Consider the following 70,550-nt stretch of genomic DNA (forward strand, 5'->3'; position numbering starts at 1 on the left):
TTCCTCATTATTAGATTTAAGTTGAAAATGTTTTACAAACATGCAGCATAAATGATGCTGGGAGCCTGGTGGTGTCCGTTGGTCCCATCCTGCTGAGGTCACTGCGATCACTGATTGAGCTGGTGTCTCCTAGATCTTTTCCCTTTTATTTTATTTTTTTTCAAGATTTTATTTATTTATTTGAGAGAGAGAGGGAGAAGCAGACTCCCTGCTGAGCAGGAGCCCCATGCGGGGCTCGATCCCAGGGCCCTGAGATCATGACCCAAGCTCAAGGCAGACGCTTCACCGACTGAGCCACCCAGGTGTCCCGATCTTCTCCTTTTTAATTACTAAGGAATCTCTGGTCTCCTTTTGCAACCGATAAGTAATCTGTAGCTTTGAGTGTGTATAAGCATCACGTTTCCTAACAATTTCACCCAGAGGTTTTAGCACCCATCAGTGATTTTTGCCCGGAACCAATTTTTATTAGGAGAGCTGCAAATTAGCTTTAAAGATGTAAAAGAGAGACGGAGTTGGGGGAACACAGGTGAAGGGTTGACTTTGCTTAAGATAAAGGCCTGGAACATGTTATTCCATTGTGTGCAGAATTTTTAATCTGCAAAGTTTGGTTTGGGAGGAAGGGACAAGATTAGCCCAGATGTGGTCCCTGCCACCAGGGCAGCTAATGATCAGATGGGGGAGACAAAGCACAGAAGACACACACACACACACACACACACACACACACACATGTGCACGCCCAACACGAATGGCAGGAAAATGCCAAGTGAGAGCTTCAGAGGGAGCCCAGCAGCCTGGAGGGGCCACTGGAGGCTGAGGTTTGCCCAGCCCACAGCACCAGGTAGGGGACCAGTCCTCCATCCCCAGTGTTATGGGTTGATGGGTCCCTCCCAAATTCATCGGTTGAAATCCTAACCCTCAGTACCTCAGAACGTGACCTTATTTTTCGATAAGGTCTCAAAAGAAAAAAATCAAGTTACAGTGAGGTCATTAGGGTAGGCCTTCATCCAATATGACCTTTGTCCTTATAAAAGGGAGACATTTGGACCCAGACATACACACAGAAGGAAGATGATGTGAAGACATAAGGAGAGTCACGGCCAATCCAAGAAACACCGAGGCTTCCAGAAGCCTGGAGGGAGCCCTGGAACAGATTCTCCCTCACGGCCCTCAGGAGGGACCAACCCTGTCAACACCTTGACCTTGGATTTCCAGCCTCGGGACTCTGGGACAATGCATTTCTGTTGGTGAAGTCATCCAGGGTGTGGCACTTTGTTACAACAACGCTAGGAAGCTAATACACCCGCCATCGGTGTCATGACCCCGTGTTCGTGGGCTGCAAAATGTAAAGGCAAGAGCCCAGGCTGGGAGGCAGAGCCCTGGGGTCATGGCCAGGCTCTACCACCTCGCAGTTGCTTGAGCTCAGGACGACCTGTTTCTCCCCAGTCTCGTTTCCTCATTTGTCAATAGAGGGGAGCGACACTGGGACAACTTGGAACTGCTGCAGAAGGGGGTCCTTGCCTTCTGCCACGGTCATCATGGCCGGCCAGCGTTGCCTCATCCAGCTTTGCTGACTGCGGGACTCCTTCACTGGAATCCCCTCACCTGAGTTCCGCTGGGCATGGCCGCCATTTTGACTCCCTTTCACACTCAAGGCCAGCTCGTAGGAGCAGAACTAGACCACACAAGCCAGTTGCCCAAAACGTCCCGCTTTGTTTATCTGTCTGAGTTTGTTTATCTGTCTGAGATTGTTTGTTTATCTGTCTGAGATTGAACATGATCCACTGTGCACCAGGTGTGACAGGCCTCGCCTGGGTCACTGTCGTGGCCTAGATGGTGTCCCCGGAACCCAGGACATGACAGGAGCCTTCCTGGTCTCCCCAGCCCACTGTGGAAGCCATCGCTCAATTTCTTAGCTCTAGAATTGCTTCTCTCCAGGGCTCTGGTTGCCTTGCACTGCCCACCATTGTAAGCAAGGGGAGGGGGTTAAGGAGGAAAGTGTGGAGGGTCTCGCCCTGGAGCCACCCTGCCTGAGTCTGAATCCTGACTTGGCCCTGAACTAGCTGTGTGACCTTGGGCAGTTTCCTCAGCCTCTCTGAGCCTCAGACTTTCCTTGTGTAATAATGACGTGGTTCGAGGCTGGTTGTGAGGATTGCTGGGGCCTGGCATGTGAGAATCATTCAGTGGCTGTCAGCTGTTTTTGTTAGCATTTCATCTCTCAGCTTGTTTTCTCTCTCCCACTTGTCACTGGGAGCCAGGATTTTGGTTTAAGAGAAAAAGACGGACATCTAAGTTTAAAAAGCTTAGATAGAGGGGCGACTGGGTGGTTCAGTCGTCAAGCGTTTGCATTCGGCTCAGGTCATGATCCCAGGGTCCTGGGATCGAGCCCTGCATCGGGCTCCCTGCTCTGCTGGGAGCCTGCTTCTTCCTCTCCCGCTCCCCGTGCTTGTGTTCCCTCTCTCGCTGGCTCTCTCTCTCTGTCAAATAAATAAATAAAATCTTAAAAAAAAAAAAAAAAAGGTTAAAAAGAGCCTGAGTTAGAATGAGAAGAATCAGTACAAACTCATGATATATTTTATCCTTTAGAAAATTAGCTGTATTTTAAAAACTCTGTTAAGTATAGATCCACTGAAAAGGCCCAGAAGCAATATCTCAACAGTGTAAGTGAGCAGCCCCAGTACCCAGACTACGGACTCTAAATACTGTTTCTCCCTTAAAGAAACCAGGAATGGTTGATTTCAGGTTTCGGGCAGGAAGTGAATGAGATAATTCTGGAACATCCTGCATGTAAGAAAGCAGGGCAGCCATGAAAGCCTACTGAGGCGTGTCAGCTTAGGACTCAGCCAGGTAAGCACCCAACTCTTGATTTTAGCTCAGGTCATGATCTCAGGGTTGTGAGATCGAGCCCCGCATCGGGCTCTGCCTTCAGTGCGGAGTCGGCTTGAGATTCTCGCTCTCCCTCTGCCCTCTTCCACCCTGTAGGCTCGCTCGCGCTCTCTCTCTCAAATAAATAAATAAATCTTTAAAGGAAATTGTCTTTAAAGACACCTCAAGGGTTTTATAAAAAATCACCTTGAACTCTCGGTGCCTCCATTTAACCTATATATCGGGGTGATACTATCACGTCCCTCTGAGGGCTATTACGGGGATAAATGAGAATAAAAGTGCCCAGCCTCTGGCGAATGCCGCACTCATTGTAAGTGTTCAACAAATGGCAGCTTTTACTGACATCATGGTTCCTATCAGATCCCCAGGCACCGTGCTGGGGAGCAGGGCCGCATAGGGATGGGGGTACGGGGAAGACCAGTCCCCCCCGCCCCCCGGGGCATCTCACAGGAGCAGGCTAGAAGAACATCAACCTAGTGAGCAGAAAACAGCATGCGACACCTGCTCTCATCTCGATGGGAGCCCAGGGCCCAGGGGACGGGGGACAGCAACACCTCTGAGCCGAGCTGTGTAAGCCGAGGACAGAGGCTCGATCACAGCAACCACACAGTGCGCTGCTTCTAACCGAGGGTGCCATCCAACGTCACACGCATTATTTTGTAAATGCTCTGCCCGTTGATGCCACCAGGTGTACGTGGAACCCTAACATCGGATGTGTTAAAGTGTGCATAACAAAACAACGGTATCCCAGAATTGGCAAAATCTAGTAAATGCCAGCCACGTCACCTGAGTTGACTCTGCAGCAATGCTGGGAGACGCACGGTCGGTAAGGCCCATTCAGACTCATCCTAGGGTTCATCGGCTCCCAAGGGGATTTCACTCTCGACCTACACCAGGTCCCTGAGTCGAACCTCTAACCCTAATCCTAAAAGTAGCCCTATCCTTAACTCTAACACCAACACCATTAGCCGTTGTAACTCTGCGTCAGCAGGTATGTTTTTCTTCCCATTTTAAAGATGGGCACAGTGAGTCTGGATCGGACTTTGGGGGATTTACCCACAGCCCTATGGTTTCAAGTGGCAGACTGGAGCCCACAGCAGTTCAGCTTTGAAGTCTGTGCAGTTTTTCTGTACATCAGGGATCCTGGGGCTCTGAGAAAGAAATGCAAAGCGCCCCCCAGGCTATGGGATGGCCCCAGATGGAGGTCAGACCCTGCTCAGGCCCCGGGGAGGAAGCAACTGCTGGGTACGGGAAGGTGCTTGCTTCCGCCAACAGAGCAGCAGCCCACACCAGGCAGGGCGCTCCAGAGAGCCCAGTTACTCACCAGGGGGTGAGGGGACCCCCTGCAGGACCCTCCTCAGAAAGGTGCAGGGAAGGCCAGGGGAAACTCACCCAGTGGGTATGGGAGGGGGCCCTCGGGACAACGGTCTCAGGAAAGAGCTCTGTAGTGCACCCACCTCCCGGCGCCCCCCTGGCCCCATCAGGACCCCAGTCCCAGAGGCCAACAGTCAGCAACTTCGCAGGGAGTAGGACCTGCTCCTTGGCAGAGGGCTGCCTACGTTCCACAGCATGAACGGCCTTGCCCCGGTTTCCAGCACATTCTTCCATTGCTGGAAGCAGCCTAGCCCAGCCTGATTCCCAGCCCTGTGCAGTACGGGCCCGGCTGTGAGTCTGTCCGCGTCATCTGCCCTCCAGGCTCAGGTGGGTACCCCAGCGCGGCCACAGCCCACTTCTGGAGAGGAAGAGAGCTGAAGGGATCTGGGCACATCCCACACAGGCGGTCAGACCCACTTCCAAACACCGCACATTGTCCCGCCTGCTGCATGGGGGAAGGGCAGGGCAGTGATTCTTAGACCTGGAGTCCCCTGGGGCAGGGGTCTGCAACGTCCTACCACACCCCTTTCTCAACTAATCTCAGCGGAATGGGAAGCAGAACCGCGGAGAAGGCGGCCGGGCAGCTCTCCACCAGGTGCCTGGTTCAAATCCTGGTTTCACCTGCCCACCGTATCTCTTCATTCACCCGACCTTAGCACCTGCTAAGCACCATGTCCATGTCACATGCCACCTGTGCAGACATACCCACCTAGCGCCTTCACTCTGATGTGATGAAAGCTTTAGCCTCATGTACCATAGAGAAATTTCTATTCTGTAGCATCCTCTCATGTGCGCTTGTAGGAAAGTGAGAGCCAGGTAAATTGTGTTCCTCAGACAAGAGTCCAACTTCTGTGAATTAGGTTCCTATGTTTCCACATAGCATTACCCTCTGGGCCATCACGCCTACGAAAGCTATCTCTAATTGGCTCCTTTATTCCTCACAACAACCTATGTGGACAGGGTGACCACTGACCCCATTTCATGGATGCGAAAATTGAGGATCAGAAAGGTTCAAAAACTCCCCAGCAAGCTAACACAGAAAGCCCCGGCTCAAAGTTTCCAGTCTCGGCATCCGCTCTTTGCCTCGGGTGGACTGAATGCAAAGAGCACAGGCTTCAGGGAGATTTGGGTTTGTCTAAGACATCTGCTGCTTTCTTACAACTTGTAGGATCATTTAATCTTCCAGGATCCCATTTCCTCCTGTGCAAATGAGGATAATCATGCAAGTTAAAGGCCTTTAAAGTATATTAGAGATAAGGAAGTACTATCAAGATCTTTATCTTTCCCCTTGAAGAGGATCGAGGTGAATTTTCTGAGTCACATTGAGTATCCATACACGGCCCAGGCTCTTGGAAAAATGCTAAATCTGAACACCCGGAATGCCTTCCCAGGCTACCATTTAGTGACCAGCCTTGTGGTGGGGTACAGGTGTCCTGCTGCCCCTCCTGCCTGCGTCAGAACGCTTCCATGCGCTGAGCCCCTTCTGCACACCAACTACCCATCTGTGCGACAACACCCCGAGAGCAGTCCCGACAAGTAATCTTCCTCCGATGAATCCTTGAGGCTCTGAACCCTGACACCTTGCCCTGCCCCCCTCGTGACCTGGCTAGGAGTTGGTGAATTCGGGATTTGAGCTCAGGTCTGAGTATGGTGGGTTGGTCCAAAGCTTCATGATATGAAAGCTACTTTCCCCGATCGTCAGATGAAGATGAAGCAGGCTCCCTGCAAAAAGCCCGAGCAGGATCTGTGGATACAGACACATCAAGATCAAACGGCATCTCCATCTGAGTTACGAGTCTCCCCGACTTCGCGTAACCCAGACATTTGTGCTCTGTTGTTAACACACTGGGCCGTGACAATAATTTCCTGTCCTGTTCACGGCACCCATAGCTAAGATCACCTGCTTTCTTTCTCCTGAGCCATGGCTCTTTATTGCTGGCAATCTCTCTGAGTATAAGGGACTTACCATGAGGTCAGGGGCTTTTTCATGTTCGTCTTTCTTCCCCAGCACGTAGCCCAGCGCCCTGCACACAGTAAGCAATCGATAAATAGCTATTGAATGAGTGCACTGCGAACATGAACTTGAAGGATCAAAATATTAACTTCGTGCTATAAAATAGCAATTCCTTTGTTATTATTTTCATTCCTTATAAATGATTTTCAACTCGGTTTCACAAACATCCACTGAGTACCTACAACAGGCCAGGCACTGTTAGGTGCTGAGGGACAAAGAGGATTACAATTTTAACGGTAATCACTTGCCCCCCTCGTTTCTCAAGAATTAAGGGGTCCCTGCATTAAAGATTGGGGTCCCTACGGCAAAGATTGGGGTCCCCGTCGCAGAGTGAGAAGTGACTTACACACACGAGGGTGGAGTCTGGGGACTAGAATCCAGTCCTAAGACTTTAAAACCATAATGTGTCCATTTAGGACTCCCCTCCTGTTCACACCCCCAGCCATGGTCCAGGAACCCAGGGGAGCAAGTCATTAGCGAGGGGGACTCATTTCCAAGGATGCTGTTTGCCTGTGATGAGGTGTTAGTTGAGGAAATGAGGAAGGGGGGGGAGTGCTTATTCCATTATTTGTTTGACCTTGGTGCTGTTTCCGAGGAACACTGCCTGTGCAGAGGAGGAAAGGAGTTTCAGATTTGTAGATACTGGGTTTGGACACATGGTTAGTTTTAATTTCACAAGTAAAACACGGATGCTGTGTCTTTGTACAAAAGCAAAACATTAGCAATAAGGCTCCAGTCCTGTTTAAGCATCTACTCCAATCCCAGGCCTTCCCACAAAGAGGTGACCGGTGCCGTTAATTCAGTGGTGGACCTTCCAGATCTTTCTCTTTTGTGCTTAAGATTTATTTCTTTCTCAAGCACCATACAGCACTTAACTACGTTCCATGCATTGTTCTGCTTTCCAAATATTAACTCATATTAGCCCATAGTCAATGTTGCGGGGTTGTGTGTTTGTGAGCACGCACACACACACACGGTCATAATATTAGAGTTCAATAACTTGTCTTTATTATTCCACAAGACATCTTGGAGATCTTTCCATATTAGTACATACAAGATGGCCTTATTCTCCTCAATGGCCACATGGTTATTTATGATGCGTACATACTAGTTTATTTAACGAGTACCCTTCCCATCAACATTTAGGTTGCCCCTGATGAATTTCATCATCCTTTATGAAGATCCTTCCACAGACCTCATGTGTAGCATGAGTGGACAGGCTCCCTAGGGTGGATTTACTGAGGGGGTGGGGCTTAAATCTTAATCTTTAGTAGGTTAGCGTATGAATAATATATATCACGCCCAGGGAGGAGGGGGAGAAGCAGAAGGAGGAGGAAGAGAGATAAGGGCCTGAGGCTACGTGTGACCTCTGACCTAAAAACTGCCCCTTTCACCCCGGCTTCCTCCTCGGGAGGCCCAGATACCTCCTTCGGAGTGTGTGCACAGCTTTTCCGGAGGACCCCACCCTCCCAGCAAGTGGTCCCTCAGCTTCTCAGACTCCCCACAGTTTGGAAGCCACCCTGATTTTTCCCCCAGCAGAGCTGGAGGAGCTGGGTGTTTGAAGAAGCAAAAGGCTAGGCGGCACAAGGAGGGATCTGGTGGAAGGAGCCCCAGGCTACCAGGAGGCCCAGCCGGGAATGACGGTGCCACGACCTCCCCTCTGAGACCAGGAACAAAGTCGGTAGACTTCTCTGGCCCTCGGTCTCTTCACCAGGCAAGCCTTACTGTCCCTGCCCCGTGTCTCCCCATTGCTTTAATCTGAGAATCCAGTGAAGTGGTGGGGATTGCAATTCCTCAGTGATGCGCCACGTTCCTCGGGAATTCCCCCAGGGGAGGACGTGAAGCTTTTATTTTCCTGCGAGCAAAATCCAAGCCCTCTATCAACCGGCCTCCAGGTAGTTATGCTTCTCTGTCCTTCGATGAATTGCTCCCTTAAAGTGTGCGTAAGAGCTGGGGAGCCCTAATGGTAAAAATCCCTTCACGTGGGAAGGTCCTTCCACTGTAACAATGACTACGGCTCTTTGATGGGCGCACACGCTCACCTGCCCTGAGCGTGAGATCCTACCGTCCACGTGTCAGAGTCCAAGACCGAGGCTCAGACAGCTGAAGGGGTTTGCGCCAGGTCACACAGCCTGCAAACGTCAGAGCTGGAAGTCAGCCGAACAACGGAGGGCCTGGACTTCCAGCCACACCACCCACAGGTGGAAGCAGCTCTTGGAGTGAGGAGCTCTGGAACCTGCGAGTTGAGCTTTGCCAGTGTTCAACAGGACTCTTTTGCGAGATGAACGGCGAGTGGCTAGAGTTTCGCCGTGGGGTCTCCTTGATTTGCTTTGTCAGTGTGGAGGGGCAGGGAGTGGTGAACGCGATTTCTCCAAGAGGCCTCCCAGAGGTGGGGGAGGCCTGCCCGCGGAACCTGTCACCGCGAAGGTCTCTAAGAGGCACTTCTCAACTACCCAAGAGCAGGAGGAAAGCATCACGGAGAGCCAGCTCTGTCCAGGCAGCTCTGCCCCCATATCTCCATGTGGCCTTGGCCTGGATTCTGACCCCTCTGCCCCCCAGGCTGTACCACTGGGATATGGGGCTGCGTCTTCCCTGAACCCAGCCAGAACTCAAATGAATGTTGAACAGCAGCAGATGCCTGAGTTGAGAGGGGGTTCGCAGCTTGTTTCCTGACTGCTCCCCCATTTTAGAGATGGGAAAAGGAAGGCTCCAATGGAGACATAACCCAGGCCGGTCTGGGGAGTCTTCGTGCTTTCTGGGCTCAGGACCCACCCAGAGGACAATGGGACACTCCACCCAGATGTGTCAGTCCTCAGGTTCAAAGGTGATGGTCGGCCTCTGTGTGTGCACAGGTGTGGCTGGAGAGACACAAGGTCACCCGCACGCCAACGCACTCCCTGTGCGCACGCACGGTAGCCACATGATGACCCCAGCCAACGTCTGGGCGGACGGATGGACAGAACTTCTCCCTCGCCGGCTCTTTATCTGTTTCAGGAGAGCACCCACTGTGGTTAATTAACATTCTCCTGCTAATGGTCTTTAGCCTGGAATTTGGGGGGATGGAGAAGCAAGGAGGTGGCGTGGGGGAAGGTGTGAAAACGTACTGTCTTCTTAAACAAGTGAGTTAGCACACATGGAGGAGAATCAATGCTCGCTCTGCCCATGGGGTCCCAGCCCCGACATCTCCAATTCTAGGGGGCCTCATCCTGGAGCCCAGGAAGGCCCCAACGACTTCCTCCAGGCCTTCAGGGTGGCAGCGGCCATGTCCACACAGCTGGACAGGGAAGCCAGCATGGCCACGCCAAGCCAGCAGGGGAAGGCCACGTAGGAGGGGAGAAGAGAGCCAGAGAAGACAGAGAATGAGCAGCCCAGAGCGGCATTTTCTAGAACAACCAAACGGGTGGTTTGTCCTAATTAGACATAGACATGGCTGGTCCTCAATACCAGTTTCCACCCCCTTCTGCCCCAGGATGCAGACGTTTGCCCCATTTAGAACAGGAACCCATAAAAAGGCAATTTGTTACTAGGCTGGGAGACGAGGTCAGCCCCGACAGAGACCCAAGGAGCAAGATTTCACAGCGACTACAGCTTTCCAAGCGAGAAATATCCCATAAAGAATTTCCCCGAAATACGGAGTAGTCTGCATTCGTCACACGTATTCAGTATCCACCGGTCCTCAGGAGCGCGGGCACACCCCGGCCACGCGGGAGAGATCTGAGAGCAACCCACCCCCCCGCGGCTCCTTACTGAAGGACTTGAATGGGGAACAAGTTATTTCCAAAATTATTCGAGTGAAACATTCACTTGATCATCTAGTTTAACTTGGAAAGCTCCTTTCTGAGGGTTTTGGGGGGTGGGGTGGGGAAGAATGGCCACAGCTGCAATCAGAATGTGACTAGCATTATCCAAAACTTCTGTTCCCGTCTTAAAATCAACTGGAGATCCTTTAAGATCCAAGTACTTCCAGAATCCTGGAGGGTCAGAGGAAGCATCGTCATTAGCTGGGCACGGAACTTGTTTGCTGACGTCAGGATTTCACTTGCAACTATTGTGCTGACCTACCGGGCAGAGCTGAAAATGACTATCTACAAACCTTCTGAGAGTGGAATGAAATGTTCTTCGGGGACCTGTTAAAAAAAAACCTGCGAGGTATCATGTAGACAAGAGGGGTTCTTTTCAGTTCAACTGTCCTATGTTTGGCTCATACACTCAATTCCCCAAGCTATCATTACTACAAACAGACTACTTTTCCCCATTATACATAAATTACAAACAACCCAATGACAGGGGAGATGGACTCTTGCGATTTTAAATCCAAGACCTTCTGGTCTGCAGAAAGAATTTTACTGCTAAGTGAAACCAAATACACCTCGTGGACCCAGCATCATTCAGTTTTTGTCCCTGGCTGCCGGCAGATACCCAAAACAAGAAAATAAACACAAGCTCCAGAAAGGAGGTGACCAAGGAGCTGGTATTGGGGTTCACTGGCCCAGAAATGATCAAGTGTGCAAAATGAAAGCGTAGGGAGGTGGGGGGAGGGTGTGTGCGTGTGCGTGCGTGTGTGTGTGTGTGTGCGCGTGCGTGTGTGTGCGTAGGGCAGTGTATTCCCAAACTCCTGACCTCCTGGCTATGAAAAGATACTAAAAGCCCCAACACAAATGAAACAAATGGGAAGTTGAGGTTGTTTCTGGGAATTCTCCTCCTTTTGCCCCTTCAGGGACAGAGAAGTGACCTGAATTCTCAGCCTCCTCTACCTACAGCAAAGCCAAGTTAAGGTTGAGTGACAGCATCAGACCCTCTGGATGGTGGGATTGAGCAGGTGACATGACCTGCGACCTCAGAAAGGGGTCTTCCCCCCCTTCCCATGACTCTGACTCCTGAGGCTTCAGAAGCCTTGATTTTTGCATATAACCAATGGACGAGGGAGTCTGGCCGCTTCTTTAAAAGGCAGACAGGAATGAATGGGCCCAAGTAAGGGCCCTTTTTGGAGTTCAGAAACTATTTAAAACCGCCACTGACACTGATGCTGGAGCAAATCTGAGCCTCCCTTGTCCTGCTTTGAAGGACAAGACACACCTGAGAGAACGCTTGTTAGCTTCCTCACGCCTATGTTTAAAGAGCCGACAACGCTACCCGGTATACATTTCACGTCCGGATGTTAAGATGACGGGCTGCCCAATGGCCATTTTAGCAAGTCCTCCTTAAAATGATGAACACGCTAGCAAAGTTTCAGATGACACGTATCTCCACTGATACTAACCTCTCTGGACACTAACACAGCCACCAGGCACGGCTATCTTTTCCTCTAATTTCCAGTTTTACTTTGTAATATTCTCTCCTTCCAAAACAAAACAAAACACAAAAACCCCAAAGCCCTCAACCTCTCAAATTATCTTTTAAGTATTAAGTGTTCCTCTTTTACCCCAAATACATCCCTTGCCTAGCTAATGTTGATCACAAACACATTTTTGGGGTAAGTTCCTAAAAGTTAAGCAGCTGAAAGCTACGGAAATATTTTATTAACAAAATCGGTTGTTTTTCTAAGAACTTTAAAACTACCACTAACAGGGGGAAAAATTACCCTTATTCATTTCAAAATGGACAGAAGAAGTTAGACAGGAATGTAGAACGCTCAGGAAAAACAAAACAAAAAGTCTGGTGCCTTCCTTATGCTCTGAAATATGTCCTTTCCTTTCCGGTTTGCTGACCACAGTACGATGCGTTGGAATGCGTAAGAAATGTAAATAAAAACACCTCCGCCTGTCTTTCTCAGCCAGCCTTTTTTCTGCATCACGGCTTTGTACCAGGACAGTCTTTCCATAAAGAAGACCTCAGTTCGCTCCCTTGGCTCAACCTTGTACAAAGATTGTTGCTTCCTATCTTCTCTGAGTTCCTCCAAAACTTCACGGAGGGGAGATGTCTCTTGGGAAAGTCTGTGTAGGACAACACCGACATATAGGATAAATAGGGTAGGACCGGGAGAACAGAGGGGAAGGCGAGGTGGCCGTCCTCAGGGTGCATACCAAGTCAAAGTGTGCCCCCTCCCCCAAGTCTAGCGCTGGGGTAACCGGGTAACCTCAGGGGCTGGGCTTCTTGTCTGTTTCCCTCCCTCCGGGTGACCGGCCTTGCAATCCACATCCCAATCTTGTTTACGGGAGACAAGAGATATTAGCAACAAATGGGTTTATGCAGATTTATCCGTTGTTTCAGAACCCCCCCTGACAGCCCAGAGTGGTCTCTGAACTGTGCCCTGGGCTGTCTTTGCAAACCCCCCCCCCCAAGACAGCCTCCCGCTGTGAAAGACCCCCGTGCAAGACTCAGACCTGCCATTTGTGTTCAGTAATTCCGACCCCGGGGTGATTCTCTTCCCAGATGGAGTGGTGTTTGCATCTTAATGGGTTCTGTGACACGGAGCCATTTCACTGGTAACGTCCTGAAGTGATACCTAGATTTTTCACACCTATTTGTGTGTTGGACGGATTGGCTCGGCTCTCCGATAAGCATTTAATGATACGGCAGTCAGTCCCAGCCCTGCTTAAGTGTCCCCTCTGCCGGGCTGGCTTAAAGAAAAATGACAGAAAATGTTCTTTAATAACTATGGTTGATCCATTTCTTTCAGATAGTAAGTGGCACGTTCTCACCTCATTTGTAGCTTTTAATCCCAAATGGACATTGCTTTTGAAATATCCTTTCTTTCTTTTTCTTTCCTTTTTTTTTTCTCCCTGAGGCTGCCACTGGAAAGTTGAAATCTAGCAAGAATGTAATGGTAGGTGCCAGCTTTCAGAATTACAGGGTGACCGCCTGAGCTGATCCTAAAAAGCAGTGTCTTTTTTATACCGCATAAAAGGCTGAAATGTTTACATATCAAAAGGCTATAGGCCAATTTCTGTCAAAATTACACATGAAGTTAAGCAGTACAAGCAATTTATTTAAACACTAGTCATTGTAGAAAAATTCAAAACCATATGCTCTTTTAGCAGTTTTTCACAAATGCATTTGACCCATGACTTGGCTAGACATACAAGCTTCATAATTTACTCTGAATTTCAAATCCCCTTGACGTTTAAATAAAAGATCTTCATTAATGAGGTTTACATGAATGAAAACTTTAGAAGCTGATATCGGTTAGCGAGGGGCTTCGGGAACCGTCTGTGCATTCGCTCTAATTTTCAAATGACTGACTTTGCTAATCATTTCAAGAGAAAGTTCCACTGAGAACAAATTATCGTCATTTGCATTCTGTGATTTGCAAAAGCAACGGTGCAAGTCACTTTGAAACAAACTTTGGTAAACAGCTCGGCTGAGAGCGGATTTCTGCAACCCTGGAACCTGGAGCTATTTTTTTTTTCTCATGCTTTGGGAAGACGTCATTTTTCGACACCCTCTTCTCTCCACCTCCCCCCCAGTTATGTTGAGTTTTCCTAACACCTTGATTATTTCGTCCTCAGGGGCTCAGAGCGCTTATTGGGAATGTTGCAAAACTTTGAGCAAAACTCAGCTCGTAAGCGTCCCTACATCGCCCTTGACTGCGTGCAGGAGATCCAGCCATCCAGCCCTTGGGCGCGCTTGCCCCTTAGCGGGGTGGTATCTGCACCTGGTGCCATACTCCACCCACCCAACCTCACACGGAAAACCCCCTGGGGCTACCGGAGGTGTCCTCCAAGGAGCAGGGCCGCGGACCGGGGTTTGAGCAGCATTTTTGAAGCACTGGATTTTTTTTTTTTTAAGCCCGACTACAAACAATAAAGCCGATTTGCGCTGTGAAGGCTGGATGGGGTCTCGAGGCTGCGCACCGGCTGCAGCCCGCTCTGCTCATTATTGTTCCTCATTCCTCTGACCCAGCTAATTCGCCCTTCCAGGGGGGCCCCCTACCTTTGAAAAGGACACGTCAGCTTTTTGCCCATGCCACGAAAAATCCTTCTTAAAGGCATCCGATTCTGAGCTGTGATGGGGCCAGAGGCTGAAAGAATTAAGAAAGTTCCCGAAACCGCAAGAAGTTAGGACCGCATATGCATTTTTTGACAGCCATGGGTGCCTGCGTGTGCGCGTGCGGAAGGATCGTGGGCGACAGTTTCCTCCCGGCTGAGAATCTCTTGGGGCGGGTGGCGAGAGCCAGACGCACGCTCCAAATTTGGGCACTCTGTTTTAAATCAGAGAAGCAATTTAATCTATGCTCTATGAATCAATTTAGCGATGATTGTGGAGGAAAAAAAAGCGCCTGGACAGATATCGAACCGCACGTATACCTTACGCACTCGGAATCCGCTGATCTATTCTTTAATATATTAAAAATGAGGGCTATTACCGGGGCGACTGACTCCTCAACAAATACATTTTCATAGACTTCTGGCTTGGTGATTGCTTTGTGTGAAATCGTGTTTGGGTGATAATAAGTAAAATCAGCGGCGTGTTTACTGCACGTCCGACCTAAGCGCTTGCTGGCCGCCTCCGGACGCTCCCGGTCCTCCCATGCTGAGCGGTGCCTGCGGGGCCGACAAACAATCGCTTAGGAACAGGAGGCAGGCAATTTGCGTGCGTTGCATTTGTTATTCCAATTGCGCCTGGCGTCGCGAGGCGGATGATTGTTTGTTTAGTGCCTGGCGGACACTTGTGGGTTTCGGCCCGTGGAGGACGCTCAGCGCGGGGCGCCGCACCGAGGACTGCCTTCCCCGGCTCCTGCCTCCCCGCGGACACTGTGCAGCCTATAGATTGAGGGGCAACCAGGATGGGGAGCCCCCGCAGCGCGGGGGGTGAGCTCCCTGAGAAAGAGAATAACTGGCTGAATAACTGGGATAGAGCGGCGATTGGGTCCCCGTGTCCTCTGCCCAGAAAATCCCTTCTGCAAGAGGACGAGCTTTCAGGCTCCCTTTTCCTAATCTTGGACCCAGCTGATAGAGACCCTGCCCTGGGAGGGGGTGGGGGATAACACGCTCCTTTGCCCCAATGAAAAGAACTAGAAAAATGCCCCAAAGTCTACCCCCAGTCTCTTTGGCCAACGGGCGACAACCACCTAGCCTCGTTAATTTTTAGGGTTGTAAGGGACCCAATGATTGTTGGCGTTGGTTCCATCAAATAAAAAAACAAAACAAAACAAAGACAAAAAACCGAGACCTAAAGAGAAGGGATAATTTGCAAGGTGGCAACGTTGGGTAGGGAACTCTGACGCTCAGACTCCCTGTACAGTGCTCTTCCATCCAGGAATCGGATGGTACTGACAGCGCACTGCAGAAAAGCAAGGGGCGAAGTCTAGGAGTTGGCTAAATCTGATTCTTAAAAAGAACAGTGTACCAAGTGTTAGGAGGCATGACGCGTGTGTGGCGGATACGGTCTTATTTAAAAACTAGAAAGCGCTCTTTTTAGAAATCTGGCTGACGTCTCCAAGCCTTGCTGGTCTGAGCACGTTCACAGAAATGGCCGAGGACTCTGCCTCGGTTTTCCGCAGCGCTTCTGCCTCCACCAGGCTCAGCAGAGGTCTTAAAAGATCCACTCACGCACGAGCTGCCCAGAGCGCCCAGCCCGAACACAAACGCGGCCAAGACTCATAGAGGAGTTACCGCCTCTACTCCCATCAATTGCCCTGCAGAATCGAACCCAGGAAAGGTTGGCGGGGAATGTGCCCGGAAACTGGTGATTTTTTAAAGTCTCCCAGAGTGGAAAAAATGCCCCTATCCCTACTTAGTAGCAAAGGGAAAGCGCTGCACTTCTTTTCCTAGACCTGACCTCCCCGAAGGGGAGGGTCACACTCCATCCCCTGGGACCGGTTTCTATTGTTAAAAAAAAAAAAACAAAAAAAACCGATTGCCTCCCGAAACTGAGACCCATTCCAGTCTTGCCCTAATCTCCCCCTACAACAACGTCTTAGCCTGCTCAGTATTCAAAAAAGCAAGGCTCTTGGGCCACGAGCGGGTGGGCCTGAGGGTGCAGAGGTCCACGAGCGGAGGCCTAGGAGAGGCGCCGCCGCCTAGCTTCTCCCCGCCGCTCCTGCGCACCGCCGGAGTTCGGCGCGCGGGTCGGACCTAACCTCCGCGCCCCGGCTCCTCTGACCCGGGAACAGCAATTGACAAGTGCCCTTTCCCCTTTGCCCTACCGCCCGGGAGGAGGCAGCCCACAGACGTGGCCTTACCGAAGCAACATCAGACAACCCTGCGGGGATCCCTGTTAATTAGCCAGAGAGCCACAGGGGGAAATGGGCGTGAGTTAACTGCTGCCCTCCTTCGGCAAACCCGAGTTGCCCCCCACCCGGCCCTCGGGCCGTCCCGCTTGGGGCTCGGCCCTACCCCTTCCCCTGGAGTGGCTGGAGGTGCCTGCGCGAGGGGCCGAGAAAGGACATCTCTGCAAAGCTGGGGCTTGTGCCGGGCCCTCAAGGACCTAGGGGGCTACTTTCGTTCCGCGCGCACCGTCGCCTACCTTCTCGAAGGGCGCTCTGCCGCCTGCGCACGGTCGTGGGCTGGATGCGCCTCCAGGAGCGCCCGCCGACCGGCAGTGCAGCGCCGAGGATCCCGCGAATCACCGCGGCCGCCTGCCGCGAGCAGAGCCCGGGTTTGGCCAGGCCGCCGGGGCTGGGGAGTCCCAGCCCGGGCCTGTCGCGGGAAGGACAGCTAGGGGTCCTGTCCCAGTCAGGGAGCTGGCGAGACGGATGGGGAAAATGCGACTCAACTGTTGGGGAAAGAGGTGGGGAATCCCCAAAGCCCCATTTTTGGATTTTGGATAGAAAACAAAAACAGTATGGGGGAGAAGACACCCCATTTCCAGGAATAATTTTTAAAAAGCAAAAGAAAAAACATAAAACCTACCGACGCCCACGCAGGGAGCAGCTGGAAGCATCGCTTGGGAGTGCCACTCTTGGTGGCGAATTTTAATGAGCGGCTGAATTTGGTCTCTGTAAGGGCCTACGGATTCCTATGGTAGTTTTCAGACCCAAAGTGACTACGAAAAAATAGATACATATATTTTAAGAATCACAATGCACCTCTTTCGTCGATTTCGCCTTTACAAATTTTGGCCTTTGCAAAAACAAAAGGGTTGGGGGTGGGGTTAACCAGTTCCACTCGGCAGAGAACCTCGAGATTGAAAAAAAAAGAAAGAAAAAAAAAAAAGAAAAGTAAAATTTGGCGGTGAGGGTTTGGGGGTCCGGAGGAAGAGCGGAGTTTCAACCTTGCTTGAGAGAGGACGCAGCCACTTGGATTTTCTAAAACAAAACAAATTCCGAAATGGGGCAAAAAGTAGCCCCAAAGTAAAACCGTCCACAATGAATTGGAGTTTCTGGCAGAGGAAATCGCACCCAATAATAGGACCCAATCTGAGAAAAAAGGGTGGGGGCGGAGAGGTCCGGCGGAGGGAGTTGTTAACTGCGCCGCACAATGGCATTAATGAGATTAACCCGAGCAATTAGGACGCCCGCCCAGCTCCGCCGGCCCGCGCCGGCGCCGCTGAATGGGAAAGATTAGGTTAATTTCATTAATTTGCAATCCACAATCCTTTTTCTGGCCCCCGCAACCCCCTCCCCTTGGCACCTCTCCCCCTCCCCCTTCCCTAAAGCCCCCCCACCCACCCAAAGGCACCGAAAGGGCCAAATCTGGTTCTGTTTGTCATCTGCATATTACCAGGAACTAAATCCAGGATGACGTCGACTCAGTATAAAACCAACAAGAGGTTCAGCTGGTCTAAACTCCGTCCTACCCGCGGGTTGAGTTCAGCGAACGCTGCAGCTAGGGGAGGGCGGGAGGAGGGAGAGCGGACGCAGGGGGCGGGGAGGGGCGCGGGGCTCGCGCTCGCCCGCGCTCTCTTTCGGTTTGGTCCGCCGCTGGAGGAGAGTGGACCCCCCCCACTTTGAGGCTTTTTCCCCGGTGCCTCCCCGCCGCCCCCCGGTCCCGGCGCGGGGCTCGGGGATGCCCGCCAGCATGTTCAGCATCGACAACATCCTGGCCGCTCGGCCGCGCTGCAAAGACTCGGTGCTGCCAGTGGCGCCCAGCGCCGCGGCTCCGGTTGTCTTCCCGGCCCTGCACGGGGACTCGCTCTACGGCGCCGGCGGCGGCGCCTCCTCGGACTATGGCGCCTTCTATCCGCGCCCCGTGGCCCCCGGCGGCGCAGGCCTCCCGGCCGCGGTCGGCGGCTCCCGCCTCGGCTACAACAACTACTTCTACGGGCAGCTGCACGTGCAGGCGGCGCCCGTGGGCCCGGCCTGCTGCGGGGCCGTGCCGCCGCTGGGTGCCCAGCAGTGCTCCTGCGTCCCGACGCCCCCAGGTAGGGTCTCGCTCGCGCCGGCCTTCTAGCCGTGGTCCTCTGTCCCTGGGGCGTGGGTGGGCGGTGGCGCTGGCTTTTCCCATTTTTGCACTAACTTTTCTCTTTGCGCACATATGAAACCCCCCTCTCCTTTTCTTAGCCGATCGGGCACGGGGGGTTTGTACACTTGCTGCAAACTGAAGACTAGAGTTAGAGGAAACTGTAATTTAGTGGCGGCGTGGGGAGACTAGGCTTTTGGGATTCCCAAACTGGCTTTCGGAGTGTGCGGATCCTCTAGCATGCTTCCCCCAATTCCCTGCATTTTCGATTTCCGCGCACCCCCAAATGCCAGCACCCCGTAGCAGAGGATTTTCTAGTGGGAGTGGGTCACCGGGCGGGCTGGCGGGCCGGCTGGTGGTGTGCGCAGTGGCGGCAAGGGAGCCGGCCGACCGTGCGTCCTTCTCTGTCGCAGGCTACGAGGGCCCCGGCTCGGTGCTGGTGTCCCCGGTCCCGCACCAGATGCTGCCCTACATGAACGTGGGCACGCTGTCGCGCACCGAGCTGCAACTCCTCAACCAGCTGCACTGCCGGCGGAAGCGGCGGCACCGCACCATCTTCACCGACGAGCAGCTGGAAGCGCTGGAGAACCTCTTCCAGGAGACCAAGTACCCAGACGTGGGCACCCGCGAGCAGCTGGCCCGGAAGGTGCATCTCCGCGAGGAGAAAGTGGAGGTGGGCGCGCCTGCCGGCCCTTCCCGGCGAGATAGGGCCCCCGCCGGGTGAGCTCGGCGCGGCAGCCGGGCTCTGCTCGGGTCTCCCTGAACTTTGCATCCCGCGGCGGCCCGGAGGCTGCTGGAGGGCGCTTTAGGCCCAGGAAGTTGCATGGAAACGCGGAAGCGGGAGCGATTCTCGCGTCCTTTTGTGGGAGTGCGCGCGGGGTCCCCGGCTTCCGAGCCCACGCCGGCGTCACCCGCGGCCACCGAAGGCCTCGGGGTGCCCGCGCCGCTGTGGGGGGGGGGGACGCGCCTTTGATCTTAACTGTGGTTTTGTCCTCCGTTGCGCAACAGGTCTGGTTTAAAAACCGCCGTGCCAAATGGAGGCGGCAGAAGCGGTCCTCGTCGGAGGAGTCGGAAAACGCCGAGAAGTGGAACAAGACGTCGTCCAAGGCGTCGCCCGAGAAGAGGGAAGAGGAAGGTAAAAGCGATTTGGACTCGGACAGCTGACGGCCCCGGGCCGGCTGTGGCTCTTGCCTAACTCGAAGGACTTGCACAGACAGACGATGCTACTTTCTTGCACACGCGCTGCCTTGCGGGAGGGGGTCGAGAAAGAGGAAAGAGGAGCTGTAAATAGTGTACAGAGCCGGGAGGGCTGGCGCCTGGGGTCGGGGTCGCGCCGGGGCTCGGAGCCCCGAAGTCCGAGGCCTCCGGAGCCTCGCTCCCCACCGTAGTATTTATAGTTAAGTTAACGGTGACAATACAATAAAGTGACGGCGATGTAGACGGGCCACATTCTGTATTTCGTACCCACCTCCCCCACCCCCATCTGAGGCCCAAAAAAGAAATCTGCTTAGTCTTGTAGCTTGGCGAGAAAAATCGGGCGGCCCTGACCTGTCCTGGATGAAAGGAAAAGAAAAAAACTCGGGGCATGAATCCCTCACAGGACGGGTGTCCTGCTTTAAAATCCATGTCTCTAGGTCTCCAGGAAGAGGCAGAGAGGGGTTTTGCAGGCCTGCCGGGGGTGGGTAGCATTGCCTACGAGAGGGGACAGCATGGGGTTCCTGTTCCCCCTTTCCCCGTGGGGAGAACCCGGACTTTTTTCCTCCTCGCTGCCAATGGGAAACCACAGTGGGAAAGCAGGATCCGCCCCGGAGCTGGGCGATCCTGGGAGGCTCTCCAGACTGGCTCAGCCTGTCCCTGTTCTCACGAAATCCCCAGACCTAAGGCTTCGAGTCCTAGGGTGGAATGAGGTGGCGGGCATGCCTCTTTCCTGACGTTTTTTCTGGATCTTTCGTGGCCGCTCTGCTGCTGCCCTTCCTCCTAGGCAGCGTGACCTGCCCAAAACGCTGCTGGGCAAGGCTCCTGTCCTGCCTGGCGTCTCTAAGCTGAGAGTCCCAGGGCCCACTGGGGACGTCAGCCGGCGCTGGGCCCATGGTGCATTAGCCCAGGCATTTGGCGTGGCCAGGTCTGCACCCTGAGTTCTGCCGGCCAACCAGGTATTAGAGCGCAGGGTGGCCGCTGAGGCACTTTGAGGTGGGAGTGCTGACACTTTTGGCTTTCTCCCCTGTGCATTAGTTGGGGCTGGAGGAGGAGTGTCCCAGGAGTGCAGCTGGTGGGCTGGTCAGCAGCTTGTTTAGGACTGGAGAGGCAGAGAAGCTTCCCGGTGCTGGTGCTGGCTGAGCTGAGCGCTTGGGACAGGGATGAAGACAAGAGCATGCATATTGTATGACTCCCCAGACCAGGGGCCAGGGCTGGGGGTGGGTGGAGACCAAAGGCCAACAGGAATGAGTTTTTAATGCTTCAACTTTATTGATCTTACAGTAAATCCATTTTATAGATAAGGAAGCTAAGGCTTGGAGAGCTGCCAGGGTCCCAGGTTTGGCGGATGTATGTGTGCTCCCCTGGGGAGCAATGAGCTCTTTCTGCCTTTTCGGCTGCCTGGAGTATTTGGTGTAAGGACCCTCCAGGGGAGGTCTGTGCATCCCGGCTGTGGAACACAGTACATGCAGAAGAAGGGGTTTTAATGGGAGACGGTATTTTTTTCCCCACAGCATTTTCACGTTTAAAAGGTAAAAGTGACTCCTGGAGTGGGTGAAGGGACACTTAAATACGGAGTGACTCCCAGTTACAACCTTTTTAATAAGGAGTATCCTCTAGATGGAAGCAGGAGACAGCTGTTCGAGGCCAGGTGCCTAGGGGGTCAAGGTCACCTTGGCTCATGTGTGGCCTTGAGGAAATTACTGACCCTCTTTGGCTTTGCACCTTCTGGGACTGTAAAATGGGCACAGTCATAATATCTGCTTCCCGGGGGGGTGGTGTGGACAGAACGGGTACTAAGTCCTATTGAGTAACAGCTGGCATGGGGGAATCTTTCAACGTGGCTACCTGTTTTTTAAAAAATAATATTATGATTTATATTGTATCAGACCCAGCACTTCAAGATTTATGTACATTCTCATCTTACCTTTCAAAAACTCTAAGGTGGGGAGTTTTCACCATTTTACGGAGGAGAAAATGAAGGTTCAGAACAGTTAAATACTTGAATGACATTCGGCTTTAGAAAATAATCATCTTTGGGCATCTTTGATATAAGACCAGGCAGGTCTTATATCATAATTGGAAATGTTTCCGCAAATACCAGTTCTGGTGAGAAATACTCAGAGGCTGTTAAATTAATTTCTGATGAATGTTGCGATGGCCATTAAATCTCCTCCTTAGACCTCAGACTTCCATGGCGAGGAAGCCTTGCCTGCCCTGCACCCATCCTCAGTCATTGCTGTTCCTAGGTGCTGTCCTCTGTCCCACTGGAGAGGGGTGAGCCTGCAGGAGGGGCCGGGAAGAGCTGTGACTTCTGCCCTTCCTCCTGTCTAGAACATTCTAGAACATAGGACCTAAGTGGGCAGCATCATTCCACCGTGAGACATTTGACATTCCAATTCCAGAACTTCATAAACTCCTGTGTCACTTTGTCTATGACTAGCCCTTGGACTCCCTATAAACAGGGATCTTCATTTTTTTTTTTAATGATCTGCATTTGTCTAATCTGGGGAGGTGTCCATATCAGGTGACAGGGAGAGAGGGATTGCAGGAGGAGTAGGTTCTCAGACATCTTCCCCCAGGAGCACCCAGTGAAAAGAAAAGCCAGGACAAATGGGGTGTGCAAGGGGCGGAAGGGGAGGAGCCAGGGAGCTCCTCCCAGCTTGGGCCGCAGGCAGATGTGAGGTGGCAAGACAAAGGCTATCTGTATCTCCGTGCTGGCGGATCCTGCACAGTGCTTCATCCTAGGCCCAGCTCACTGGAAACAAACATAAAAAACATCTGGGACGAAGAGGGAAACGTCAGGATGGTCTAATTATATATAGTTCACCCACCTTTTCTGCATTCCCCAAGCAGCTGTGGGGCTCAGACTTTTCTCTTAGCCTGGCCACTGGAATCGGGGGGACAGATAGTGTCATGGAGCAGAAGGGACTTGGCCTTCATGAGCTGTATTTGAGCCTTGTAATTGTCTTTGAGAATTTGGATCACGGGTGTGTATGCATGTTGAAAGGGGCAAGGCAGAAGGCAGGTGACTACCTGAAGGGTCTGTCGCCTATACAGCACCTCCCCCCCCCCCCCAAATGAAGGTGTCTTTCCTTTTGGACAGTTCAACAACCTGAGGCACAAGGTTAACACGGGGCCAAAATGAGAATGTCATCTTTAAGGGACAAGGCATAAATCAGGCTGCCTCACTGTACAGAGAGTGTCTCTTTGGTGGTGCTGCAGCTGTGTATAGAAGTTCCCCAGCAGCAGATGATCACAGGAGTGAATGCACTTGCCCCCGGGGAACATAGGAATTAATCTGCCCTAAAATGCCAGAAAGATTCTGGCAAGGAAGAATAATGACAATTAAAGCCCCTCGCAGGAGTCTAGCACTTTCCACTGTAGAGCTCTTCCACATACATCTCTGGCTCTCTGGAGGGGAGAATCACAGCCCATTTTGCAGATGGAAAGTAGAGGCTCAGACTAAATGCCTTGCCCGTAATGCATAGTAAATGGCACAGCAGGTCCCCAAAACCCCAGACCTGAGCAGACTCTCCCACACACCTCTTCGGGTGGTAGCAAGGTCTGAGGTAATGGCTTCCAGCTGCTGCAGGCCACCTGGGCCGACGAGGGCCCTGGCTGCAGGAAGCTGACAAGTACAGAGAATGGAGTGTGTGGGGGAAGAGACGGGATTCTCAGGGTTTTGGATATGCTGCACAGCGGGCATGTTCTCCCCATTATTGCCGTGAGCTGTGCGCATGTGTGGTGGGGCAAATGGGCCTGCAAATAATTGCTTTATAAATTGCACCCCTGGAGTGTATATTTCAATGATTGTTCTCAAATCAGGTTGCCTTTTACTGACTTTTGAACTTTGAGCTCATGTCTTAAGCCTCGTCTGAAGGACCTGGTTTTAATGGGTATGTGTGAGATCGAAGCTGGTAGATCTCTTTCATTTCTTTGTGTGTATGGGGGGGGGTTGCTCAGCTGGAAGTTGGGAGGTAGGGGTCACAGGGTGCTTTTTGTGACTCATACGGGGTTTTAAGTGACTCAAGTAAAATTGTTCAGGCATCAAGACTCCCACCCAGGGATCTCCAGTCAGGTCCCCCAAATTCACTTCCTCTTGTTCGTGCAAACTGCAAATGCCGGCCTCCACCTTAAGGAAGATGGAATTCCAGCCTGGGGAGGGCAGGGTGACAGTGCTGTGGCAAGGGGATGACTGGTGGCTGGTACAGGTGTGTCTCTGGATGGGGTCACGTGCTCATCAAATGACCCAGGAGAGGTTCCTTCCTCACCAGCACAATGGTTAGAATAACGATCTAAGAACCCGGCAGAGTGTCTGAGACACGTATTATTGTGTGCTTTGAAAAACTCCCTCAAATTGGCGGGATAATGCCCTGCATGCGTAGGTTGGAATTAGGAATGAGGAATGCCCCTTGTTTGTAATTGTCGCTGGTGTAGGAGTTTATGCGTGACCGCAGGACACAGACTGTAATGACATGAAATGTGACTGCCATGGATTTAAGCCAAGGAAGCCTCTGATAAGGTGTGATAGGTTGTATTCTCCCTAAGAGGTTTAGGACGAGGAGATGTAGAGCGAAGGAGAGAATTTGGCGTGGGTTTGGGTTCCATTTCCAAGTTTTAGGAAATGACCTTAAAGTTTTTTTTTTTTTTTTCAAAAGTAAAATGAAAACAAAATGTGGCTGCTGGTGCAGAGCTCCTTGAAAGTTCTAGAAGGGATGGAGCCAGCTGGGTCTTTTGGTTGCGGGGGCTTCTTACTTGTTGGGGAGACATGGTGTGTCCCCGAGGCCTATCCCTAGAGCCATGTGACAACGCAGACGACCTCTGGCTTGGTTTTAAACCTGGGGGGTGGGGTGGGGAAAAGCCATTGTCTTCTGCAGTCCAAATGACCCCACGGGACAAACAGGATGAATTCCAGCATGTTGTGGTATTTTTAAGTGGGTCTATAATTTTTGGATTCCAGCAGCCCTCATTTGTTCTCAAGTGTCCAGCCCTGGGAAGCATCAGTGAAGAGAGATCTTAAGAATTCCTCTCGCAAACCCTCCCCTCTTCCCTGGGATTCGTTCCACTGGTACCTTCTGTTTTCCTAATTCCGAGGTCCTCTGGAGTGTGCTGACCAGGAGCGAGCTGCTGGGTTCAGTGGAGCGAGCTGCGTTTCGCGGAGCCTTTGCCCGCCCTCCCTCTACCTGAGCTGATTTACAGAAGCTGACATTAGTGAGACCATTCTAGCTGTGACCGACAGAGTTCAGAAGCGTCCCTGTCCTTTCAAACTTCCCTATCTGCCTGTCGTAGAATGCAGAGCCCTGGAAATGCTCCCACCCTGTTGCATTATGGGGGAGGCTCCTGACCACAGAAAATGCTAGCACAACAGGTTAAGAGACAAATTCTCTTTGTCGGATGGAGCGAGGCTGCTGAGCTCCTTTCCTGGCGTGAACATTCTTTCCTTCGGCTATTGCCCTGCTTCCAATGCTCAGAACTAACGCATGGTAACTTGTTTAAAAAAATTTTGGGGGGGGGTGGAGGATGGGGTGGAGACAGAAATATCTTAAAAGTAAGACTGTTTCAGAGGAAAGCAAGCCCGTGACGGCCAGCAGCCTGCAGTGAGAGACGTGGTATACCACAGGTGCAGTGTCCCAGGTGGCCGAGCCGCACGTGGCCACCTGGAGAATCGACCTAGTGACAAGGCTGTCCCTCCAGAGAGAGGAACTCGGGGGGGAACTCGTGGCCAGCCAGGTAGAGGCTCCCGGCATGCGGGCCAGCCTCGGGGGCCCGCCGCCGTCTGACTCACACCAGCCAGCCACACCGTGACTCTGTCCACTTTAATCTCGTCCCAAGCAAATGACTGACCTCGCCCAGCAAAGGCCTACAGCCGCTTCTTTCCAGATGGAGTGTGGCTTATCCTCCTTTGAAAAATCCTCAAAGTGCTAACTATGGGGCCAGACACAGAAAACTGCCCTTCGCCGAGAAACAGGGAGGCCCAAAGCATTTGGAAAGTCCCCCTCTGCGAGGGAGACTCGGGACTCTGTGAAGTCGGAATCCCAGCTGGTGGTTTCATCTGAAGATGTTCCCCGACTGACTCCGGGGCCAGATGGCTGGGCCATCAGGGAATGCGCATGTTCGACATTGTTTTGTGTTTGAGGAATAAATATTTAAATCTGAACCGGAGTGAATCACTTTCTACTGCAGTGGGCAGGGATGGAAAGTCCTATGTGCTGGTGGGTGTCCCCCGCTGTCCTGAACATCAGCCCAGCCTGCGTGAGTCCTGCCACGCTCAGAGCCTTCATAGAGGGGGTCCCCCCTCGGCTGGTGCAGGAGGCCAGGAGCGAGGTGGGGCGCTGCCTCTGTGTTAGGGTTCCAATCTGTGTCTTCTGTTCTGCGTCTGCTTTTGCGCTCAGACTCCCAAGGTGCGTGGGTGAAAACGGAGACCCCCGTCCCTTTGTCCTCAGCGTGGTGGAACCCCCTTGGTTTTGTTTCATTTTGGGCCTGTGTCCTAACGGGTCTCAGAGGAATGTGAGCGGCTGAAACTTAACCCTTTTCTGGACTGTCATTAAAACTCAAAAGATAGTAGGTCTTTATGGTTTATTTTTGTCTTTATAGAAGATGTGTGCGTGTAGTTTCTTTTTCTTTCTTTTTTTTTTTTTTAAAGAAGGGAGATACTTTTTGCAAGTCCCAGAGGGTGTGGTAAAAAAAACAAACTTATGTTAGTTTGGGGATTGACAAGTTTCATAATCATTTTCCTGGCTGTGTCCTTATCTAATCCCTTCTAAGCCTTAGGAGGCAGGGTGGAGGTGGTGACGTCATCTGGTACGGAAGAGTGGCTGCTTCACAGCTTTTGTCCTGTGTCCCGCCGACGCCGTCCTGCCGGCTCTGTCTGTTTAATCCATCCTGTCCAGGTCCCTGTGAAGTGGGTGTTACTGTCACCGTTAGCAGAAGGGGAGATGACCTGTCTGTTCGAGTGAGGTTGGCTCTTACACTCCAAGTGCACTTCTCTTCCAGCCCTGTCCGCCTTAATAGGGAGCAGCCAGGAGGTCCGGGTTCAAATCTGGTCACCAGCAGGTGATGTCAGCTTTATGCTTCAGCTCCCTCATTTCCAAAACGAGGAGGATCATTTCCTGCAACACGTGAAAATTACCCGGGGTTTGCAAATGCCTTGGTTAATCATGGGAAAGATACCAGCGTAGTCATAATGCTCATGAGCGCATAAGCGAGTAATATTTTATTCAGGATCTCCAGTGAAATGATGGTAATAATGACGGCCTCTGTTCAGCCTGCAGATATTAAAAGGGTGCCCAGTCTCTGCTTGGTACTGTTCCAGGTGCTGGAGAAAGAGCCAGTGTCCCCCTGGAGTTCGCCTCCTATTGGAAGAGATAGTCACTCACCAAATAGGCCGTAATTTCAGATAGTGCTAAGGACCCAAGATGAAAACCGAGAGAAAAGGGTGCTAGGGGCTGGGGCAGGAGTTGGGAGATTTCACAGTGTGGTCTGAGGTCTATGTGGTGAGGGGTTTAAATGTTAATTGCAAGTAAAACTCCAGAGCAGGGGCGGGCAGACTGCAGCCCTTGGGCCAATGTGGCCCACTGCCTGTTTTGTCAATAAAGTTTTATTGGAACACAGTCGTGCTTGGTTCATTCATGTCGTGTCTGTGGTTGCTTTCCCCTGTAAAGGCAGAGTTGAGTAGTTGCAGTAGAAGCTGTAGGGCCTGCAAAAACTGAAAATATCTGCTGTTTGGTCTTCCACAGAATAACTTTGCTGACCCCTGGTCTAAAGTTTAGAGTTTAAACCAAAAATGGAAACTATGGCTAATAAGGGGTGGAGTGAGGATTTATACCTGTTTGCCTAATGCTTCATTTCCTTCTCTGTGCTTTTAGCACAGCCTTGGGCCCCTGTGATGGGGCTGGGGGCCAGAGGGTAGGATATAGGGCACGTCTGGCACAACACAATATGGTGCCTGATGCCAGGTTCCTGCTTTCTCAGTGATGTGCAGGAAACAATTTTAGAACAATGGAAAACAGGGCATCAAGAAGCGCTAAATTATGTGGCATTGACTGGTAGCCCGAGAGGGAGGACAGCCGCAACCCCAGAAGGCTTCCTGGACGAGGTGGGAGTTGCAAGGGGCTTAGTATTTGGCCAGGCAGAGCTGAGGCACCAAGACAGGCAAGTATGGTGGCAGCAAGGAGACCACCTAATCAGATCAGAGAGGCGGCTGATGCTCCCTCCACGGCTCCAACACTTGCCAAGCCCCTGCTGAGTGCCAGGCAGGCCCCGTGCTGTGTTGGGTCGCAAACATGAACAGAGCAGCGTCCCTCCAGGCATGTGCATCAGGCTGCTCCAATCTTAAATGAGGGGTGCTGGGGTGGAGTGGGGCGCACGAAATGCTGTGGTTGGGCAGAGCTAGAAGCTGCTGCTTTTTTTTTTTTTTTTTAAGATTTTATTTATTTATTTGACAGAGACAGCCAGCGAGAGAGGGAACACAAGCAGGGGGAGTGGGAGAGGAAGAAGCAGGCTCCTAGCAGAGGAGCCTGATGTGGGGATCGATCCCAGAACGCTGGGATCACGCCCTGAGCCAAAGGCAGACGCTTAACCGCTGTGCCACCCAGGCGCCCCAGAGCTAGAAGCTTCTGAGAGTGGATCATTGGAGCCACGTGCTTTGAGGCACATGGTGATGGGGGGAAGGGGAGAGCCTTCCAGAAAGAGAGAGCAGCTTGAGCGAAGGCGTGGAGGTGGGAGGGCAGGGTGGGGGGGAACCCGCCGTAGGAGGCTTTGGCAGGGCAGAGGCTGGAGGGCAATGAGGGCAGGAGCCTGGTGGGTGTCTAGTCGGGCGTGTGCGGTGTTCAGGTCACTATTTCGTAAAAACCAACCTGCAGGATAGGGGTCCCTGCCCTCCCGCATGTGGGAAGACAGCCAGAGAGATGGCCAGGGTCATGCTGACATGCGAATGATTCATGTCCATTGCCAGCCTTTGTGGCCCCAAGGGGGGGCGGTATCCCATCAGCATCTGCTTGGCATCCTCTCCATCTTCTATCAGAGGAGAGAAAAACATCTCACTCAGATCCTTCTGCAGAGAAGGGGTGTTTTGTTTTGTTTTGTTTTGGAAGGGATTTTCAAAATACAGTGATGTGTGGCGGGTAGTTGAGTTCATCAAAGTGATTTTTCCAGATGCTGTAATTTTTGGGCAGCTGACAACGTCAAGGCTGCCTCATCTCCACCACCTCCCCTAAGCTCCAAGTCCCCCCTCCAGCCTCAGGCACCGATCCGACCCCATGGGAACTGTCCCAGGCACACGGGCGGCATCTTACAGGACGTCCTTCACAGCTCTTAGTTCTGTATTTATGGCAACCATAGGATGTGGGCTGGGTGGGCTCTGTTCTTCCCATTTTACAGAGGAGGAACTGGATCAAGCTGCTTTCCTAAGATCATGCCGTTGTGAAGAGAAGAGTGGAAGAGCAGAAGTCTCCGGCCCTGGAACTTTCCATTTATATCTGGCTCTGTCTACTCTCGGGTGCGTAGCTGCTCTCTCTGGATGTGGCAGCATGTTGGTTTCCGCATGAAGTGAGGCTCAAACTCATGCCCCTCCTGGTAACCAAATCCTCCAAATGCCCCTTCCTCCAGGCAGCCTTCTTGGACCACTCCAGCCTTTTGTAGGCCTCACAGACTTTGGCTGGATGGCTCGTACATTCTAAGAGTTTATAAAGACCTTTGGATGTGCTTGGACTTCATGCAGACCCATACTGTCACGATAGTCCCCCCCCCCGCCAAATAAATCAGGCTTTGTGTTTGCCAGTGACTGTGAGATTCTAAGGTTCAGAGAACAGATTTGCCCCAAATACCTGTGGCTACCATCCTCCCCCACCTCTGTCCCAATGTCCATGGCATTGACATAGAATCTCACCCCTTCCATAGCAAGAGGGATCACCTTCATTCGAAACCTCTGGCAAAAGGCAAACCTGGAAGGAGTTAGGTTAACTCCCTGGCATAGATTTATTCTTTTTTTTTGGGGGGGGGGGGAGTTGTTGTTTTTTTTTTTAAAGATTATTTATTTATTTGACAGAGACAGCCAGCGAGAGAGGGAACACAAGCAGGGGGAGTGGGAGAGGAAGAAACAGGCTCCCAGCGGAGGAACCTGATGTGGGGCTCGATCCCAAAACGCTGGGATCACGCCCTGAGCCGAAGGCAGACGCCCAACGACTGTGCTACCCAGGCGCCCCTGGCTTAGATTTATTCTTAAGCTGCTTCGTCCCAGGGAACAGACCCAGGTCAGTTTTGATAACGAAGTCAGTGAGTGCAGGGCCTTTGCTGTGCGAGTGATTTTTGCACACAGCTTCTCACTGGGGCAAGTGTCCTTCCTGCATCGTTGGCGGGGGGTGGCCATGGCCCCCAAGCTGTGAGTGAGAACTATGACAGGGTGAGGGGCTGCAGGGGCAGGGGGCCTTTAGCATGTCAGGAGGCCAGGGGGTGGAGGGCCTCAACAGACTGCAAATAGCTATGCTGAAGCCCTCCCTCTCTGCCTCTCTACCTAAAGAGCAGACCGAACTTTCTTCTGGATAAGGTGGCCCAGGAGCAGCTCCTGGCCTCTGCTGGCCAGCCTGAGCTCTCCAGGCCCAGGGGAAGGGCTCTGTCTGGGTGCGTGACAGCCACACCCTTCTCTGGGCTCTGCATCAGGGTGGGGAGGCCGGGGCTGCCTCTCAGAGCCCAAAGCCAGAGGACAGGAAGGATTTTTCTCCACCTGACCCGCTGCTCTTCCTGGGAGCCTCGGGGGCAGCTCAGGCCCGAGGAGCAGGGCTGGGCACAGGGTGACGGAGGTCAGGAGTGCGTCTTCATCTGCGCTCCTGTGACCTGGGCCCTGGCAGCTCCAGTCCCAGTCATCCTCTTCCTCTCGCTCATAGCTCATTAGTACAAAGGTAGGCATTGAAATCTTGCATCCAGCCCCGGTGAGGGTGGGAAGAATGGGGCAGAGAGAGATCAGGATTTGCCATCAAAAGTTAGGCCTCTGCCCCTTCCCGGCTTGGTGAAACCTGGCCGCCATGCTCAACCTCTGGGTCTCAGTTTCCCCATCTGTTAGGGAGAGTCATTAGTCCTGCCTTGTTCACCTGATTTGATGAGTGTGGACACTCTGTGGGATGGGTCCTGTGATCAGGTGTTGGTCAAAGTCCTGGTGGCATGAGGACTTTATTGTGTACCTGGCGGGGTCCCTATCAGCTCTGACGTTCCTCCCCTCTATTGTTGGGTCTCTCCCACATCCACGTTGCCTCTTAGAATCATGGAAGTATCTGGGCCGGTCACTGGTCTGGCCACAGACGGAAGGTCTCTGCCATGTGTTAGGTGGCTCCCTTGGAAGACGGGCCACAGAGAAGCATCTGTGGGACATGAGTTTGTGCCCTTCAAGGAAAGCGTGGGGCCCCCACAGGCATTGGACCTCTTTCTTCTTTTCCTGGAGTGGGTTAGACTGTGTTCCCCAAAAGATAGGTCCCCGTCCTAACCCCAGGAACTCTGAATGCACCGTTATTTGGAAAAAGGGTCTCTGTAGATGTAATTAAGTTAAAGATCTCAAGATGAAATCATCCTGGATTGGGGGTGGGTACTAAATCCGATGACTAGTGTTCTTATAAGAAGAAAGAGAGGACGCGCGCCTGGCTGGCTCATTCGGTTAAGCGTCTGACTTCAGCTCAGGTCATGATCCCAGGGTCCTGGGATCAAGCCCCACATCGGGCTCCCCACTCAGCGGGGAGTCTGTTCTCCCTCTGCCCCCACTTTCCTGCTCGTGATCTCTTTCTCTCTCTCTCTCTCTAATAAATAAATAAAATCTTGAAGAAAAAGGAGAGGAAACCCACCAGGGAGAAGACCCTGAAACCCAGAGGCAGATCGGGGCGATGCCGTCACAAGCCACATGGAACTGGAAGAAGGCTAGGAAGGGGTCTCCCCGAGAGTCCCTGGAGGTGCCGTGGCCCTGCCAACACTTTAATTTTGGACTTCCGGCCTCCAGAACTGTAAGATGAAAGCTTTTTGTTGTTTCAAGCTACCAAGCTTGCAGGAATTTCTCGTAGCAGCCTGAGGAAACGAATACACCTGCTTTGCCCTGAAAATGGCTATCCCCTAAATCTGACTCATCCTACCATTGTTTGTAATGACACTTAATTAAGGCGACCGTGACTTGTTCTTTCTGACCCCACAGCGTAAGTGTTTCCACATTCCATTTCATCTGAGGATCTGCGAGAAGGCAGCAGGGAAAACCCATGACTCCTTTGAACTTAGGAAATTAACATGATTTTCCTTCTGGAAACATTATAGGATGACATTTACAGGAAAAACATCTACAGCCCTTTGCAGCTCTGAGAGTTGAGTGTGTGGCCTCCAGGAGAGGAGAAGAAGAGAGGCCAGTGCCCAGGCGGGCTGGGCTGCTCCCGCCCCCAGACATAGCTCACCATTTCCCACCTCTGGGCATCTGTCCATGTGGTTCCCTCTGCCCAGCATGCCTCTTCTCCCCGTGGTGCTGGCTCCTGAAATCCCATCGGTCCTGCAGAGCTGCTCAGGGGGCAGGAAGCAGGGAAGTCATCACTGGCCCTGATTGAGAGGCTCTGCCTTTCAGTCCTGGGTTTGAGCCTGGATAAGAGTCCCGCCCCGCTGGGCTTCAGTTTCCCCTTCTGTAAATTTAGCTCAGCTCAGAGGGCGTTTACTAAGCTTGTACTCTGTATCAGGCAGGGTGTTAGATGGTGGGGATTAGAGTGTTCAGACTAGTTACATAGTTCTTGCTTCTGATTTTAGGACCTAGGAGAGATCTGTAGAATGAATGAGTGCATAAGTGCCTTTCGCCAGCAGCTGTGGTTGTCCTTCCCAGGCCCTGCTGTGTGTGTGTAGTGGGGGGGGGGGGCGCTGTCTGTCCACACCTGCCTCTCCCTCCTGTGAACGCTGCCGCAGGCAGGATGGACAGCAGAGTCAGCAGCAGACAGACCGGAGCGCTGAAAATGCTACCGACTTTGGATTTTTGCTGAATGATCGGGCTCATGCAATGTGACAAGGTGTTTGGGTCTTCTTAGGTCACCAGGGGACCTAAGGGCGTGGTGACAATCCTGCCCAGACCCCAGAATGTTCCTGGAGATAAAATCTGATTTCTGAAACCCCACTACTGATTCCTTGGCCGTGCTGGGGTTCGTGATTTCGACGCTATTTGTAGTCATGGAGTCATGGGTTGGGGTTTATAGAGTGTTGGTTGACGTTACCTGGACATTCGGCGCCCCACTGACTTTGGAGCTGGACAGACTTGGTCCTCATTCTGGCATTAACCTGTCAGAGCAGGGCCCCACCCTGATGACCTCACCTCACGGTCAGATGTAGGCTTCGTGACCTTGGGCACATCCCCTAACCTCCCTGAGCTTCCTTTTCTTCATCCAGAACGAGAACAGGTCCTATTCTTACCCCCGGGTCTACACGGAACAAGTCCTCAAGAAACCACCAGAACTGCTGTCATCAGGAACTTTGCGTCATGACACGATTCGCTACTTCTGATCCTGCCTGTCCGTTAAGCCAACCTTGGGGGCTGAAGCAGGGGATGGGGAAGCGGATCTGCTTTCTGCGGCGGCAGTAACAGGTTAGCGCGCCCCTGGTGGCTTCACACAGGAGAAATGCATCTCCTCACAGTTCTGGGGGCAGAAGTCTGAAGTCGAGGTGCTGGCAGGGACGTGCTCCCTCCGAAGGCTCTCGGGGAGGTTCTGTTGCTGGCCTCTACCAGCTTCCAAGGGCCGCAGGCATCCTAGGCTCCTGGCTGCGTCACGCCCATCTCTGCGTTGTTGGTGGCCGGCTCCCTGGCGTCTCTGTGTCAGATCTCTTTCTGCTTTTCTCTAATAAGGACACTTTCATGGCATTTATGGCCCGCCCTAAATCCAGCATGATCCCGAGACCCTTAACTACATCTGCAAAGACCCTTGTCCCATATACGGCTACATTCAGAGGTTCTTCAGGTTGGGATGTGGACACATCTTTTGGGGGCCACCACGGGGCCCACTCCAGGAAGGAGGAAAAGGAGGGCTTGTTGTGAACCCGTTTCTCGGCAGAGGATGGAACATTTCTCTTACATGCTTCTCGTTCTAAGAAGGTCTGCAGCAGACCTCTCCCTTGGGCACTCGCCATCTGGTCATGCCGAGGGTGACCTATGCGTACCTGTGATGCTCTGAGGCTCCAGGGCCATCCTGTGTCACCCACAGCGCAGGCCACAAATGCCAGGAAGATGACTGTGGTGGCAGCAAGGGGCAGAGATGGGACTGAAGACCCCCTGTGTTGGTCAGCTTGGGTCCCAAAACAAAATATCATGGAGCGGGTGGCTTAAAGGACAGACATTTGGGGCGCCTGGGTGGCTCAGTCAGTTAAGCGTCTGCCTTTGGCTCAGGTCATGATCCCAGGGTCCTGGGATCGAGCCCTGCGTCAGGCACTCTGCTCAGCAGGGAGCCTGCTTCTCCCTCTCTCTCTGCCTGATGCTCCCCCTGCTTGTGCTCTCTCAATCTCTGTCAAATAAATAAATAAAATCTTAAAAAAAAAAAAAAAGGACAGACATTTATCTTCTCATAGTTCTGAAGGCTGGAAGTCCAAGATCAAGGTGCGGAGAGGTCTGGGTTTGCAGCCTGCAGATAGCTGCCTCCTCTCCTTGCCTTCCCAGGGCCCTGCCTCCGGTGTCTCTTCCTCTGCTTGCGAGACCCCCAGTCCTATCAGATCAGGGCCCCACCCTCATGACCTCATTTAACCTCAGTTACCTCCTTGAAGGCCCCGTCTCCAAAGATGGGGGTTAGGGCTTCAACAAATGACTTTGGGGGGGGCGCAATCCAGTCTGTCACACCCCCTTGGATTAGCTTTGCCAACGGAAGCGATGCTCTGATAGATCCGGCTTACCTGATGTTGGAGTTCTGAAGTCGGACGTGCTAGTTTCCAGTTTGATTAATCACCACTGCCCATCAGAGCGTCCGCCGCGTACAGACGCGTCGTGAAGATCTTCGCGGGCGTTACTGGCTAACGCTGTCCCTAAGAGCCACTGCGTGTTGAGCACTGAATGCGATGCAGGGACATATCATAACCGTATATCTGGGCCTCGCTTGGGCCTCCCCCTCTCAGCCAGGACAATTATTTGTTGCATTTGATTGATGCGGAGCTGGGGGCTCTGAGAGGGGGCATCTCAGAGAGGTACCGCGGGGGAGACACCATGAAGACACCGGGCGTCTGATCCCTTCTACCATCCTTTTTTACCCCTCTCGGCTCAGAGGAGAACCTTCGACACCCAACTTGGGCACCTGCCACCCTTCCTTTTGTTCCCAAAAGGCCTGGTTCTTTTTCCCCCATGCCACAACTTCTCCGTCTCTCTTTGGAAGGTTACAGTCCCAGCCAGATACACTGTTGTCCTCTTTGCAATCATCCCCAAGCCAGCCCCGCCGGGACGGCCGCTGGCACGCGCAGCCTTCTCCTGGCCTGCGATTACATTCAGTGCTTGGGGGAAAAGCCTTCCCCACGCATAGCAACGGTCTCCAGGCTGAGCTGAGCTGAGGGCTTCCAAGTAGAGGGGTCATTTGGACACTGACCAGCATTTCATGGGATGGAGGTGACCGCCGGCCAGCCACGAAGGGTGGGTGTGTCTCTTTGCAGCCAAGAGGGAGGGAGTGACCTCGAGGGTGCTCATTCTTTCCAGCGCGTGGGGCGTTCTCGCCACTGCCCCTGGAAATCTGGATGCATTTGCCTTTTCAAGAGTGGCTCGTTTGCAGGGCAAAGGTGGAGAGACCGAGTGAGTGGCGGCAGCCTCTCGCACACGCTTATCCCGAGAAGCAGCTGTTGCCAGAATTCTAGAATGCTCTCTCATGGACTTTTGCTTTTGTTTGGAGCCTCACTGGAAATGAGCGATTTTTCAATCATTTCGACCCCGTGCCGTTGAATCCTTGAGGCTGTCTCTACTTTCACTGTCCTGGGGGGTTGGTCTGCATTTGGTCCAAATTATGTGACTGCCGACAGACGGCAGTAAAAGTGCTTTGGCAGGCAGGGCAGGACGGTGGTGGGAAGAGCTCTCTTCTGCAATGGAGAGTGATGAGCTTGGCTCTGCTCCCCGCGGCCCCTGGAGCCTGGGGACACAGTGAGCCGTTTAATCTCTCAGAGATACGGTTGCCTCAAGTAGAAAACAGAGCTAATAACTCATGCCCCTTTGTTCTCTCCAGGGCAATTATGGCCATCTTGGAAGCACAAAAGCAACTTTTTTCCCTCTTTTCCCCGAGAGAGGGAGGGATAGTGGACTCTTCAGATGAATTGCATGTGGAATGGAAGAATACGATGTGATAACAGTCCATGTTTTTGCCTGTGGAGTACTGCCTCTAAGACTCTTCTTACAGACCCATGATAGAACTTCCGGGAGGCCAAACGCAGGCTACACGACCATGGTCTGGGTTCCTGAAGCCAGGACAAGCGAGGCATCTTCCCATCTAATGCTCGCGATCATGGATGAGAGCAAGGAATGTTCCGGAGAGGAACAGAGGCCTGGGGAGGAGTAGGGGGGTGTCCGGGATCTCTCTGGAGCTGGCTGCGTCTGGGAGGCGAGGGTCAGCTGAGCAGAGTCTAGGACAGGGTCTCCCAGGAGTGCCCAGAGCACCCGGAGACGGGGCCGGGAAGAGAGCCTGAGCCTCGGGGCAGGGAGGTAGGGAGAGGTGAGGTCCCGGCCTAGGCCTTCAGTCCAGGGCCAGGCAGACCTGGACGACTTTGGAAGCTGAGTGCGGGTGCCCTGGACGGTGCTGTGAGCCAGGTTGGTGGGCCCGGAGCCTTCCGCTGCGGGAACGGCTGTGAGGACAGGGGGCAGACCTGCAGGATGGAACATTCTGTGAGGACAGGGGCCCTGGGGGAGCACATGGAGGAGGCTGAGCTGGCCCCTGTGTCCCAGGTTCACAGGAGACCCTACTCCGAGGGCCGTGTGACTGCAGAGTCCCCATGGGAACAGCACTATTTGTAGCCAGCACTGGGACAGAGGTACAGAACTCAGTGGGCCAATTCTGGTCTTGACCTCCCCGGGGCTGCCCCTCTCCGCCCCACTCAGCCTGCTCCCAGGGCCCCACATCGGGCCTCGCTCGGCTTGTCTTTTTTTGCATTTTCGTCTTCCCCCTCCCTCCTGCACTTTTTCCTTCTTGTCCTGTCTTGCCCTTTTCTCCCCAAACCCCTTTGCCCTCTGCCCTTTGCTAGGGGCTGGGGGTGCAAAGAAGAGCAGGGCAGAGCCCCGGCCAGGGCAGGAGACAGACGCCAACACTGGAATCCTCCGAAGACAGTGACACCAAGAGAGAGGTGGGCGCAGGGCACAGTGAGGACCGGGGGTGGGCGTGGAGGCTTCCCCGCAGCCCCTGGGCCTCCCACCGTCTTCACATCTGTGCAGTGAGCCTCCTGACACGAGCCGCTGCTCCCTGGGCCCAGGACTGAACAAGTTACGGAATATAAATAGCGCCCTGAGCCGGGTTCCTGAGCTGCACGCCTGCCCAGCCCGTGCTGGCCGCTCTGTCCTTGTCCTTACTCTACCTGGCAAGGAAAGGCATGGGGTCAGGAAAGACCAGAATTAACACAGGCTGAAAGATGCGTGCCCCACGGCCTTTTCCGAGGGGGCCCCTACAAAGGGTGTCCAGGTGGAGCTGACGGAGGCTAGGGGAGGGACAGGTGGGAGGCCCCAGAGAGGGGACAATAGAGGGACTGAATCTCAGGGGTGGGGGCAGCAGGGCCGGATTAGGGGGGCTTTAGCGGGACAATGCTCATTAATAGGGACTGATCCTGGCTTTTCTTTCCCTCAGAATGACGCTCCCAGTGTCCTCACTGAGACAAAGGTGTCACCGGATCAGGATAATGAGCTTGATTGTGCCATAAATTGGTGACAGCTCCATTCACAGCTCACGATGTGTGCAGCTCTGTGGGTCACTTGGGGTGGGCCGCTAGGTTTTCAAGACAGTGCATTTTACTTTACTTTATTTTATTTTATTTTATTTTAATTAACATATACTGTACAATCAGTTTCAGAGGCAGAGTTCAGTGATTCATCAGTTGCATAGAACCCCCAGTGCTCCTTCCACCCTGTGCCCTCCTTCACAGCCCCTCCCCTCCAAGGACGGTGAATTTTATTTTAAGTAATTAATTAATTAACTTACTTATTTTTAAAAGATTTTATTTATTTATTTGACAGAGAGAAAGTAAGAGAGCACAAGCTGTGGGGAGGGGCAGAGGGAGAGGGAGAAGCAGGCTCCCCTCTGAGCAGGGAGACCGATGCGGGGCTCAGTCCCAGGACCCTGGGATCATGACTTGAGCCAAAAAAGGCAGACGCTTAACTAACTGAGCCACCCAGGCGCCCCAGGAAGCCACTCTTAACTGTCACAGCCCGGGACGACTGTGCGTGGATCCCGTTGGCTCTACCCCCACCAGGGGAAGGCCTGAGGGACAGACACTGCGGGGGTCGGTCTTGGATTTGGGCGAGGCCGAGGGCTTGGGCTTCCTTGTCACTGCTTGTTGGCCTTCGTGAACTGCCTGCCGGAAACGTGCCCCATTTTTCTAGGGGACGTTTGGTCCTTTTCTCCCTGTCAGAGTACTGAGGAAGTCAGAGCAACTCACCCTTCATCCTTAGATGCGCTGCAGGTGTTTTCTCTCAAAGCTGTCCTTTGTGGCTCACCGTTGGCAACGGTCTTTTGCTGTATAGAGCATTTCGTCACGGGTGTAATTTGTGCATCTGTTTGTTTCTTTCTTTCTTTCATTTTAAAGATTTTATTTATTTATTTGACAGAGAGAGAGAGACAGCCAGCGAGAGAGGGAACACAAGCAGGGGGAGTGGGAGAGGAAGAAGCAGGCTCCCAGCAGAGGAGCCCGATGCAGGGCTCAATCCCAGGACCCCAGGACCCTGGGATCATGCCCTGAGCTGAAGGCAGACGCTTAACGACTGAGCCACCCAGGCGCCCCGTGCATCTGTTTCTTAATGGCTTCTGGATTATTCCTTGCCTAGAAGGGCCTGCTCCACCCCACAACTATGACAAGAGTCATCTGTAATTTCTTTTAGTACGTTTATAGTTTCATATATTCTATTTAGGCCCTTAATCCATCTGGAATTTACTTTAGTATCTAAGGTGATGTAAGAATTTAAATATATATTTTCAAAGTGATGGCCAGTTGTTTCAGTGCTATTTACTATATAACCTATCAGCCCCACTATTAATTTGTAATTAGCATCATTTCTATTTGTCTGTATCATATCTATCCTCTCTCCCTCCCTCTCTCTCTCTCTCTCCTTCTCTCTCATCTATCTACACCTTTATGCCCCCTTGGTTGGGTTCCATTGGTTTCTCTGTTGTGTGTGTAATAATCCTAGTTGCATAATATCTCTTAGTATCTGATGGAGTAAGATCTTGTTTTCCTCCATTAGTTTGGTTTATCCCCCCCCCATAATTTTAGTGGCCAAATTTGTTTTACAATTTATATTTAAAATCCCAGAGAAATAAATATCTGTTGGCATTGTGATTGGAATCCCTCATAACTTTGTAGATTAATTTATAGAGAAGGCATATGTTTACGGTACTGAATATCACCTTCCTGGAATACGGAGTTGATCAGCTGGCTCTTACCATCTCACAAAGCATCCTGGGACTCAGTGACTTGAAACATAAGCATTTGTTACTGCTTACAAGTCTGGGAGTTGCTGGAGACTGGCTGATCTGGCCCTGGTTCAGCGAGGTGGCTCTGCTTCAAGTTATAGATGCATCTGGTTGGACTTAGCTCCCCACTAAAGTTGGGGTTCAGGTCTGCAGGTCTGCTCCCTTTTTGCTCCTTCTGGACTCCAGATCCGGGGCAGCTTCTCTCATAGCGATGGCAGAGACGCGGAAGGCAAGCAGAAGGAACGGGCATGTTGTCACTCTGCTTACGTGCTGTTGGCCAAATCAAGTCACGTGGTCAAGCCTAGAACCGAGGGATGGAGGAACGCTGCCCACAGGGAGGCCAAGGTAAGGAATGGATGAAGAGAGAGATGAAGAATTGGGGCCAGTAATGCCGTCGACCTCAGCGTATAACTTTAATTTTTCTTTCTGGTTCTTGAGTAAATTTTGTGCTATTTTGCATATGTATTTCATCATGCTTATTAGATTTATTCCTAGATATTACAGTTGTTATTGCTATTGTTAGTGGGACCTTTTTTCCATTATACATCAGAATAGTTTTTTGTCGGCACAGTGAAATGGCTTGTTTATTTTATTGTATCCAGCCACCTTACCAAACTTCTAGTTCAGCATGACTTTCATTTGACTTTGGGGGTATACTAGGTGGACAATAATACCATTGGAAATCTATAATGATTTTGCCTGTTCTTTTCTAATACTTATTTCTCTTATTTCTTTTCTTTAACTTATTGCGGTCACTAGGTTCTCTGGAATAATAGTGAATGTAATAGTGTTGATAGCAGGCATCCTTGTTTCCTTCTTGTAAAAGGATTGCTTTTGGGTTTCTCTGATAAATATTATATTTGCTATTGGTTGTTCCATGACAATAATGGTAGGTGCTTGCAGTGAAGATAAGCTCCTTCTAGAAAATTGAAGACATAAGTTTGGAAGTTAAAATGCTTTAATAAATTATTAGTTTGTATTCTTTTGGCTAAAGGAATAGATGTCAACTCAGTCTCCCCTTCATTAGAACAGAAACCCTAACAACAGCATTCTATAAGGATGATGTAGGACAGGGACAGCGGAACTTGCGGAAGGGCTTAGAAGGTCGCTCACATTCTCCTTTCATCTCGCATCTCTGTTCTTTCTGTGCCTCTTCTCTATTTTTCTATGCCTGCAGACCGGTGTTCCCTGTTCCCCAAGTCACAGGGCAAACACATGATTCCCAGACGCTCGAACAACATCACACCCTTCCTTTCTCTGTCCCTCATCACTCTATTTCTCCATGACCCATCCCAGATTCTAGCAGAAGGACCTTCGATCAGCCCTACCTGAGTCAGATGCCTCCCGCCCAACCCCCCAGAAAACATCGATGGTCAGGGGACAAAGATGCCTCATCGTACGTGGCCTAGAGGGTCCCTGTCTGGACCTGGGGAGGTAAGGCGGGGTTGTTTGGGGCAGACGTTCCACACGTTTCTTGTGCAGATGCCCTCAACTCAACAGCAGGAATCCTGGGTTTAGAGCTGAGAGGCTTCAAATCACATCCTGACTCTGCCCTGGACTCCCTCCTTGACCTTGGGAATATCAAGAGCCCCCAGCCCCCAGCCCTCAATCTCTCCGTCTTTACTGAGGCGTAATTAACAAAGCTGTTTATATTTACTGTGTACACGGTGATGTGTTAATAGATGTATATACAGTGTGATCACCGCAGTCGGGCTCAACGACACCCCCATGACCTCACATGGTTACCGGTGTGTGTGTGTGTGTGTGTGTGTGTGTGTGTGTGTGTGTGTGTGTGTGATGAGAACAGGGACGAGCTATTCCCTCAGCAAATTGCAAGTATACAATACAGTTTATTAACTGTGGTCCCCGTGCTGTAAACTAGCTCTGCAGACCTTACTCATTCTGCATAACTGACACTTTGTGCCCTTAGCTAACACCTCCCCGTTTACCCCCAACCCCAGCTCCTGGCAACCGCCCCCCCCCCCCTCCGCTTCCCGGAGCTTGACCTTTCAAGATTCCACTTATGTTATACCGTACAATGTCTGGCTTCTTTCACTTAGCATGAATTCCTCCAAGCTCGCCAAGGTTGTCTCAAAGGGCAAGAGTGCCTTCTTTATTTGGGGTAAAGAATATTTCGTTATATGTTATATATGTGTGTGTGTATACACACACACACACACACACACACACACACACACGCTTCTTTATCCACGGATGGACACTTAGGTTGCTTCCCTGCCTTGGCTATCACGAATAAGCATTTCCTCCTGTTTTTTACATTGCATTTAACAACGTCTGTGCTTCTTGCTTGCAGAGCTATGGGAGAAAGTGATACATTATTTAATGTGAAAGTACTTTTTGTCCCGTAGCTACCAATTGCATACTTGCTGTGATTACTTCCTCTGCTGTTTATTCCCTGTCCTCTCCCTCCTCCTTCTTAAAATATAACTCGTTTCTTCCTCACTATAAAAAATGCACGTATTCATTGTAGGGAAAAGGTGAGGCAGAAGAAGAAAATAAAACACCCTTGTCCCTCGGTTAACAGCAGCTCGTACACTAGTCATGACTTCATGTTTTTTTCCTTTTTTATTTTTTTCCCCAACTTTCACTTTTTACACAAAAATAGAAACTTTCGAGGAAGTTCTTGGTCCTGACTGCTTCCTCCTCTTGGGACTGAGTGGGAGTGGCATGTGGAGGCAGAACTTTCCAGGACCCAACATTCTGGAGAGGAAGCAGGAAGGTGAGACTGGAAATCTCCCACCGCCCCTTCCTCTCTCCTTCCTGGCTCCTTTGAGGGGCCAAGGGGCCACTGATGGGTGGGGGTGCAGGAGGGGTGTAGAGCGCTGCCAGCCCGGGTGCCAAAGCACCCCACCCCCCCGCCCGCCGCCTCTCCCCACCTCTGCTCAGCCTCTCGAATCTGTGCAGTAAAGCTGGACCTGCCTCCGTCCCACCTCAAGACCTCTATCTCTTTAGGACCTTTTCAGCTTCAAGACCACGCACTACATTTCACTTAACTTGCTTAAATGTGCATATATTCAACTGTAGTGACATTCACTGGTGGGGAGACCCTGCAAGAGACAGGACTTGGGACACCAAAGCCCCCCACCGAAAGTGCTGAGAAACCTGACCTGTTAGAGGTCAGAGGTCATAAGCACTGCCCTGCTGATTTGCTCTTTTTTTTTTTTTTTAAGAGAGAGAGTGCCTGTGTGCTCACGCACCCATGCTGGGGGGTGAGGAGGGGCAGAGGGAGGAGAGAGAGAATCTTAAGCAAGCTCTACTCTCAGCGCAGAACCTGGCGTGGCCTCAACCCCATGACCCTGAGATCACAACCTGAGCCCAAACCAAGAGTCGGACACTTAAACCGACTGAGCCACCCAGGCACCTCCCCCCCCCCCCCCCCCCGCCACTAGTTTGCTCTTTAGGCTGCTTGGGGCGGGGACAGAGGTGGGATCCTGGGGGGAAGCCAGTTGGTGGTGGGGGTTAGGGGGGGTGTGCTTTCCAGGAAGGTGGATGGAGATTCACGCCACTGACCCAGGGAAGGTACACAGACAGAGCATAATATATCAGTTGGTTAAAAACCTGGGCTCCTAGATCAACTGTCTGGGTTCAAACTGTGGCTCTGAGATCTTGGAAAAGTCATTTACTCTCCAAACCTCAGTTTCTTCATCTGGGAAATGGGGTGCTGAGGGACTGGTTGTGGGGAGTAAGCCCTGATTTGCAGGGTTTGTAAGCGCTCTCCTCATGGGACGCGTGCAGCCACGCACCCTTATGGATTATTTCTAATGCTCTCCTACGACGGATATAAATAGCCCCCAAAGCACAGACGATAGTAAAATGCAGTAAAATGATTAAGAAGTGGAGTTTTGAGTATTATTTCCTTTGTTTGTAATACAATTTAGTTAATTGTAAGTGCCTATAATTTGATTTTTAACGGCAACTGTGCTTAATAAAAGGCTCACGCAATTTCTGAAAATGTGTTTGCTTTCTTGCAAGCCCTCCGGAGCCGGCTCAGGCCGAGGCTCGGTGGGCCCCCCTGAGCTGGAATGAAGGAAGAAGAGCTGTCAGCATCCTGCTTGCTGGTTCCCCACCCGTCGGTGTGTGTCGTCTGGCCTTGAAAACCGATCCAGGCCATTGAGGCTGGGCCTTCATAGTTTTACCAAGTTCCCAGGTGGTTTTTACATGATCTAAGTTTGAAAACCACTGGCACAGAGTTAGTGTTAGGACATGAGGGTACCCAATTCATGGTAGCACCAGATTGCCCTGTTCTACGGCGTGGACCGTTTCTGTGGGCAACCTCCCGTGGTTCAACCTGATAACTCTTCCTTGCTCCTGCTTGGAACCAACTAAGAGATCACCGGGGAAAGCAGATGGGATATCGATGTGCTGACAAGGCTGATACCGAGGCCGTGGCCCCCATCTGTGGGCTGGCGGCTTCCCAGGACTGCACGCCAGGCGGAGGCACCGCGGGCCCATCACCCAGCGCGACAGGTGCCCAGGGGGGCGGGGCAGGTGGTTCCGCGGGGAACCGCCCATCTGCTTTGCCAGTCCCCTTCCCAGACTCACCTGTCAGGTCAGCAGGACTGATGTGCAAAAGAGCTTCAAGGACGGATGCACGAGAGGAGAAAAATCTCTGCTCCTTCTCCCCAAGATGCAGCGCGGCCTTGCTACTCCAGGTGTGGTCCGTGGGTCGGCAGCATCGGCCTCACTTGGGAGCTGCTTCGCAAGGGGCCCCCACCTGAGATTCACCGCCGCCCAGCCAGCCCCCAGGGATTCCCAGGCACAGAGGGACATCTTGTGGAAAGGAGCAGGGAGGACGAGAGTGGGAGCTCCTGAGGGTGGGGCTCTGTCTGCTTTCGTCTTGTGGTGTTTTATTTGTTTGTTTATTTTTTTAAAGATTTTATTTATCTATTTGTCAGAGAGAGAGAGAGACAGCACAAGCAGGGGTAGCGGCAGGCAGAGGAGAGGGAGAAGCGGGCTCTCCACTGAGCAGGGAGCCCGATGGGGGGCTCTCTCCCAGGACCCTGGGATCATGACCTAAGCTGAAGTCAGACGCTTCAGCGACTGAGCCCCCCAGGCGTCCCGTCTTGCAGTGGTATTAACAGCTGCACTGAGGTGTAGTTGACCTATTAGAAAATTCACCCATCCTGGAGCGCCTGGGTGGCACAGCGGTTAAGCGTCTGCCTTCGGCTCAGGGCGTGATCCCGGCGTTGTGGGATCGAGCCCCACATCAGGCTCCTCTGCTATGAGCCTGCTTCTTCCTCTCCCACTCCCCCTGCTTGTGTTCCCTCTCTCGCTGGCTGTCTCTATCTCTGTCAAATAAATAAATAAAATCTTTAAAAAAAAAAAAAAGAAAGAAAGAAAATTCACCCATCCTAAGTGTAATTCAACGATTTTTCGTATATTTACAGAGCTATGCCGCTGGCACCACGATCTAATTTTAGAACATCTCCATCACCCCCAGAAGAATTCTTGTGCCCATTTACAGTCATCCCCATTCCCATCCCAGCCTTAAGCAAACACGACTCTACTTTCTCTCTCTTTAGATTTGCCTTTTGGGGACATGTCGTGTAACCAGCATCAAACACTGTGCGTTGTTCGAGCTCCCCCACCCGCTTTATTGAGGTATACTCGGCATGTAGCACTGTGTCAGTGTAAGGGGTAGGTGTGGCGATTTCCGACACGTCCGTGTTGCAAAGTGCCGATCACCGTGGCATTAGCGAACACTGGCATCCCGTCCCTTCATTACCCTTTCTTTTTCGTGCTGAGAACACTGAGGATCTGCTCGCTTCGCAACGTTCCAGGACGTGATACGGTGGTGTTAACTAGAGTTGCCATGCTGTACGTCAGGTCCCCAGAGCTTACTCCTCCTCTAACTAGAAGTCTGTCCCCTTTGACCAACATCTCCCCGTCTCCCCACCTCCCCAAGGACTTGGTCTGGTTTGTTGACTGCTCTATCCTTAGCACCAGGCTGGAATAAATGTGGGTTTGTGGATTTGGGTGGGAAAGGGGGGCTGGGATCCGGAGCTCAGGGGAGGGACTGGCATCCCTGCTGGCTGCTGGCCAGCTGTGGGGTCTTGAACCAGACACTTCGTATCTCTGGGGCTCGGTATTCCCGTCTGCACAATGGGATTAGCAGCAACTGCCTTGGAGGGCTGTTGGAAGAAGTGAGACAATGAGGCAGCTAAGAGCAGAAGCCCAGGCTCTGGGGGTTCAACACGGGCACTGTGTTCTCTAGAAACACTTTAAATGTGCAGCGACCCTGTGCCCCAGTGTGTGTGTGTGTCCGTGTGTCTGCGTGCATATCCCTGTCTGTTTCTGTCTCTGTCTCTGTGTGTTTGTGCGTCTGTGTGTGTGTCTGTCTGTGTGTGTTGGGGGTGGCCAGGAGTGGGAAAAGTCCAGAAGGTAGAAATCCCCCAGGTTTGGGTTTTGGGGGAGGCCGTATTTTAAACTCACATCTCTAGGGTGACCTTTGAGTCCAGCTGCGTCTTTTGGGATTATACCCGAGATGTTTGTCATATTTTTGGGTTTCTTTTCCTTTCTGGTTTTCATCTTCGCTCTGAGACCACAGAAGTTCGGCCGCCGCCGCCGCCAGCGGTGCGGGTCTGTGCACAGGGTGCTGGTTGTTCTAGTGCCCGATCCCAGTGACAGAGTTCTCCCTCTGTTTATCCAGCAGTCACACCTGATTAATCTAAATCAATTTGCAAATGTCTTTATTTACATGGAAAATCCTTTGGATAAACAAGGACTCCTGTGATATAGTACACACTGGAACGAAAATATCCCAGCTCCTTCTTTGAAAAAAGTTTCCCGACGTGCAGACACTCAAGCCATCCCAGACGGCTCTCAGTCTGGCCAAGTGGAATCTGTGTGTGCCTGGCCTGACGGGAACTCAGAAAGGATCCTTTACGAAGTTTCTTTAAAACTTGCTACTCCTATCTCGGATTGCCCAGGTCGAGATGAACAGTCCGAATGGGGCCGGTGTGAGCCCCCCGTGGAGGTCTACACTCGGGGGGACTATGGCGAGAACGGGTTTCCCGAAGCTGCCGGCCCCCGGCACGACACACGTGCGCTTGATGGCTTAAAAACAACAGACGTGCAAACTTGCAGAGCTCTGGAGGCTAGCAGCCTGACATCCGGGTATCAGCAGGACCGTGCCGTTTCGATGGTTCTAAGGGGTTCTAATGGTTCCTTGTTTTTTGCTCCCTTCCCGTGGATGCCCCCAACCCCCGGTGTGCATGTCCTGCCCCTGCATCCCTCCGGTCCCTGCTTCCGTTGTCACATGGCTTTCCGTCCTGCATGTGCCCCTCCCTGTGTCTCTTATCTTACAAGGACACCAGTCCTACTGGCTGAGGGTCCTATCCCATTCCAATATGACTTCATCTTCCCGGATTCCATCTGCAAAGACCCAATTTCCAAATAAGATCCCATGGGGAGGTCCTGGGGGTTAGAACTTCAGCATATCATTTTGCGAGGCACAGGGCAACCCATCACCCTAAGAGATTTGGAGCAGGAATGTCTGGTTTCATAGTCCAGCCCTACCTTCCGCTGCCGGGGGTGCAGAAAGTGATTTTCTCCCTGAGACTTGGTTCCTGTCTCTGGACGATGACAGTGACAGGACTGTCCCTGGCAGTGCTGCCCTGGGATCAGGGAAGTGATGTGACGACTTGGCACAGAGCTGGGCCCCCACAGTGTGGGTTCTGTCTCCTTCCCGCAAGCCCGGCTGTGAAGTGGGTATTATCTGTCTCCTACGCTTCCAGTTGTTAGAAAAGTCTGCAGGATCTGGAAGGCTTGCTGTGGCAAAGGAGATCCATGCTACAATTTTCAGACCCCAGTGGCCACGTATATGGGATGGTCAGGAGAGCGGGTCTTTAAGTGGGACCCCAAGCTGAGAGCCTTCAGCTCCTCTGTGCTGCTCGTTGCACAAATGCAACATGGGAACCAAATGGACTGTGTGTTTCAGGAGTGGTTTTGTGAGTTGCAGATGGAGCTGTTACTAAGTAAAATGTGAGATTCGCCCAAATTCACATCTGAAGGTCAGGCTCAGTCTTGCTTCTGCGCTCCCTCTAAGCCTTGGATACGTTCCATGGAGCGCTGGGGATGGATGGAAACTGTGTGACTCTGTCTCCCCGTAAACTGTGAGTCTTGAGTGCAGGGCGACTGTGCCATGTATTTCTCGACCCAGAATCTTCCAGTTATTTATTGCTGCTAACAGACCATCCAGTGCTTAGTGGTTTAAAATAGTATGTTATTAACTCTCATGGTTCTGGGGGTCGACTGGGCTCAGCCTGGTGGTTTCGTCTGCCTCCCACATGGCTGCGATGGGATGCTGGCTGGTGCTGGAAGCATCGGAGGGTTGCTCGTGTGTCTGACGGGGAGGGCTGGCGTATATGGGCTGGGCAGCTGCGGTTCTCGGGGCACTGTGATCTCAATGTGGCGTCTCTGCATGGTTTCTCCGCCATGGTGCGTGCCTTCAGGGTAGCTGGAGGCCTGTAGTGCTCAGGGCTCCAAAAGCACAGACCCCAAAGTGAGCCAGGTGGAGTCTGCTTTGCTTTTTAGGAATGAGGCTTGGAAGTCAGAACATGGTCTCTTCGCAGAGAGTCACAAAGGCCAGCCCATATTCAAGGGGTAGGCGATTACACCCTATCTTTGGCTGGCAGGAACATCAAAGAACCTACAGACACATTTTACAACTTCCGTGCGATGGACAGGGGGTCGCGGTCTTATTTGTTATTAATTAATTAATTAATCAATTTTTTTAAATTAAATTTTATTTTTTTAAAGATTTTATTTATTTGACAGAGAGAGAGAGAGAGAGACAGCCAGTGAGAGAGGGAACACAAGCAGGGGGAGTGCGAGAGAAAGAAGTAGGCTCCCAGCGGAGCAGGGAGCCCGATGCGGGGCTTGATCCCAGGACCCTGGGATCACGCCCTGAGCCAAAGGCAGACACTTAATGACTGAGCCATCCAGGCGCCCCTTATTTGTTTTTTATTAAACAGAGTTGATAAGAATGCCACACAGGCATTTGGAGATCAAAGTATTAGATATAAATTAATTAAACTATTAGTGAAATTCTGAGGATGTCGATCCATGTTCGTGTGCTAGATTTTCTTTTTTCTTTAAGATAAAGTCGGCATTGAGTGGTTCGTTTGATCTTAGACTCTTAGGACATCAGCATCCACAGCAAGAGTTACGTACTGCAGCTGGCGCTCGTGGGGTCATCGTGTCACCCCAAGAAAAGACCACTGTCATTAAAAACACTTGGAGGACTAATTCGCTAGGAAATCGCTACAACGGCCAGTGCAAACTGTTTTTCCCTTATCTCAAGACCTTCCTTTTTCTTTGTTGCTATGAAAGAGGATTATTACTAGTAGGAGGGCAGACCTCACAGAGCACACACCATTGGTGCTCAATACATGTTTGCTGTATTGACTTGCTGCAAACCAGATCTGTGGATTCCAGCCTGTAGGTCAGCAGAATGGGGACCTTATGGCCAGGATCAGCACCGGCCATCAAGGCATCGAGTTCTTCCCTGTCACAGAGCTGTATGCAGAGTAAGGATTCCATCAAAGAAACGGATCAGCTCGAGTGTTGTCAGGGATTTGTTCTAGGCATCAGACTTGATACCTTTATGGGAACCGGTTAAACGGTCTACGCCCGTGTGTCATCCTTGAGTCTGCCGTGGGTCTGAGGCCAGCAGGGCTGCCAGCAGGTAGAGAAGACGAACGTGCAGTGGGGAGAATAAAGTCCCACGGGAACCCAGGAGGATGCGCTAGAATCCACTGGAAGGCCGCGTCCCGTTGGATCTCATGCTGGTTTTTCACTTCCTCGGAGCCCACAACCCCGTCGATGCCTTCAGGTGCGCTACAGAAGACCCAGGTCCTTCTCCGCAGAAGCACCTGGCTCAGGTGGGCGTGGACAGGTTCATGCACGTAAAGTGATCTAAGACGTGGGACCCGGAGCGAGGGGGTGGGGCAGGAGCTGGAGGAGCTGTGGGTCTGGCTGCTCTGCTCCCACCAAGCGGGTCGGGGGACCCAGAACCGTGTGCGTGAACTCCAGCAGCGGCTACAGCAACCCTGGGGGCTGGGGCGGTCTCATGGGGGTGGGGGGTCTTCATGTCGAACAGATGGCATCTGCTTGCCTTTGTGGGGAAGGGGGTACACGGACCCACTATTGGCAGACACGCAACGGTTACCACTCCTCAAAGAGTAACCTGGCGAAATGTATGACAATTACAAGCCCCGGCCCCTTGGGCCCAGAATCCCGCACCTGGGAATCCTGAAGCCCACAGGTAATGGAAGAATATATGTTCACTATTGTATCGCTTGTGGATCCCTCCTAATAATTCATAGTACTTCATTAATAATTATAGTAATGGATAATTCTTGATTCGTTAAAAATAATAAACTGGCCCTCTGTCTGGGGCCTTGGAGCAATGAGGTATTCAAAGAGCAAAGCGGAAGTCAACTGTATATGCTTTGAACCCATTTTCTTAAAAGAATGACAAAATATTTTGCGTATATATACAGACTTGTATGTGTGTAGCCATTATACATTTAGAAGTGGTTTTACAAGCACGGGGAGAGTATGGGAAAAATAAATACCAAGTTGCTGAAGCTGGCTGAGTGGGGTGAAGAAGGAACAGGGAGACTCGTGGAGAGAAAAAAGCAGGCACAAGACTGGGTCGGGGGGACCTGGCAGGCTCAGTTGGTGGAGTGTGGGACTCTTGATCTCTGGGTTGTGAGTTCGAGCCCCACGTTAGGTGTAGAGATTACTTTAAAAAAATAAAGATCTTTAAAAATAAAAGACTCTGGGGCACCAGGGTGGCTCAGTCAGTTAAGCATCTGCCTTCAGCTCAGGTCATGATCCCGGGGTCCTGAGATCGAGTCCTGCATCGGGCTCCCTGCTCAACAGGGAGTCTGCTTCTCCCTGTGCCTCTGCTCCTGCTCCTGTTTTCTCTCGCTCACTCTCTGTCAAATACATGAGTAAAATATATATATAAAAAAGACTGGGTCAAACACAGATCTAACACCATTGGATGGACATGTTCGCATTTAGGCTGGAATTCAAGATAACGTATGTGTGTTCAGATGTGGTTTATCTCCATTGATCCTCTTTGCCTTTACCCTGGTTAGGCTTCCTTTTTGTATGGGCAAGTTACTGTATACACACTTACTGTCACTCTCTCTGTCTTCACAATCAAAACGCATCGCTTTCAGGTAATATGTAGTTGGGTTTCTTTTGTCCATTCCGATTATTCTAGGTTTTAATTGGAAAGTTTAGACCATTCACATTTCATGTGATTATTGCTATGACTGTATTTAGGTCTGCTACTTTATTATTTATTTTTGGTTTGTCCCTTTGTTACTTTTGTAACTGTTTTTGAGAATAATTTGAAATTTACAGAGAAGATGCAAAGATAGCCACGGACTGGTTGTGCCCGCTCCCCCACCATTCATATGTCCCAATCCTAACCCTCAATGTGATGGTATTTGCAGGTGGGGCCTTGGTGAGGCGATTAGGGCCTGAGGGTGGAGCCCCCGTGAATGGGATGTGTGCCCTTGTGAAAGGAGGAGAAGACACTTGATCCCTCTCTTTCTCTCTGCTGCGTGAGGACACAGCAAAAAATAGCCGTCTGCAAACCAGGAAGAGGACCCTCACCAGAACTGATGGTGCTTGGCCCCCTTGACCTTGGACTTCTCACCTCCGGAACTGTGGGACATAAACATCTGTTGTAAACCCCCCCACCCCTCGTCTAGGGTGTCCGTTAGAGCAGCCCAACCCAACGAAGACAATAGTACAGACAGTTCTGGGACTGGCTCACCCAGTTTCCCCATTGTTAACTTGTTCCATGAGACCTTACCATGGTACATTTGTCACAAGTGAGAAACCAGTGCTGGCACATTACTGTTAACTGCACTCCAGACTTTTTTTGGATTTCATCAGTTTTTCCATTTATGTCCTCTTTCCAACCCAGGGTATCACCTTGCACTTAGCCAGCATGTCCTCTTAGTCTCCTTTGGTCTCTAATAGTTTCTCAGTCTTGCCTTGTTTTTCATGACCTTGACAGTCTTGAGGAATCCTGGCCAAGGATCCTGTAAAATATTTCCCAACTTGGGCTTGTGGGATGTTTTTCTCATTAGACTGGGGTTACGGGGTTTAGGAGAGAATACCAACAGAGTGAAGTGCCCTTCTTGTCATGGCCTATCAGGGACACGTCATTGGTGATGTTGACCTTCGCCACTTGGGGAAGGGGATAGTTTGCCAGGTTTCTCTACTGGGAAATTACTATGTTTTCCCCTTTCAATGCCCTTTACCTCTTCGGAGGCAAGTCACTAACTAGCCCACCTGTCGGGGGAGGGGGATTCAGCTCCACCTTCTAGAAAGGGGGTATCTACATACATCATTTGAAATTCTTTTATAGGGAAGGTTTGTTTCTTGTCCCTATTTATTGATCTATTTGATTATTTATTTATATAAATATGGACTCATGTATATTTATTTTTGGTTTTGGGTTGTAATTTACAACTGTGTTACTTATTTTGTTCAGATGGTTTCAGCTGTGGTCATTGGGAGCTCTTTCATGTTGGCTTCTGTTTCTGTGTGACTTGTCCCTACTCTTTAAGGTTTTATGATCACATCTACCCTGAACTTTTCAACTTTTCAGAATATGAGCCAATAAGCCCCCTCCCCTCCATATTGCTTAAGCTAAATTGAATTGGATATCTGTCAGTGGCAAGCAAAAAGAGATCTGATAAATATCTATATTTATATATATCAGATATAACATATCTGATACATAACAGATATAATATATACCAGACTCAGTTCAGATATAATAGGGCTGTTAAAATTATCATTGAAGTTTTAAAAAATATATTGAAGTAGGTAAAAAAATGATCATACTCAGAATTTAGGCCAATATAGTTAGTGGCATTAAATAGATAATTTAACTTGGAGCTTCCTGGCAACCAGAGCAAAAACAGAAACAGGATGAATTCTATAACACTTGTCTTATTAAAGGAAATATATCAGCCTCTTAAGAGAGGTAACGTTGTCTTTGATCCAAATGTTGCAGATATTTTCTCATAAGTGTTCTATGAGGATATTAAGAAGGGTAAGGACGTTTTAAAGATGCCCTAACATTTCACTATAAAAGCAAAGGGATGTTATTATTTCAGTGTAGTTTAGTAAAGGCATTTCTGTAAGAAGATAACTTCTTTTAGTCTGGAAACCATCTCTTTTGCGTTCTACCTTGACACAGACCAAGAGCTTATGGGACTGGAGGAATGGATGGGTAGCCGTTGTCTTAGACTATTTTCCTCAGATGTCCTTGGATATTTGAAGGAGCGTTGCCCAACTATTTCTTCAAAAATAATACCTACCCTCAACACACACATATTACTGAGAGGGCACTGACGTGTAAGTCAGAATCCCAACAATAGTATTTGATCTGGAGGCTTTCCTCTGTAGTTTCCACCGTCGCTAATGAATTTGGTGTCTCTTCTCCATCAGCCCAGCAAACTCCTCCTAATTTCTCGGCAGAGTTTAATGGGATTCTTCATTAATGACGAAAGTGCTCCATCACACACCGAGGATAACAGGTTTGCGAGGCAAGGGGAAGTAGGCCTGCGGAAAATTTCCCCAGGGGCGCCTGGGGGGCTCAGTCGGTTAAGCATCTGACTATCGATTTCAGCTCAGGTTATGATCTCGGGGTCCCAGGATCGAGCCCCATGTTGGGCTCTGTGCTCAGTGGGGAGTCTGCTTGCTATCCTCTCCCTCTTCCCCTCCTCCCACTCATGCTCTCTCTCCAAAATAAATAAATACATCTTAAAAAAAAAAAAAAGAAAAGAAAATCTCCTCCCAAATATTTGCTTTTATTCCTCTAGCATTTTCCCTTCCTTGTACCTTCCCATATCCTGCACCTTGGCATTCTCCGGCAGAACAGTGACTGCTGAACATTCCATCCCCACCCCTCTGGGTCTCCATCAGAGCTCCAAACCCACATTCCTTTGCATTAAAGGAGCCCACCCAACAGCCGGCTGGCCCACCTCCTGACTTGAATGCCGTCTCCAGAAAGCTTTACCTTTCAGCGGCTGAGTTAATCCGCTTACCAAGGGTTTGGCTGCTTTTTGACTTCCAATGGTATTTCCCTGCCACCGGCAAGCTCTCTCTTTGACATCGAGTTTCTGTAGTGCTGTTAGCTTGAGAGTGCGAGAGATTAGCCTACGCGGAAGACTTCACGTCAGGCAGCTCTCATGGAGCACATGAAAGCCCGTCCCCAGACTGGTGGCTTGGAGGAAACCCCAAATAGCATCCTGACCCCGGGCCCTAGGGGAACAATTCACTCGAACAGCTCAGGGTCCCGGTCCAAGGCATCGTGGCCAAGACGTCCACCGGCCATACATGGCACGTCAGCCTCTAGGTTTACTTGAGATTTCTTTAAGTCGTTTTGCGTGTTCAAGTTTAAATGCATTTATTTAAAAGTGAAACCTCGTGGGTCTGATCAGCCGGGGCTTGGCGTCCTTCCTGCTCCACGGGGCTTTAGCTGCGGAGCTGGAAGGCCTTCAGGGGCGACGCATGGACGCGGCCACCCGCTTGAGCGCCCGTCAGAGCCTCCTGGGTCCCTCCACAGAGCCCGAAGGTGGCCCAGAGGGGTGAAACAGGGCCAGGCCAGGCCAGCCAGGCCCAGACAGTGGTCCTGGCCCCTCTCCACAGGCTCCTGTCACGTCCTCCTCCCACAGCCGGCCTTACAGCTGCCCCAGGCCAGACCAAACCAAGTGTTCCCCAGAGGGGTTCAGCTTCCTCCGTTTGGTCCTGCTTTGTTTGCTAATAGTAGAGAGCACATTTGAAATGGGATAGTTCTACATTCAGAAATACTTCTTTGTCCCAAAAGCGTTTTTGCAGTCTCAAAGTTCCCAGCGCTTCCAGACCCAGCGGCCTGTGGTGGTGTTGTTTGGGGAAGGTTTGAAGCCCTCAACTGTGAGCCCAGCATTTTCCAGCCCCTGGATGGGGACGGTGTGGGGGAGGCTGTGCTCCCAAGATCGGTCTCCTCAACTTTGCCCTTTCCGTATTTGCCCATAAAAGTGGGAGACGGGCCTGACCTCACAGGAGCCTCGCAAAGAAGATACTGTGAGCTTTTCAGCTTTTAACAGGTGACACCATTTTTGTCCTTAAAAGGAGACTTTGTGAAAACGAGTCAAATTTGGAAGGACAGGTGTGCACGGACTCAGTTCTGCAGTTCTGAGGAGTAAAAACGCCTAAATCAGGCCGCATGCTTCTTTTCTAGGAAGTTGCTCCTGGCCCCTCGATCTGGTATCGTGGCTGGAGCTCGGCTCCGTGGAAGAGGATAGATTGCTTTCATCACAGCCCTGGACAGGAGCACGTGTGCTGGTGCTCAATCCCCCAGATCGGGTCTACGCAGACCAACGGAGGGCTCCAGTCCGCAGGGGTGCGGGCGGGGAGGATGCCCAGGGGCTCCCCTTATGCTGGGGAAGGGGTGCCGTGGTGGTTGTGGAGGGCCAGGAAAGTGACTGGCTTGGGTTCATCTGACACATTTTCAGTTCAGCGTACAACATAATTTCCACCGTCTTTTGTGATTTTCGTGATGGCACAGAGCACCCGTAAAACACTGGCTTTCCCTAATGTATCTTTTGCGACTAGATGTTTGGACCCTATCTGCCCCATCATGAAGGGAATTCCAGGCGTTTTGTAATAGAGAACTCGGTGACGGGAGGCGTGGTTCAACCTCAAGTCCCTGCGACGCGTGAACCCTGATATACGTGTTTAAAGAGGCGCATTCCGAAATTCACAGAAAAGGAAGAGGACATGAAAAGGAACCTTTACATCGCTGTCGTCGAGGGAACACAAGTACGGTTTGCAGCCAGGAAGTGAAAACCACCTGAATCGCAGGGATGAAGAGGACCCATGAAAATATAGCAGTGTTCGATTCTGGTTCAGTCTCTCATCTGAGGAGGCTTCTCGGACCCCAGAACTGCTTGCTCTTGGTTAAAAAAGATCGTCTTTCTTCTAGAGGTCATCAGCGGTACCATAAGGGACCTTTGGCATTGTCGTTTCAGGCTGCCTAAAGCCTTCTTTCATATCCCAGCTCTTGGTGGGGGGACTTGGCTGCTGGAAAGAGACCAGACATCGTCCACGCGTCACTGGGCTTTGACCCCACCTTTGCCCTTCGTAGCCGTGGGACCCCGGGAACGTTCCTTACTCTCAGTTTTCCCATCTCTGGCAACTGCAAGGTTGATTCCTCCCTTTGAGATCTGTTCAACAGAGATTGGAGCTACCCGTCGGCATAGCACAGTGTGCCTTGGACGGGGCCTACCTAGCACCTAGTACGTGCTTAATACGTGGCTTCAGTTATACATAGACCTGGAAGTCCAAGTCTGGACAAGGGGACTCCAGATTTTCAACTGGTTTGCAGAACACGGCATTTGTCCTCAATGTGTGTGCATTACAGAAATCACAGGACAATTTTAACTTGTCATCTTACAGACCTAACACAGCCGTTTCATCCTCTTTTTGTCCCATCACTGCCTCTGTAATATTTTTCACTCTGCTTTTTGAACTTAACATTCTAATGTGAACATTTCCCCTTTTGCTACTCGGTCTCTCCCAAACAGCACTGAGTCAGGGTGTGGCCGATTTCGGGGTCTGTGGATTATCTCCAGTTATCAGCAGCTACGTTGAATGCTCCGCGGACCACAGCAGTGTTCCGACCCTTCGACGTCATCATTCAGCCCATTACTCCACATAACTCTAGGGAACGTTGGTAAAGCATTTTCTACCTTACATAGTGAAGTCACATGATTTTTAAAACATTTTTCCTACAAGATTGGGTGCTTAGAAAAATTCCTAGCAGAAAAGTCAGAAAAAAACAAAACAGAAACAGAAAAACCCCAAAGATAATGGAACATTTTTCTTGCCTCTCCGGACAACTGCCACATTGCTTTCAGCTCACAGGTTTAGCAAATATACAAGAGCCCAGTACGTGACGTGGCTCCTCACCAGTAGTGACAAGATATCCGAGCATGGACGTGTGTCTGTCTTACTACGCTCGTTGTTGTTGTATTTATCTTTCCTCTTGGTTCAACAGTACCCCCTTCTTTGTACTGCAGATCTGTTTTGCAAGAGTTTTCCCTTGGAGCTGATGAATGGGTTTCCATTCTGGCTAGCCGTCAGAACCTCCAACAGCAGGGACGTGTTGCAAGGGACAGGAGCCTCAGTTTTAGGACCACCGGACAAAGGGGCTGGAACAGATGCCCACCAACTCATGTGCAGGCATCCTGGGAAGCAGGTGTTGGTGTTATTCCCATTTTGCTGGTGATGAAACTGGGGCTCAGCCACATTGCGTAACTTGTCTGAGATCGTATGTGCGGTTAAGTGCCAGCTCTCTCTAAATCATAGCTTCTTCGGGGCGCCTGCGTGGCTCAGTCCGTGAAGCATCTGACTCTTGGTTTTGGCTCAGGTCATGATCTCGGGGTCATGCGATCAAACCCCAAGATGACAGGTTCTGTGCTCAGCTGGGATTCTGCTTGCGATTCTCTCTCTCTCTCTCCTTCCGCCCCTCCCCTCTCTGCCGTTTCCCCCTGCACTTGCTTGCACTCTCTCTCTCTCTAAAATAAATAAATCTTTAAATCATAGGTGCTTCACCATGCTGCATGGATTGTACTGAAAGACACTCTGGGGAGAGAATTTTGCTGGCCCAAGTAGAAGTCCTGCAGGGATTAAATGGAAAGGGGCCAAGTGCGTCTCCAGGATAGGCCATAGTGTGATTAAAAAAATTTTTTTTTAATTTGAGTTTTTGTGTGGTGCCCACACATCACCCCTCTAGCAGGGATGGATTCGTACTGCTACGTGACATGGTTGTACCCTGGGAGTACTCCTAGGCCACCCTGACCTTGTGAGGCACCCCAGCTCCCTCCTCTTTGCCCTGGGTCTGCCCACTGTCTCCATGGGCTCTGCAAATCCGAGTACCCTTTTCATTAACTTTAACAAGGTGGCTACGAAGTTCTTCAAAAGAGACTCTCCTTCCCTTTTTAAAAAATGGAATCCGAGTCCAGGAGAGCTTCTGTTTTAAGTAAAGGCTGTAGCAAATCATCAGAAATTAGATTCTTCTCTGGTAATTTATCAAAGAAATTCCCTCTTTGAGTAGCAACTCATGATTTCTAAGAGAGATGAAAGGAGCCAGAGAGCCCATATATCTTATTAATTGTAAAGTTAAATGGCTACAGGAGCCAGAAGAAATACAAATGAGTTGTGCAGGGCAATAGGGAGTGGTGGGGACTGTGGCGAACAAGACCACGTGTCTCTGCATGGAGGTCACATGGTTGGGTTCCTGCAGAGTGTTGCCATGAAGGAAATAGGTCCAGTGTTGCCAAATCCTTTATTCTTCAAGAAATGCTAGAATTCCAGATTTTTAGGGACATCTGCCCATTTTTAGAAGTGAGAAATAGATTTGATTCTAAGGGAATAAAATGCATGCCAAACACCAAGTATGCCTGCAAACAGACTTTGGCTGAGGGCAAGCAGCTGTAAGCTGTGATCTAGTGACACCATCTATTTTACAGAGGAGGAAGCTGAGACTCAAAGACGGGGAGTGACCATATGAATCATTCCGTGCTAATAGTTTGGGGGCCTTCAGAGAGAAGAAGCTGCATTGCCAAAGTACAGAATTTTGAAGTTGCGGGGAAATCCGTTTAGGTGCACTCACGGCCAACTCTGAAAGTTAACGTTTATTGACCACTTGCTACGCTCTAGGCCCTGTGCAGAAGTGTATCTCATGTGGTGATTACAGCTAACTGCCTTGTCCACTTTGCAAAGGAAGGAGCTGAGGCTCATGGACGATGGGTCAGAATAAAGGGTGGGCCAGCTTGCAAGGGTGCCTGCCTCCAAAGTCTGTGCTCCTTTTGGTGCTGTTAGCTGTCTTCTTAGATAATGAGCCTCCTGTCCCGAGCAGAGACCCTACAGTAAACAGATTCTTCTAGTGGATGGTAAGGTAGGACCAGATGCCCCTGGAGGCTCCTTGGAGATGAGGTTTCTTGACTTTGGCACTTCTGACATTTTGGCAGGTGGTTCTTTGTTGGGGAGCTACTCCTGTTCACTGTCCCATGTTCAGTAGCGTGGCTGGCTTCTTCTACCCAGGGGTCTTCAACATCCTTAGATTTCAGTAGCAGCCCTCTCTGTCCCCAGTTGTGAAAACCAAAACTGTCTCCAGACCCTGTCAGATGTCTCCTGGGAGCAAAATTACCCCCACTTGGGAACCACTTCTTCAAGGGTTGAGCGTCTATAAACCTGGGATTAGTGGTTTTCTCATTAGCTTGGGAGCAAGGGAAGGGAAACAGACTAAGTCTGGTGGATCCTCCAGGGGCCTCCCATGCATCATATCATAGTCTTTACCAGAAGCTAGGAGAAAGAGCCATCACCCCTACTTCACAGTTTAGGATACAGACACTTCTAAGAGCTCAATGATTTGCCCAGGTGACGTGGCCAAGTCACGGAGGATGTGATGGACACATGCGTGTCCTAACACAGGGGGCTTTTTACTATACAAGCATCATAATGTGAAACGAACATGCAATGTATCCATTTCAAGAGCATAGGGAAAGATACCAAGGAACATTTAACCAGAGAGAAAATAATAATGAAGACAAGGGCAGAAAGCAATGAACTAGAGAGTAACTAGCACAATCACAAAAATAGAGGAGAGTAGTGAGACCAAGGTTGGTCTTTTGATTATATTCATAAGATCCATAGCAGAAACAGTGTTTGTAAGGCTGATGAAAGAGAGATGCAAATACATAAAATATAAACCTCTATGGAGACAATGTAAATGTTTGATATGAAAGGACAAAAAGAAGGTCTGGAAAATGAGGAGACACATTCTTTAAGAGCATTACTTAATGTTACAAAGATGTCAGTTGTCCGAAGTTAAGCTATTGTTTCAATGCAGGCCCAACCAAATCTCAGTTGGATTTTTGGGGAAACTCCATAAACTTGTTCAAAAATTCTCTTTCAAAAATAAAGATCCATGATAGCTGAGTGAACTCTGAAAACAAAAAGGAGAGTCAAGATTTTCCCTCCCCAAGGACATAGTGATGAAAACAGTATGGAACAAAGAACATGCCCCTGGAGCCCTGGAACAGAATGGGAAGCTCAGAGACTGAGTCCTGTGGGCAGCTGGAAACTCAGCATGATAAAGATGTCCCCACACATCAGCGGGGGAGAACGAGCAGTTTCACAAGCAGAGTTGGGAAAACGGACCCACCAAGTGGAGGCAAAGAGAAGCCTAGATCCCCTGCTAATGATACCACTTACAAAGGAGGGTTCCAGATGGAAGAGACTTACATTGGAAAGGTAAGGCTCGAATATCCATAGGAAATAACACGGAAGAAAATAATAGAGCTCTCTCGTGGGAAACTGTGAGCGTGGGTGCTGTGTGTGTGTGTGAAAAGCACAGATAGTAAGACAAATACAGGGATGGATTTGATTATAACACAATTGAAGATTTCTGTCTAGTGAAGGACACTTTGGGACACATTCACAGACAGGTACACTGAGAGACGTATTTGCAATGTCGGAAGCAGATAAGGGATAATATTGAAAATACCCAAGAAACTTCTGCAAAGCAAGAAAAAACAGGAAGTGCAAGGAAAAATTGGAGAGAGGGTGTAAAGAGGCCCAAAACACTAACCAGCAAATAAAGAGAATACTCAAACTCGGCAGCCAACAGTGAGATGCTGTGTAAAAAGACGAGGCATCACTCACACTCGTCAGATTGCCCAAACCAAAACCACAGAAAGCAGGATAATGCAAAATGCTAGTGGAAATGCAGGGATCCAGAAAACCCTGTGCCTGGCTGGTGGGAACCATCAGATGGTTGTGGCTGTCCTAGAGAGTGACCTGGCTGGCCCTTGGTGTAATTGGGGTGTATACGTGCTCCCCATGACCGTGCAGTTCCAGCCGGGATGTTATTCCTCAGTGAAATTCTCACACATCTCCATCAGGTGACATATACAGGATATTCATCAAGAGTTGTACAGATGTCCAGAGGCGGTCTAGTGCGGGTCCTGGGGGAATGCGTACGTGAGATGTGATAGACACTGAAATACTATGAATATTACACAAGAGTTAGCAGCGTAAGTACAGATCTTTCAAAACAGTGCTGAGTGAATAAAGCAAGAAGTAGGAGACCTATGGCCCAATACCATTTATGTAAGTTTCACACTTACATGCAGCTGTGACACATACAGGGCATGCGCATTGGAATGAGTGTGAATCTCCCCGTGGGAGACAGCATAGGGGAGGGAATGAGGCTAAAAGAAAAGAAATGAGTAAGTGAATCAAGACAGATGCCCTGAACTGACCGATGGTGAGTGTGAGCCACGAAATGAAGTTGTGATGAACTCAACCAACATCTTTCTCCGGAGTTAAAAAAATATATTGTTTTAAGAAAATAAAACCCTCTGCCATTATGCTGTTGGGGAATGGCCAGATTCCCCAGCCCACTTGTCATTTGCAAGCCCGACTTTCTCCATCCGAGCTGTGGGTCTGATCCTGATTTTGTGTCTTCCTATCATAGCTCCTTCCCACATCACGGCTGTCACGCAGAATCTTCTTGGCCTTGCATGCCAAGCAGAAAATCAAGTCCCATGTCTGCACAGCCCAGGGTGGGTGTCTTGTCATGAACGAGCCGAGGAAATTCAGAATGATGTAATGGCCATGGGTCTTCTGGGTGAAAATGAGAAAAAGTCCTCACCTAGTATCCCAGCCAACATTTGCAGACCGTAAATAGGAACATTAGAGGCGAAAACGAGGCAGTCGCGCGATGCAGCTGCCATGGAAATCTTTGGCTTGGGAGACATTTGGGATAGAATGGGGTAGAACAAAGGGCTGGGAGACATGCTTGCACTGATATTTTATTCCCTGGCCCCATGGGGCCTCTGGATTTCATGGGCTGCAGAGCACACGGCTGAACCCAGGAACCTGTTGATTACCCACTCTGTGCCAAGTACCGGGGTGCAACCGTCACAGAAGTTGTAGCTCATTCTTACGACTCCCCCGTGTGGGGAAGGAGTTTGGATCCCGATTGGACCTCGTGATAAGGGAAAAGCAGATTCCTGCACTCTTGAAAGGCCCGCCAGACTCTCCCTGGCCTGGGCTGCCTGTTCCCAGCGGAGACGGCCGTGGCGGGAAGCCTGGCTCGAATCCCTACAGCAGAGTGCTGTGTGTCCTTGGGCAGGATTCTAAACCTCGCTAAGCCACAGATTTCTCATCCGCCAGATGAGCAGAGGGTCCCTGCCCTGGCCACTTCATCGGGATGTTAGAGGGGAGGGGTCACCTGGGGCCTTGTGGGGTGTTCTTTGAATGAGAAGCTGCCGAGAATTTATTTTTGGGCTTTGTGCTGTCGTGTGCAGTCACCTCCAGGGTCTCATTAATTTTAAGTTGCGTCCCCTACCCTCTTCCTATGCCCCCTTCCTTCATCTATGACCTATGACACTTTCACCACCGCACATGTGGTCCATGCACATCATTTATAGTAATTATTATTATTGCAATGACTACTACTGTTCTATTGCACACCGACTATGCAAGCATTAATAGGCACTTTATATGCATTATCTAAATATTCTGTGTGTGTGTGTGTGTGTGTGTGTGTGTGTGTAAGAAATGAAGAGGAAGACCTTGGTGTGAGAGTGATGGGGACCAGGGGGAGCTGGGCTCTCAGTGACTGAGTGATGACTTCTATCTGGGCTGCCCGTCCTTACCCCTGGCAGCCCTCGGGTAGCTCCTGTGGGGGGCCGATGGAGCATGACTTTGGGGTCACGAGAGACCTGGCTTTGAGTCCTGGCTGTGCTGAGGATCAGCTGTGGGACCGTGGGTAAGTCACATATGTGTCAGATGAGGACAGCCCTAGCCCCTCTCAGGGCTCAAAGGAGGGCCATGTGCCTGCTCGTCCCTGGTATACAGTAAGCACTCAGTGAATGCTAACTGCCTCCTTTCGATGTGAAACCTTGTGTGTTTTCCTTCCCAGCATGGTGGTTCGTTGATCTTTCGGACACAGAGAGGCAACAGAGAATAATAATAAAAAAACTTTAGACCCCGTGAGGGTCAGTTGTATGTCAACGTGGCTGAGCCACAGTACCCAGATATCTGGATGTTGCTGTGAAAGTGGGGTTTTGGCGTGTGTGTTTGTTTTTGTGTGAGATTAATATTTAAATCGGTGAACTTGGAATGAAGCGGGTCACCCTCTGTGGTGTGGGTGGGCCCTGTCCAATCAGTTGAAGGCCTGGCTAGAACAGAGTGTGCTCCCCTGAGCAAGAAGGGATGCCGCCAGCAGGGGGCCTTTGGTCTGGAATTGCAACTCTTCCCCTGGGTCCCCCAGCCCGCCATGCTCCCTGCAGATTTTACACCACCAGCCCCCATAACTGCGTGAGCCAATTCCTTAAAATAAGCTTCTCTCTCTCTCTCTCCTGCCCCACCCCCCCGTCTCTCTCTGTACACACACACGCACGCACACACGCACACACACACACACCCCGTGGGTTCTGTTTCTCTGGAAAACTCTACCACAGACCCCCACCCCCACCCCAATCAAAACTCTGTGTAGCTTGGTGCCTCTCTAAAGAGTCAGCCTTGAAAGCGATTTGCCCAGGAGGTTTGCCTGGGACCTGCGGTGAAGGACTCAGCACGAGTACCTCGGAGCTGCTTTGCCAAGCGGCAGGCTCTGTTTCATGATCATGAGAAGCGGAGCGGGAGGCAGGAGGCATCATGGGATTTCCCCAATTTGTCTGAATAATGAAGTGTTGCCCTTCGCCTGCGTGGCCCGGCTATGAACAAAACCTGTGTTCTGGGCTCTCTCCACCGTTTGGGGAAAGAGAGAAAAAAACACGTTTGGATGTTTTATGAATGCTCTCATGAAAGTGTGCGCTGTGTTCAGCGACTTCTTCCCGGCCCTAGAGCCTTGCTAATTACCCAAAGTTATGCGCTCCCCGTGCTCATTACAGGTGCTACGGGTGCTCAGACGTTACATTTCTAGGCCTTCCCATTCTGAGTTTCGCTCTGTTAACGGGTTTCCGAACCTCAGCGCTATTGACATTTGGGGCCGCATAATTCTTTGTTGTTTAGGGTCGTGCTGTGCGCTAAGGGATGTTTACCAGCATTGTGGGTCTCTGACCGGGGCCCACTTACCCATTTGTCTCACTGGACCCAGTGCCTAAGGTTAGGGGCTTACGAAAATGGTTTCGTTTTAACTTAATTCTTAAATCAGAAGGAAAAAAAGGGTATAATAATAACGGATCTATAACAATGATTCCAATGTGGATTTTCTGTTCTTCTTCATACCAACTCAGTTTTGAAATATAATTTAACATTATTTGGTTTTGGAGGAAGGGGCCCAAGAGGATGAAAGAATGTAGGGTCCAGGGAAGTCTTGACCTGTAGCCCTGCCTCTACCCACTAGTTGCCATTAGCATTCCCCTCCCCGACTGTGACAACCAAAAATGTTTCTAGACATTGCCAGGTGTGGGGCAGGTGGGGGGCGGTGCGTTAGGCAAAATCAGCTGGTGGAGAATCCCTGCTTTAGACTCTTCTATGCCGTATCAGTAGTAATCGCTTAGTCAGTCAACAAGCATTCGGAGGGCATCTCCTGGGTGCTGGGTGCTTGCTCTGGGAACCGGAAGAAGAATAGAAGAAAAGATATTCCTCCTGCCCTGGGCTGCTTCGGGAGTGGCCAAAGAACCAGGAAAGGTAGGCAAATGGGCTAAGAATGTGCAGGGACACATGGGTCCCATCCCCACAGAGGAAGAGGCCTTGATGGGGGCAGTGAGGAAGGATCCTCAGAAGTGGGCATTCTGAACTGGGTCTTGGAAGGTGAGTGGACGTTTCTCAGGTTGGAACGAGAATGGGAAGAAGATTGTTGGTCGGCACATAAGCACTCTGGGCTCTGTTTCTGGGGCCACTGCAAAGTGTTAAGGGCCAGACATAGACCCCTTTGTAATAAGCCTCGGTGCGTATTTCCTTCCCTGGGATCCCAGAAATAGTAACTTCTTCTTGAATCTCCTGAAAGATTCATTTCTCCTGTTGGCACCAACAACGACACACGGCGTGGAATACCGCCAGCTCCGACACCGCGTCCAGCCCCGGGAAGTCCAATTACAACATTCATGTCGATTTCAGATTGATCAGATTCGAGTTTTGACTTTGGTCCAGAGGCGAACAGGGGCATGGTGTTATTACAGGCTTCTACTTCGCCTTCTTGAGGAAGGAAAGGAAAGACACACGTCGTTTTGATGGGATCCAGAGCGCGCCCGGAGAGAGGCGCCCTATTTTATAACGGCGCTGCTGTCTAGAAAGAGTCCTGCCCTGAGGATGCTGTTTAGTTTCTGGGCCCGTCATGCCAGCAGAGTGAAATAGGACGCAGTCCCTGGGCCGACCCCAGCTTTTCCAGGGCCAGGGGATCTGCCCGTGGCAAGACGAAAGGCTCTTGGCATGATGCGTGCTCTCACACCGGCACGTGGGGTCTGGGGGGGACAGTGCTTTTGGAACGTTCAAATTAGCTGCTCTTCGTGCTTTGCCTAAGATGGGTGGTGACTGCGCTTCTCGGTGGACGCATAAAGGCCGCCTGGAAACATCTCAGCCTCCTTCTGTGACTATTAATCCCACAGCAGCCCCTCCCCATATCCCCTTCCCCTTCCATGAGCTGTGCAACATGGGGTGGAAGGACGAAGATTTGTGGGGGCTGAGTCCCTCATCGTCCTCTGATGGGGTGTGTGCAGGGAGAGGCAGGCTCTGCTCCTTCGAGTCCCTCTCCGGCCACTGGAACGCGGGGCCATGGGAAAACAGCTTGACTCTGTAGGATGAGGAGTGACCAGGCGAAGCTGCACCTGCTTCTCATGTCTTTACTCACTGGCCAGCGCGACAACCTAGCAGGTGCGGGGGGCCATACAGTGAGCCCTCGGCAAACACTCGCTCTTGGCCGCACTACTTTGACGTCTCGTTACTAGAGCATCAGGGGAAATAATAGGCACGAGATGCTGAGCCCCGAAGCTGATGCCTTAGAGGTGTTCATGAAGTGGGGGTTGGTGTTCGTATACACTGAGCTGTTATTAGCTCCTGTATTATCGTGGGACTCTGGCTGGAGGGATCTGGACAGTCTGCAGGGAGAGGGGTCCAGCCTGCGTGATCCCTCAAGGAAGGGGGACACCTCCGGGCTGCCACTGGAGGCTGGGGCTCCTGGGCACCTGTGCCTTGCCCACAGTTACACAGTGAATTGCGGCAGAATTAGGAGGGGACTTGGGGCCACCTTCCCCTATACCAGAAGGCCTTGATTCATGGAGGAAAGTCTCCCCAGGGTTCATACCACTGCCCCTCTCCAGCCCCTTACCCCACGGTCTGGTCCCCAAAGGAGATTTGGATGGATGCCCTTTGCATTCCCTCCCTGGTTGGGGGACGGTGACTGTCACTGGGAGGGCCCAGCCCTACCTTCCCAGGTCTCTGGTCTCCGGGTGCCCGGCCGCCCTACCCAACGTCTCCCAGAGAGCAAAGCCTGGTCTCCTCTGGCACCATCTAAAAAAAAAAAAAAAAAAAAAAGTGAAAATAATTTAATACTTGGAAATGCAGCCCTCATTATCTCTCCAAGCAACAAGATCTGTCTACAAACCTGAGAAGTTCAGATTACCAAGTTTCCAGGCCTTTTTACCAACCCAATCCAAAAACAATCCTGGTTTTATAACTCAATAAAAAGGACTCAAGAGCTTTCATGCAGAGCAGAGCAGGCGGGAGCTCCCAGGCCCAGGGGCTGACGGGGGAAATGATCAGTCTCCCCAGTTGGGAGGAGGTGGGGGCGACAGCCAGGCACGGCCTGGGCAAGTCTTCAGGCCCAGAATCTTGTATGGGGAGAAAAATAGTCAGAAACGTCTGCTTCTACCTTTTTCATGGGATTTATCCTCCCGACGGGCTGGAGGGGAAGCAGGGCAGAACCTCCTCCTCTCTGTCTGACCGATGGGGAAACTGAGGCAGGGGACAGGTGCCAGGCAGGGTGGGGCGGGCATCTAGATTTTGCTGGGCTCCCTGGCGCCGGGCTGCCTCTGCCTGGAGGGGGCGTCCTGTGTGTCCACCTTGCTGGGCAGCAAGTTCTCTGCATGGTTTCTATGGAGGACAGCCCAGAGCACCTTCTGTCTCCTGCTTGCCCCCTTTTCCTGCAGTCGCATTGCTCTGGCTGGGTTGTGAGTGGGGGGGATCGCTAAGAATGTAGACCCCCCCCCCCACGCTAAAGCCCGTTTCCTCAGGGTATGGGGGAAATGAAGCTTTCCACTTTTCCCCTGCAGGGTGATGTGCAGTTTCAACAAGGGGAGGAGGCGTGGGGCTGGGGAAGAGATGCTCTCCCACCCAGGGCAGGGGCCTGCGGATTGGTTCAAACATGTCCACTTGGGGATTCAGATCAACAATGATTTATACCTTTTGCTCTGGTCATTCTACTTGGCAAAATTGATTCTGGGGAGCAGTTTAAGCAAAAGGCAAAGATGTGTGGAGGAGGAAGTTCAGAATGACCCTGTGTGTGGGAGCAAAAACTGGCAAATACCCAGCTATCCGTAGAGGGCGAGTTTAACTAAGATATCCCCTCCCCCACCCACCCCTGCACACTGTTCCTGGTAAAGAGCATCAGCTAGGGCTGCATTCAGGGACCCCGACTGACACCTAGTTCCATGCGTACATGTGCGCGCGCGCACACACACACACACACACACACACACACACACACACACCAGGTTATGGAACACTATGGGGGGTATTACTCGATTTTGGTAAAACCTTTATCATACGCATTGTTTTATATGTTTTCTTAATATACGCAAATAAATCTGGAAGTGCACACCAACCAAATTGTTAACAGTGATAGCATATGGGGAGATGTTTGCCATCTACCGAATCCAATTTATAGTGCTTGATTTTTTTAAAAAAAAACGTAGCTTGCATTAATTTTATAATCAGAACAAAAGTTCTTCCAGTTTAGAAAAGGAAAAAAAAAAAAACACTCTGAGAGAGCAGAGAAAAAAGTGCAAGGAGAGTTTCCAACACACAGTAGGCGCTCAGTAAATGAAATTCTGTCCCCACGACCTCTTGACGCTATCACGACCAAGTGGCCCTTTGGGATTTATGTGAGCATTTGTCCCCTACCGAAAGCCCTCAAGTCCAGCAATATTTGGCCAAATTAAAATGGAAATATATGGGCAAAGTAAGTCTCAATGAAAGAAAAAAAAAGAAAAGAAAAAACCTGACTATACATGTATATAAAATCCATATTACAACATGCTGGGCTGGAAACCATAAATTGGAAACATGTGACATTGCCCTATATGGGCCCAGAGACTGCATTTTTAATACATGGCCTTGAAATCAAGCCATCTTCGTGGCGCATCTGAGGACTGGAAGGGGAGCCCCGGCCTGAGGGAGAGCCGCTGCCCTGTGCCCTCGAGCGCCTCTGTGGCCTCTCACTTCAATGCAAAGAAGTGAAAAAGGAACTTACTTGTCACCTCCCGCCCACCTTCCCGATCTCCCCAGGCAAATGCCAAACAGATGTTCTCAAAGGGTGGAAAAATGAAATGAAAGGCACGTTTAGGATTTATAGAGCTGAAAACCAAAGACCAGTGGAAATTAGAACTCTGATGAGCACAAAACTTGCCATTAATGCATTTCTTCTTTTTTTTTCACCATAGCTTTTGCAGATGGACTTCTAGACCTCAAACCAGTCAGCGGCATGTAGGAGAGGGGCCTCCGTTTGATACAGTGATAGGTCCGAGCCAGGCATCCAAAGGCCTTCGGGAGCAGGCAGGAACCTCTCTGCACAGCCTTACTCCCCTCCATGGCCCTCCTTGGTCTGCCCACCCCCCGACACTGCCCTCCTCCATCCCCCGACTCTCCATCACTACCCTCCTCCGTACCCCCCTACTCTCCATCACTGCCCTCCTCCGTACCCCCGACTCTCCATCACTGCCCTCCTCCATACCCCCCTACTCTCCATCACTGCCCTCCTCCGTACCCCCGTACTCTCCATCACTGCCCTCCTCCATCCCCCCGACTCTCCATCACTGCCCTCCTCCATACCCCCCTACTCTCCATCACTGCCCTCCTCCATCCCCCCGACTCTCCATCACTGCCCTCCTCCATACCCCCCTACTCTCCATCACTGCCCTCCTCCATCCCCCCGACTCTCCATCACTGCCCTCCTCCATACCCCCCTACTCTCCATCACTGCCTTCCTCCATACCCCCCTACTCTCCATGACTGCTCTCCTCCATCCCCCCTACTCTCCATCACTGCCCTCCTCCGTACCCCCCTACTCTCCATCACTACCTTCCTCCATACCCCCCTACTCTCCATGACTGCTCTCCTCCATCCCCCCTACTCTCCATGACTGCTCTCCTCCATCCCCCCTACTCTCCATCACTGCCCTCCTCCGTACCCCCCTACTCTCCATCACTGCCCTCCTCCGTACCCCCTACTCTCCATCACTGCCCTCCTCCGTACCCCCCTACTCTCCATCACTACCTTCCTCCATACCCCCCTACTCTCCATCACTGCCCTCCTCCGTACCCCCCTACTCTCCATCACTGCCCTCCTCCGTACCCCCTACTCTCCATCACTGCCCTCCTCCGTACCCCCCTACTCTCCATCACTGCCTTCCTTCATCCCCCCCCCACTCTCCATCACTGTATCCTTGGTCCCCCCTCACTCTCCATCACTGTATCCTTGGTCCCCCCTCACTCTCCAACACTGTGTCCTTGGTCTCCCCCCACTTTCCAACACTGTGCTCCCCCCACTTTCCAACATTGTGCTCCCTGGTCCCCCCTTCTCCAGCATTCCCGTCCTTGATTGACCCCTTCTCTGAACTAACATTCCCATCCATGACGCCCAGCTGACTGCATGATGGTGAGTTATAAATTGGCCCTTATCCAAATCCATTGTGCCTTTATAATGTAGTTCCCTCTGTCTAGAATGTTCTTCTAGGGTCTTTCTGAAAACCTCTTGCAAACTTCAAGACTCAGGAGAAAGTCGCTTCTTCCTGTGGGCTCCCCTCTGCCCAGGAGAGGACTGGGTCATCACTTCCTACAGCCTCTGCTGCTCAGACCTGTCTCCCCACATGGAGCCTTCTGGAGGCAAGACTACAGTCATTTTCACTCTGGCCTAGAGGGCGGTATTCAATGAAGAGGATTCCCACAGGCTTCTCCTTCCCATGCAGCAATGGTACGGACTTTATTGAATGGATGGCTGAAATGAGGTCTTTCCCAGAGGCTCACCCCATCCTCCTCACCCCGCAGGAACTCACCTTCAGACCCTCGGGCGGGAGCAACAAGGCAATCCCTGGAGGAAGCAGACTGCCTTTCATCTAGGTGTCCTGAGACTGCGCTCACTCTAGGGGCTTTAACGAAACGGAATCTCCTCTAATTCCTCCATTTGTGTTTTACAGATGTTGAAACAGAGACTCAGCGAGGTGAAGAGCTCTGCCCCCAAGGTCACCTTCTGTCAGGAGCCAGGAACCTGGGCTGGCGGACTGCAGTGGGGAGAGATGGAGACCCCGGGCTGGGTGTGTGGGACGCAGAAGAGGGTGGTCAGCAGGTGGGCGCTCATGGAAAAGCCCACTGACCGCAGGGTAACCTTCATTTCAAATTCATTATTGTCCTTGTGAGCAAATGCCTGCTTATCTTCCAGGGCTAGGGTTCCCGGAATCCTTGAATTTGGTGTGATTCCCCTCACAGTAGCCTGACAATAGCTCACTGATGTTTTATCCCCATAAACACTCCTGAACACGAGGTAGATACGATCAATGTTCCATCTCTAATGAAAAACCAAAGCTTAGAGGCTTTACCAGTTTCCCAAAGAACCTTCGGGGTTTGAGCCAGGATTGAACCTGAGGAGTCCACTCCCAGCCCATGTGCCTCCAACCACCCCCAGCTGCTTTTCACTCCCTCTTCAAGGCTGGGGACCCCAGGCAGGGACAAATATGGAGGCCCCAGCTTGGTCCTGCAGGCCACAGGAGCCTTCCCTTGGAATTGGAGTCCGGGTAGATGCGGGTTCAAATCTCCTGCCAGGGCCCCAGTGCCTTTCAGCGTTCTGTCTGTCCATTTGCAAATGGGCATCTAGTCTCTGCCAGGCCCTGTGCTCGTCCCCGTGCTG

The 70,550-nt window shown here is 51.2% G+C and overlaps 1 protein-coding gene and 1 long non-coding RNA gene across 3 annotated transcripts; both read left to right on the forward strand.

The window, feature by feature from the left end:
- The first annotated feature begins 18,000 nt into the window (after nt 1-18,000).
- Nucleotides 18,001-25,909, forward strand: GSC (goosecoid homeobox). The gene is made up of 3 exons (XM_026515508.4): nt 18,001-18,517; nt 18,969-19,228; nt 19,564-25,909. Exons 1-3 carry the CDS (start codon nt 18,163-18,165, stop codon nt 19,717-19,719), a joined length of 771 nt encoding a protein of 256 aa, XP_026371293.1. The 5' UTR covers nt 18,001-18,162; the 3' UTR covers nt 19,720-25,909.
- Nucleotides 25,910-35,430: 9,521 nt separating this feature from the next.
- LOC130544803 (uncharacterized) lies at nt 35,431-42,208 on the forward strand. Of its 2 annotated transcripts, XR_008961420.1 has the most exons (4): nt 35,431-36,505; nt 39,555-39,713; nt 40,665-40,802; nt 41,995-42,207. It is a non-coding gene; the product is annotated as an uncharacterized LOC130544803 (long non-coding RNA). The 2 variants fall into 2 exon arrangements; XR_008961419.1 differs by lacking the exon at nt 35,431-36,505 and having other exon boundaries at nt 38,909-39,713; nt 41,995-42,208.
- The last annotated feature ends 28,342 nt before the right edge of the window (nt 42,209-70,550 follow it).

The sequence above is a fragment of the Ursus arctos genome, unplaced genomic scaffold (assembly GCF_023065955.2).
Source record: "Ursus arctos isolate Adak ecotype North America unplaced genomic scaffold, UrsArc2.0 scaffold_25, whole genome shotgun sequence".
Taxonomy (NCBI): domain Eukaryota; kingdom Metazoa; phylum Chordata; class Mammalia; order Carnivora; family Ursidae; genus Ursus; species Ursus arctos.

Coding starts and splice junctions, on each gene's coding strand:
- GSC (XM_026515508.4), top strand. CDS start 18,163: ATGCCCGCCAGCATGTTCAGCATCGACAACATCCTGGCCGCTCGGCCG. Junction 18,518..18,968: donor CTGCGTCCCGACGCCCCCAG/GTAGGGTCTCGC, acceptor TCTCTGTCGCAG/GCTACGAGGGCCCCGGCTCG. Junction 19,229..19,563: donor TCCGCGAGGAGAAAGTGGAG/GTGGGCGCGCCT, acceptor GTTGCGCAACAG/GTCTGGTTTAAAAACCGCCG.